Here is a 72089-nt window from a genome sequence, read left to right as displayed (position 1 = left end):
ATATAATACTAAGTATTAACTGGAAAAATAAAAACATATAGGATATTAAAAATATGAAAAAAGCAAAAAGTTTGGGCTCATCTTACTCAATTTGAAGACTTACTATAACATTTCAGTAATCAAGTCTGCTCAGTATTGGCAAAATAATAAACCACATATCGGTAGACCAGAATAAAGAGTCAGGAATACATTCATACATACACAATCAACTGACTATTGACAAAGGAATTATTCTTTTCAATCATCAGTGCTAGAGTAATTGGTTAGTTATGTGTAAGAATATGAAACTAGATATAACTGATCATAGATCTAAGTTAAAACAATAAAAATTCTAAGTAAAAATATTTTTTAAAATCTATGCCATCCTGTCTTATGTTATTAATTCTTAGATACATCATCAAAGTCACAATGTATGAAAGAAAACTGGTAGCTACAACCCAAATTAGAAAATTAAACTTTCCCAAAAATACAGATTAAAGAAATATTGTAAAATACATATTTCATAAAGATCTTATACGGAAATAATATAATACAAAAGCCTTCTAACTCAACAGTGTGAAAGTACATTCCAACTTTAAAATGAACAAAATATCTGAGCAAGCAACTCACCAAAGCAGACATAGACATAACAAAACATGAAAAGATAGTGTCATTTTTATTAATAAATTGCAAATCAAAATGACAAGGAACAACACCACATACCTACCCAATTGATGAAATGAGAAGTTTTAGAAAAAGATGTTGGAAATGGTTACATGACACACAATAACACTGATGAGTTTTTTAATGGTTACAATTGTAAATATTATATTAATTGTATACAATAAAAATTAAATACTGAATACAATCTAAATCTGTTTATATAACATTTACAATATAATTATAAAGATAAAGAACAGATTGGTGGTTTCTGCAGAATGTACATATATCAGTAGCTGTGTGTGCATATGCACATTTATTGCTACAGAAATGAACACAAACTAGTTGCAGTTGTTCAACTGATAAGAACAAATTTATAAGTTGATTCTCTTCCATGTACAAGAAAACAATTTTATAAGGTAAGTTCAGAATTAGATTTGTTTTTCATTGAAAATAGAATCTTCTCTCGTACAATACATAACAACCACAGTTTCCCCTCCCTCCTCTTCTCCCAGCTACCACCACTCCCCTCTCCCCCAGATCCAGTCCCCCTCCATTCTTCTTCAGAAAAGAGCAGGCCTCCAAGAGACAGCAACAAAACATGACAAAACAAGATGTAGCAAAACAAGGCAAAAGCCCTCATACCGAGGCTGGACAAGGCAAACCAATTGGACTAAGAGAGTCCGAAAAGCAGGTAAAAGAATCAGACACATCTGCACCCACTGTGAGGAGTTCCACAAAAACACCAAGCTAAGAGCCATAGCACATGCAAAAGACCTGATGTGGACCCATGTAGGCCCCTTTTCGATTCAGTCTCTGTGAGCCCATGTGAGTCCTGCTTAGTTGATTCAATGGGCCATGTTCTCCCCTCTGACTCCTACAATCTTTCCTCTCCTTCCACAGGATTCCCTGAGCTCTGAGGGGAGGGACCCAATGGAGACAGGCAATTTAGACTCTCTCGGTATAATGTCTGGCTGTGAGTCTCTGTACCCACTATAATATGCGGCCAGAGGAAGCCTTTCAGATTATGACTTGACAAGGCACCAATCAATGAGTATAGCAGAATATCATTAGGAATTATTTCAATATTTTTTCTTTTTTTTTCCCAGTCACATTTGGTTCTATCCTAGGTCTCTGATCTATCCAGTCTTCAGTTCCTTCATCCAGCAGAATTAGATTTCTTATACCTCATGTAAAATTATCACAATCAAAATTTATTATTTATTAATAAAAACAATTATTTTTGTTCCAGTGTACTATATTTACCTCCTCCTTTTATAGATTCAAGTTTCTGAGATTTGAGGGATGGGAACATAGGGTCTGTGTTGTCATTGATAGCAAGAGACTCATTATGCTACCTTTATTGGGATGCAGGGCTAAGGAGCAGCGTACTAAATTCAGTCCTTGGGCCAGTGAGTAGTCTCTTGCTGCCAAGCTTTATGACCCAAGTGACATCTGCAAGATCCACCAAGGGAAAGCACATATCCAACTCCCACAATTGCCTCTGATTTCTCCACAGAAGTAAATGCATCTTGACTGGAACCTGTCCCATCCTAGCTCCAGTGGGGCCAGAAACCTACCTGGGAGTCATTTCTTCAGGTCTTAAGTATATAATTGGAGTTCATGTACTTGATACTTGGGCTAACATTCACATTAGGTCTTTGGTCTATGGGATGAGGACTATCACAGAGGGAAGTCTAAGATATACCTTTGAACTTGCTGTCCTGCCAATCCCCCACTCATAGGTGTTAAATCAAAGTAATATTGTTTCTTAGGGGGTAATAGTAGGATTCAGTTCTGCCATCAAAGACATACAGTATACATAAATTTTCTCTATCGTCTCCACTTAAATTCTCCAATCTGACTCCTTCAGAACTTGGACACATCCTGTAGAATGACTATAGATTACTGCGATGTTGGCCAATTAGCAAATCCAAACACAACTTCTGGGCTAAATTAACAAGACCTTAGAAATATGCTATGCTTATTTACTAAATAATACATGCATATATATTTTTCATTACATATATTAATAACATGTATTATATATAATATATAATTAGTTAAGAATTTGTCACAGTGAGTTGTTTTTTGCTATATTCACCTCTTCCCCAACTCCTCTCAGATCCAGATCCAGCCAACTTTGTATCCTTTTATATTTATGCATCAAGTCCAAATTGTGAATATATATTGATGAACGTTTAACTTCCAGTGGGAGGAACATGGTCAACTTACCAGTGGCAGCACTTATTTTTTTCATGGATTTTACTTTACTTTTTTAATTTTCAAAAATTTTTCATGCAATGTATTTTTTATCATATTTTTCCCTCCCAGATCCTCCTCATCTTCCTACCCACCCAACTTCATGCTTGGGTGAACTTTTCCATCTCTCTTTCTAAAAAAAAAAAAAAAAAGCATCAAAAAATGAAAATTAAAACAAAAAACAAGCATAAAAAGAAAATCAATGAGACAAAAAAGTCAAAACAAAAAAAAAATTAACAAATGGAATCCATTTTGTATTTAGTCAACTACTTCAGGGAATGGGGTCTGCCCTGAAATGTGGATGATATAGCCAGTGGCACTCTACTGAAAAAAAAAATAGATTTTTCTTTTTCCCAGCGGGTATCAGTTACCTGCTTCTCGGTTAGGGCTGGGACTTTGTGTCCACTTCCCCTTCTCAATGCTGGAACTTTGTGAGTTTGAGCATGTGCAAGTTTTCTACATGCTGGCACAGAGTTTGTTAATTTTATATTGGTACTGTTGTTTCTGGAAGACAGTGTTTGTTGTGTCATCCACTACTTCTCGATCTTAAAATCTTTCTTCCTTCTCTTCTGCAAAAATTATTCAGCTTTGAAGGGAGGAATTTGATAAAGGCATCCCATTTAGGGCTGAGTGCTCCAAAGTCTCTCACATTCTACACATTATCCAGGTATGGGTCTCTGTGTTAATTTCTATCTACTGCAAAAAGAAGCCTCTCTAATGAGGATTGAGCAATATATTGACCTATGGGTTTAGCAATAAATCATTAGGACTCATTTTATTGCTATGTTCTTTTAGCAGAATAATAGAAGTATGTTCCCCTATCCCAGTGGCCTATCTGGTATCAGGTTCTTAGCCACTTTAGCAGTGTCATGTACGGATCCATCTCATGGAGTGGATCTTACATCCAAAAAGAAAAAAAGGTTGGTTACTCCCATAACATTTGTACCACTAATGCGCCACCATATTTTACAGGTAGGTTTCTGTTGTAGTTCATATAATTTGTAGCTGGATGGTACTGATGATTACTTTTCTCCTTTAGTAGCAATATACATTCTAACACAGTGAATGCTAGTCAGTAGGAGTGAAGCTTCTAGTCGGACACCAGCTTGATTTCTCCATGTTTGATGACATAAGTAAATTGTATCTTCAGCAATGAGGCCTTAACCATGAGGTTATCAATAGTAACCGATAGCCTTGGTAATAATCTGTAATGTTTAGAGGACATCTATCAGATGCTCTTTAGCCAATGACTCCACAAGATGTAACCCATTTCTACCACTGAATGTTTTACTTGTTGTCATAAGGTGTCTAGTTGGAGCATTGTGTTCCATATTAAATAGTGACACTTAATTTTTTCATATATATATTTTCTATTAAGCTTCTGCAATAATAGGTATTGGCCTTTGATGTATCTGTCCCTCTCCATAGTCCCTCCCTAGCCATTTACTTCTCTCCTCCATTTAATCCTTCTATTCTACTTTCTCCTTTATCTCTTTATAATCCTATACTCTATTTCCCCTTCTTTGGAAGATCCCTTCCTCCTCCAAGGTCCTTTACCAGCTACATAACCTCTGTGGTTATTCAGATTGAAACACACATATCTAAACCTTAAAAGCTAATATCCACATGTGTATATATCATATAAGAGAAAACATACCTTGTTATTTGAATCTTGGTTACCTCACTCAGGATGATTACTTCTAGCTTCATCCATTTACCTGCAATTTTTTTTTCTCAACAGCTGAATAATATTCATTGTTTAAATTCACCACAATTTCATTATCTTTTTATCAGTTGATGGGGGTTGTTCCCAATCTCTGGCTGTTTAACACAGTAAAGACATGGATAAGCAAATATCTCTGTATAAGATGTAGAGTCCTTTGTTTATTTGCCCAAGAGTGGTATGTCTGGATCTTGTGGTAGATCTATTTTTGGTCTTTAATAAACATTCACACTAATTTCCACATGGGCTAAACCAGTTTTGCACTTCCAGCAGCAATAACAAGTGTTTCCCTCTCTCCACATCCTCACCAGCAGGAGCTGGCATTTGGTTTATTTGTTTTGGACGTTCTGACTGGGATAAAATGAAATCTTAAAATAGTTTTAATCTGAAACTTCCTGATGGCTAAGGTTGTTGAACATATGTAAAATGTTTCTCAGCTATTTGTGTTTTATCTTTTGAGAACATCCCATTTTTAAATTGGGATATTTGTTTTCTTGGTGGTCAGGGTTTTTTTATGTATTGTAGATACTGTCTATAAGATGTATCATTGTCAAAGGTTTTTTTTTTTTCAGTTCTATAAGCTGCCAATCTACTGTCAAGCGCCTTCTTAGCTTCACGAGGACCATTTGCTAACTTTCTGTTTGACTCTGCCTTTACCCAGTCTTCGTTCAGTAGTGAGTTGGTCAGCTTCCATGATTTGTACACTTTCTGCTATTTCTGTTGTTGATATACAGCTTTAATCCATGGTGGCCAGGTAAGATGCAGGGTGTTATTTCAATTTTTAATTGCTGCTGAAACTTGTTTGTGTCCTAATATATGGTCAATTTTGGAGAAAGTTTCATGGACTGCTGAGAAGAAAGTATATTCTATTGTGTTGGGGTAGAATGTTCTGTAGATATCTGTTAGGTCCATTTGGTTTATGACGTTCTCTAACTCCAGAATTTCTCTGTTTAGTTTTGTCTGGCTGACCTGTTTATTGATGGAGATTGGGGTATTTAAGTCTCCCGCTCTCAGTGTGTGACGGGCAGTATGTGATTAAGCTGTAGTAGCCTTTCTTTCATGAACTTGGGTGCTCCTGTGTTTGGTGCACAAATGTTTAGAACTGTGATAGCCTCTCGGCAGATTTTCCTTTAATGAGTGTGTAGTATCCCTTTAACCTCTTCTGATAAATTTTGGGTTGAAGTCTACTTTGTCAGATATTAAAATGGCTACACTTTCTTGCTTCCTGGTTCCATTTTCCTTGAAACAACTGTTTTTCATCCTTTTACCCTGAGATGATGTCTGTCTGTTGTAGGTCTTTCTCATCGAATTATCTTTTGGAACACCAGCCCCCAAATAATGACACAGAGACTTATTATTAATTATGAAAGCTTGGCCTTTAGCTTAGGCTTGTTCCCAACTAGCTCTTTTTTTTTTTCTGGAGCTGAGGACCGAACCCAGGGCCTTGTGCTTGCTAGGCAAGCGCTCTACCACTGAGCTAAATCCTCAACCCCCAACTAGCTTTTATAATTTAAATTAACCTGCTTCTATTAATCTACTTTCTGCCTCCTGACTTTTTAACCTCTCCTCCATTCTGTAAGTCCAATTCCCTCCATGTCTCACTGGCATCTTCTGCACTCCTGGATTCTAACCCTGAGTTCCTCTCTCTCCCCAGAAGTCCCACCTAACCTCTCCTGCCTACCTATTCAGCTCTTTATTAAACCAATCAGAATAAAACAGTAACACATTTTCACACAGTGTGAACAAATATCTTGCAACATCTGTCTTTGGTGGTAGGGTTTGTTTCTTGCATGCAGCAGAAACATGGATAATGCCACAGGAATGTCCATGAAGTAGCACTGATGAGCCATGGACTTAGATGCACTGTTTATGGAAGAAATTAATATTCGGAAAAATATAAACAGAAACTTCATAAGAAGCGACATGAGAGCCGAGTGGTGGTGGTGGCGGTGGCGGTGGCGGTGGCGGCGGCGCACGCCTTTAATCCCAGCAACCAAGAGGCAGAGACAGAAGGATCTCTATGAGTTCGAGCTCAGCCTGGCCTACCTAATGAGTTCCAAAACACCTAGAGCTACACAGAAAAACCTTGTCTCAAAAAATAAAAAATAATAATAAATAATAAAAAAGAAGTAACATAATACAGCTTAGGGATGATAAAAAAGAAATATGGATAATGTTCTCTAATTCAACCTGTTAATTTATGTCTTTTATTGGGGGATTGAAACCATTAATAATGAGAATTGCTTATTATTTTCCATTATTTTGTTGTGGTGGTATAGGTTTTTCTCCTCTTTTGATTAATTGTTCTAGGATTATCTCTTCCTTGTATCTTCTTGGGTGTAGTTACCCTTCTCTTCAGACTGAATTATTCCTTCTAGTTCATTCTGTAGGGCTGCATTAGTGAACAAAAATTGCTTAAATTTAGTTTTATTATGAAATGTTTTTCTTTCTCCATTGGTTGTGATTGGTAATTTTGCTGACCATAGTAGTCTGGCTGCCATCTGTGATCTCATAGAGCTTACACAATATCCATCCTGGATGTTCTGGCCTTCAGAGTCTCCATTGAAAAGTCAGGTGTTATTCAAATGGACCTGACTTTGTATGTGACTTGGCCATTTTCCTTTGTAGCTTTCAATATACTTTCTTTGTTCTGCACATTTAGTATTTTGAACATGTATTATGGGGAGTTTCTTTTCTGCTCCTATCATGACCAAAAGCAAATTGGGTAGAGAAGGGCTTATTTTGGCTTGCCATTGTAGTCTAGAACAAAGGGGATTCAGGACAGGTATTGAAGTCAGGAACCAGGAAACAGAAATTGAAGCAGAAGTTCTGGAGGAATTCTGCTTACTGGTTTGCTCCCCATGGCTTGCTCAGCCTGTTTTCTTGTATAAGGACCACAGGCTGATAGGTATCATAATCCTCAGTGGGGTGGTACCACTTATACCAATCATTAATCAGGAATATGCACCACATGCTTACCTATAGGCCAATCTGAGACAGGCATTTTTTTTTTCAGTTGGAGTTACTTCTTCCCAAATGACTCGAGACAGTGTCAAGTTGACAAAAAAAATCTAGCCAAGTCAAGCATGGCACAATAGGTATATACTTAAAATCTCAGTTGAAGTAGTAAGGCTGTGAATTTGAAGCACATTTGGGACATCATGTCCTGTCTCAAAAGACAAAAACAAATGTAAATAAAAAAAATCAGGTGTCTGTAAACATGGGAGTAGACATCAAATACTACAGTTTTATGTATTAGCTCTCACCAGCACCTTCCACTTTGCAGGAGACTCCAGTCAACGAAGCGAATAAGTTGACATCAGCTGGTCTTCATTATTGGCTCCCTGGAATTGGTACAATGAATGCACAAATGAAGAGGCTTCAGTGACATACCACAGACCCACTGGCCAAGCCTGATCCCACCACTGGTTTGGAATACAACAGCCAGTTGATAAGACCCTGGTATGGTATTATTCCCCAAGAACACCTTGAAATGAGGTAATGTATCTGCTACCTCTGACTTTTCTCATTCTGAAAGTGCTAGTAATGTATTCTTAAAAGGTATAGAATCATCAGGTATGTGTCTTTCTTATTTAAAAAAAAAAACTTATGTAGGCAATGGGATAATGTGCAAACCAAAGTTGGGCAGCGTAGAATCCCATATGGCCTTGTAACTAACCAGGCAACCCACTTCAAAGGAAATCAGGTAAGAGAGTGGACTCAAATCCAGGGGTTCCATTGACCATGATAGATGCTGTGTCATACAGAAGCAACTGGTCACAGAATGTTTGCGTAGCCTTCTCTAGGCTCAGCAGCAACCATCTAGAGGCAACATTTCAAACTAAGAATCTGTACCTTAGGGTGTAGACTATTCACTGTAAACATAAAAGAGAACTCCTAACCATTTTGCACTATGGTTGACTATAGCCCCTAAAAATTTTATGCAGTGGAAGCTTGGTCCCCAATGGTGATGTAAAAGCAGTACAAACCTTGAAGTTGGCTGCTTGTACAAAGTAATTAGATCACAGAAGTGGAGTACTTCCCCAAGAAGTTCCCACAGTAGCAAGTTATTATAAAAAGAGCAACCCTGGACTCCTAATCCTTCTCATCTTCTAACTCACCATGTGATCATTCCGGTAACTCTTCTTGACATTGTGCCTCCTTCAACTTTATGACACAAAAGACTGAAATCTCATCACCGTCCAAACAGATGAGACTACAAAACTAAAACTTCGTGCTAAAGGAAATACTTTATAAAGTGCCCAGCCTCAATTATTGTATTCTAGCAACAAGAAGAGATTAATATATCACCCACACATGGATGGGCAGGATTGCTCCACAGAACTTGCAATGCCAAGGGAGTTGACTTGGCAGAGTTCAGAAGTCACTTTTCCTTGTGTCCCACTTGTCCAGAAGACAGCACTCATATTGTCAGCAGTTGAGGCAAGGGCAGTTCTTTGCCCAATAGGCCATTTTGGGCCAAGACAAACTTCCAACTGGAAATGTCTTAGAACCCCAACATTCTCTTGGGATCAATTTGGTGCTTCCAGGAGCAATTGTGTCTCATGTCAACAGAATTCTAAGTTATTTAAATGCCATATTCTCTAGGTCTATGAAGTGTTTGAAGATTACCTGTCCATCCGACCAATGTATCTGTAAATCTGGACAACCTAACTAACGTAACTATAGAGATGACAAGCATAGATGACTATAAATCTGTAAGTCTTATCTACCAAAATAACCTAAGGACTAAGGCTTCATGTAAACAAGGTAAAACAGTATATAAGCAAATGTATGGTAAAGGACGATGACTTCAAAATTGTGACAATACATGCTACCCGCTACAGTGAGATGTGGAGGTGGCTTATTCCTTTGTTTCTCTGATCTTTCAGAATTTACCCCAATTTCTGGCTCTGGGTTTTTTTTTTTATTAAAAGATCATTTAGCAATTCATGTTACAATATTCAGTCTCTCATAATTAAATTAGAAATCCCTCTACTGTGCTATGTCTCTAATGTGAATGATACATGAGTAGGTCTAGGAACCCAGAGATAGGAAAAGAAGTTGCCCCATTTATTCTCAAAAGGGGATATTTGCAACTTCGGGTCTTGAAGGTTTTGATGTTCTAAAATGGCACTCAATTTCTATGAGAAACAAAAAGGTGTCTTAGTGAAAGTATAAGCTATGACTGCTTCCAGGCTTTGGAGACTTCTTGTGGCCAAAACAAGCAAGGGAGAAGAGGAGACACTGTATGTGGCAGACATTCTTGGATATGGCCCACATGACCCATATTTCTTGGTTTTCATGCCCTGTGTAATCTTCCTTTGAACAGGATGTCAACTTACTGACTTGTGGCTAATGAATAGAACAGAGCAGAGGTGGTGTAAATCCCTGCAGAGATGTTGGCTTCTAAGGAGACTGACTTTCCTCTTGAATGCGCTCTCCTGAGTCAACCACTATGGAGGAAGCCAGTCGCTCTGCCCTGGAGGAGCTGGCCAATATGCTCTCATGAATGTGCTTGTAGCAAGTCTTCTGGGGCCTGCCAAGAGACAGTTCATGTGCTTGGTACCTCAGTTAATGTTAGGGCAAAAATACCCGACTGCAGCCTCGGGAGAGACTCTGGGCCAAAGGAGCATGGCTGCTCAGTGCCCAAATGCCTCATCTAAGAGAAACTATGAAATAGTGCATCCCGTTTGTTTTAAGCTGCCAAAATTTGGGGTGATTTGTAACACAGCAGCAGGTAAGTGCTGCTTTGTGCTATCCGCAAGAATTGACTCTGGTTAACAGGAGAAAAAAATGGTATCTAATAGGTGACCTCTTGATGCCAAAATGGCAGAACTGTCCTGGGAGCCTACTAGCACCATCATCTTCTCAACACACAACTGATAAAGATTCATGAAGTTTGATTGGGGCCACTGAAATACTTTACCATTCCATACCCATCACCAGGCCTTAGGCCAAGCACTTCTTTAACTCATGAGCATCCCTAAACCCTTCCAGGGGGGCTGATTTGAGATCTTCTGTCTTGTCTCCTCACTTGGCGATAGCATGAACAAATCCCTTCCTCCCTTGTCAATTCCTTACTTAGTGACAGTCTTGACTCAATTTACGTGCCATGAGGTATTCCTTTATATGGATCGATGGTAGTAGTCTAACCAAGTCTGGGGTTTACACTCCTCTAAGTATGGTCAAATTTTTTGCTATTATGAAATTGTTGTCTACATTTTTTCTTTCTTCTTTCTTTCTTGTCCTTTCTTGGCTCGGGCTATCTTAGTTATTTTTCCTTTTGTTGTGATAAATACCTGACTAAAGAAACTCAGGGAAGAAAGGGTTACTTCCCCCATGGTGGTAGAGAGGCCACGGTAGCAGAGCTGGTCAGATCGTGTCCATAATTAAGAAGCAGATAGCAATGAATGTCTGTACTTGACTTCTCTCTTTCTTTTCAGTCCAGGACCGCAGCACACAGGTATGGCACCATCTACATTTGGATGGTCTTCTCACCTGACTTAACTTACTCTAAATAATTCCTCAGACGCATGGCCAAGTGCTTGTCTCAAGTAATTCTAGATCCTTCCAAGTTCAAAACCAAAGCTAAACATCACTTGGAGTCTTATGTAGTTCATACTGGCCTATCAAGTTCAATGTGCAGCCAAGGGCTATTTTTGAAATCCTAACCTTCTTACCTCTGCTTTCTAAGAGCTAGGATTATAGATACATGCCACCACATTAAACCTTGTGTACATTCCTTGGTTATATGTTTTTCTGTGGGCCTGGAGCATTAGTAATGTGAGTTTTCTGTTTTACTATGTAACATCTATCTTCACTTTATGTACTTATTAATTTATAAAGCTACAGTTATATAATAGCCAGGAAGATGAGAAATGTCTGTTTATGGGAAATGGAGCCAGATGAAGGAGAAATAAAATATAGATCATTACCATGTTGTGGCAATTCCAAGTTGGCTCTGTAAAATGTGCCTTAGAAGCCACTTCATCAAGAGGGCTAGCTCAGGGGACAGCATTTCACTGCAGTATCTGCTGTATTGAAAAATTATTCAAGCTTTTTTTCAAATAAAATTGAGCAAATCATATACTATCACTTTTAAATCTCTTTTTATAATAATAGAATCAACAATTTTTTGAGGAATTAACATTTTGGTGAAGATTAGAAGTTTGTCAATAAACATTGTATTTAATAGAGTATGAAAATATCAAAGTAGAAAAACAATAAGCAGTTAACAAATACCATAGCATAAGTAACTTGATGTTTATCTTTTTGTCTACTGGGAACAGGCTATTCATTTTGACACAATCTTGTAATAGCCTCGTTCTTACCTTCTTTTGGATTGTGGTGCCTTTAAGGGTAGATAAACAATATGTATGGACCAAATATTTTTCACTGAAATTGTGGTTGATGAATAATGATTACATTCACAGGGTAATATTACATTACACATTTTAAAAGGGAATAATTTCTGAAGGGAAATATAGACAAAGTAAGGTCACTATGAGAATAATTATCCTAGGTACTTACAGTAAGTCCCTGACCAATGAAATCCCTTCTGCAAGGGAGGTAATGCTTATTCCAGTTACACTGATAAAGTTTGAAGTTTAGTGGTGTAACTAATCATAAGTAAGTCTCCAGGGCTGCTGAGCAGCGGAGAAGCAACTGTAAAGGGAAGAACATGACAGGAGCCAACTCATTTGAGCTCTCCGAATAATTGCCTGCTTCTCCTAAGATAACCCTGGAGACAACTTCACTTTGTGAATTATTATGAAACTCTTCAGAAACTTTTAATAGTTGCACGCATTATGAAAGACTTTACTAACAAGTTTTATTCTTCGAAGAGCTGGATCCCTGTGGACTTGGGGAAACAAAATTATCATTATCGGCTCTAACAACCATCATAACAAGATCCCCAAGGTCTCATTCTTTGCAACTTCTATAAAGAAGTTGAAAATCACTCTCTCCCACCATGCCTGCTCTCATTTTAGATATTACCCACTGACTTTAGCAGCCAGGATCCCTGGAGGTTTCCCAGATATTTAGAGGAAAACACATGAGTAAATGGAACTGGGTTTCTGTTCTGCCAAAAGAAGAGACGGTCTGAGAAAAGCCTAACCCATTGCACACATTTCCCATTCTTCACTTTCCCAACCTCCCTCCCACCCCCTTCAGAGCATATGTTCCAATAAATAAGTCGACAATTCAGTGAATTAACAGGGTGACTGTATTTTCTTTTCACTTTGAAGACAGAGAAAAAAGGAAACACAAATGACTTAAATCCCTGGATTTTTCTTCTTTGTGACTTAATTTCTTAATTTTAGGCTCATTAAAAAATAAACACCTCTGGGTTATTTAAAGTAGAAAATAGTGCACTGTAATATCTAGTCTTATTCCAGAGTTACTCACCACATTACTTTGACAAATGGCAAAAAGATTCCTAAGCCACTTCATTAACAAGCAAGTGGCCTGTGTGAAAATAATTGGTAGTGCTGTTACAGACTACACTTGAACCTACAAGTTGAAGTTTTATGTAGAACTAAAGGAAGCTGTGTTTTTGGTTTGGGGGCTTGGTTTTGTTTATTTGGAAGGAAACCTGACAAGTCTCAGCTCTCCAGTTCTTCTGCGTTGACTTCAGCTTTTCCTCTACCCAACAGACAATCTGTGAAAACAGCAGCACTATTTCATTCCTTCCGGATTCCTAGGTGTTCTGAGAGGATGACTGGGCTATCCCTGTCATTATGGGATGTGTTCCTGTGAGTCGGAACTCAAAATCTGTGTGAGCCTGTCTCCTGGTCAAACATAGAATCAGAGTCTCCCGAGCATGAGTGAGCCAATGGAAATGGCTCTTTGGCTTTAGGAACAAGATGCAAAGATATGAGTCTTTGTTCAGAGTCAAATCTAAATATTACACTTAATTACTTGTATTTACTTTCAAACTCTTATTTATCTTTTAAATACTGAAATAACATCAAATAATGGTTATATGTTACATGTCTATATGGTGATATATTAGCATTTTAAATGGACAGATATTAGGTCGACATTGGAGGTCCATTTCTTGGGGATGGCAAGATGGCTCAGAGGATAAAGGTTCTTGCCACCAAGTCTGATGATTTAAGTTCAAGCCCTGGGATCTATATGGTAGAAGATGAGAAGTGACTCCTGTATGTTGTTCCTCTCTCTCTCTCTCTCTCTCTCTCTCTCTCTCTCTCTCTCTCTCTCTCTCTCTCTCTCACACACACACACACACACACACACACACACACACACACACACACACGCAAATGTAATTTTAACAATCTACTTTTTTCAAACTCTAGTTAACTTCACATATTTATATAAACCAAGCTGGTTTTTCTTTGGTCTTAGTTTTGTTTTATTTTGAGATAGGGTTTAATGTAGCCTAGGCCGACCCTTTGTAGCCATGAATGAATTTGAACTTTGGATTCTCCTGCTCAAACCTCCAAAATACTGGGATTACTAGTGTGCTGGCCACACCCAGTTTATATAGTGCTGGGATCAAACTCTACCACACCCTCTACCAAATGAGCTACAGCTCAGTTTCCATGTTGGAAACAAGACTGCAACATATGTATATATGAAATTATAAAGCATTTTTCAAATTTAACAGATTTTATGTGTGCAATATGTAATATTTTAAGTGTTTATTAATGTTAATGTAGGATAATATACCATAATCTAATATATATGTATGAGGGAATATTTAATTCAATATGCATATACCACATTACTTATTTGCAGCAATACAAACATTTACTTATCATTTAATTAATAGGCATCTCATCCATTTCCTCTTGTATAGCTAAGTCAAGTGTGTGTGTGTGTATGTGTGTCCTTTTTAACTTATGCACTATGTTGATTTGTATCTAATTATGCATAAAGTTGAAAATTTTACAAGTTATGTTTCAGAAAATTATATCTCATTATTCTTCACACTTTGTCTTTTCCAGATAAATGTGATCTTTTTGTTTTGTTTGATTTTGTTGAAACAGGGTCTCATGTACCACAAGCTGGTATGTAACTGAGGATGACTTTGAACTTTTGTTTCTCCTGCCTCAGTATTCTAAAAGCTGGGATTACAGGTATGGGTCACCATGCTGGTTAGTGTTATTATGCTTATCAGTCTACTATATGAAACCGTCTCAAAAAAAAGAAAGAAAGAAAGAAAGAAAGAAAGAAAGAAAGAAAGAAAGAAAGAAAGAAAGAAAAAATTAGAAGTTCTTTGATTATTAAAAATATTTGCTGTCTGTTCCACATACTTGTTGTAATAATTTTCACTGTTTTCAGAAACTATTAGGATTTATCGAAAAACCTAAGCCATTGCAATCTGCTTGCTGGCCAATGTACTTGATTCTTATATATTTATAACAACTATCTATAATCATAGTATCTTAAACTTGATAATTTATACACATACTGCGCCTGTGAAATGAAGTTTCTGGGCCTGCCTTGAGTTTCAAATAACATCAGCTTAAAGAAAGCTGGTAAACATCGATACTGTGCATCAGTGAGTGTGCCTACTGTTCATTCTTAAACTATGTTCCAACTTTAAGGATTCACTCTAGTCCTTAATTCAACTGATTGAGACAGTTATTATCATTTTGACTTTCTGAGAGGGGGAAGTTTTTACCTCCTCCGATGAGTAATTAATGTTTTACCTTCGAAAGGGAAATCACTTTTTTGTTTAAATATAGATTAAAGATCCGGAGAGATGGCTGAGCAGTTGAAGAATGCTTGTTGTTCTTCCGGAGTTCCAGAGTTCAGTTCCCAGCACCCACATCCAGCAACTTACAAACACCAGTCCCAGGGGATCCAACAAGACCCTCTTCTGGTCTCCAGGGCCACCTGTGCATGCAAGCACACACACACACACACACACACACACACACACACACACACACACACAATCTTTAAATGTAAATTAAAGAATTTCAATTAAATTATTTGTACTCATTTTCCTTTTTTAATTTTATTTTATAATTTAATTTAATTTTACATATCAGCCACAGATTCCCTTGTTCTCCCCCCTCCCCCCCCTCCTTCCCCCCAGCCCACCCCTCATTCCCACCTCCTCCAGGGCAAAGACTCCCCTGAGGATTGAGTTCAACTTAGTAGATTCAGTCCAGGCAGGTCCAGTCCCCTCCTCCCAGGCTTAGCAAAGTGTCCCTGCATAGGCCCCAGGCTCCAAACAGCCAGCTCATGCACTAAGAACAGGTCCCGGTCCCACTGCCTGGATGCCTCCCAAACAGATCAAGCTAATCAACTGTCTCACTTATCCAGAGGGCCTGATCCAGTTGGGGGCTCCTCAGCTATTGGTTCATAGTTCATGTGTTTCCATTAGTTTGGCTATTTGTCCCTGTGCCTTTTCCAATCTTGGTCTCAACAATTCTCGCTCATATAAACCCTCCTCTTTCTTGCCAATTGGACTCCTGGAGCTCCACCTGGGGCCTGGCCATGGATCTCTGCATCCGGTTCCCTCAGTCATTGGATGGGGTTTCTAGCACGACAATTAGGGTGTTTGGCCATCCTATCACTGGAGTAGGTCATTTCAGGCTTTCTCTCGACCATTGCCAGTAGTCTATTGGGGATGTATCTTTGTGGATTTCTGTGGACCTCTCTAGCACTTTGCTTCTTCCTATTCTCATGTGGTCTTCATTTATCATGGTCTCTTATTCCTTGTTCTCCCTCTCTGTTCTTGATCCAGCTGGGATCTCCCGCTCCCCTAAGCTCATTTTCTATTTGTTGTATTTGGGTAACTTTATCTATCCAGACTGAAATAAAGCCTAGAAGTCAAGTGACAATTGTTCATCTACTCTAGGATTATCTTTTGAAAATCTATTTCCATTTAAAAATGGAAAATTTTTAGACTATTTTATTAATTCTTGCATTAAGAAACTTTTTTATTCATTTTACATACCAATCAAAGATCCCCCTCTTCCCTCCTCCCACCCCTCCAACCTCCCCCTCCCGACCCACTCCCCATTCCCTCCTACAAGAAGGTGAGACCTCCCCTGGGGAGGTACAGTTAGTAGAGGTCAGTCCAAGCCCCTCCCCCTGCCTCAAGGCTGTGTGAGGTGTCCCATCATAGGTAGTGGGCTCCATGAAACCTGCTCGTGCACCAGGGATGGATTCTGATCCTACTGCCAGATCAAGCTACACAACTGTCTCGCTATGCAGAGAGCTTAGACCAAATCAAACTAGTGGGAACTCATGAAATTTAGATCAACAGCTGTGGAGCCTGCATGGTCCTGGTTTAGACTATTTTAGACTATTAAAATTAGTATTTTACCGCCTTTAATCCCAGCACTCGGGAGGCAGAGGCAGGCGGATCTTTGTGAGTTCGAGGCCAGCCTGGGCTACCAAGTGAGTTCCAGGAAAGGCGCAAAGCTACACAGAGAAACCCTGTCTTGAAAAACCAAAAAAAAAAAAAAATTAGTATTTTACTATTACTGATAATACTTTTAAAATATTTTAGAACATCAAAAATAGTCTACTCCTAGATTATCACTTGAAAATCATATTAAAGTAGAAATAAATGTGAATTTAAAATTCTCTCCTCACTATATAATCTCAATAGTTCAATGCAAGGCCTTAGAGGCATGCCAGAGCCCTGGTTACTAAAGATGGTTTTGCCCCACAAGTCAACAAGAATGCTTTACCACTGAAATAGTCAAATTTTGAGGAGGTGAGCACCTCTGGCCCCAAATGGAAACTAAAAAATAGCCTGGCTTTTGACTCTCATCAGATGTTATTTCATCATTTCCCCACAGGAACTCACGCTTCTATTTTCATCTGCAGTACCAGCTAATTACCCAAAGGAGGGCGTGGTCCCCATGGTGTTGTCAAGAAAACAGGTTACACCAACTTGTAGGCACCATCTTTGATGCTAAAATATCAGTCCTGTTTTCTCTGCTCTGGGCTATAAGAGCATCCCCATCCACCTTGCTTACTTTCTGAGGTCTTCAGGAAGTCCTCACTGTAGGACTTTGGTTGACAACTCCAAAAAGCCCATGGAAGGCTGGATCTGTGGCCTAAATGGCAGCTAGACAGAAGATGGATACTATTGCTGTGTTCTATTGTGTGGCCTATTACTCTGTAATTTAACTAGCCTGGGTGATTGCATCACTGTATCTTTTCTTTTTATCACTTTACTCAAACTATAAGAAGAAGAAAGAAAAGGTCTTTACACGTCTTCAGAAAGAAACTAGAATTCAGTGCACAGAGAGTTGGGGACTTGATTTTCAGCCTGTCATTTAATAATCTTATTTTTTTGTTTTATAATCCTGTTTTTTCCATCTATATCAAATGCAGGACCACAACAAAAATCCCAGATAACAAGATAAAAATAAGAAAAAAAAACATTAATGTGTGTTATTCCTGAATTGTTGGGGAAAGTTGAAAACAGGTGAGCCTAAAGGACTAAAGAATGGGGACACTGTTTTTGTTTTTTACTTTGGTATAGTTATTTGAGGAAAAATAAACTTACTAGAGGACCGTCGACTTTAGAAGAATCAACAGAGCTGATAGAAAGCCCTCCCGCTCTGCTGCTGTTTTGTCCGTGGTTCACTGATTGAACACACTGTGACGAGGAGCACTGGAGCTCGCACACCATCTGGATGTGCTGCAGTATCCGCTTAGGAGTCCTCATTGTGTCGTTCCTTCTGGTTGTCAAAAAGCTGGCAGACTGAGGGTGTGAGCCACGTTTCCTTTGGGGCAGCAGGTGTCTGCACTTTGCCTGACTCTGTCACCTGTCATCTTGGTGTCTTTAATCCAGTTCTGACTGTGTTAATGATGAATCACGCTCTCTTCATTTTGGGGACATATTAGGATCAGTGTGTTTGAAAATTACTCTTTTCTAATTGCCTTTTTTTTTTTTTTTTTTTTTTGAGACAGGGTTTCACTGTGTAACTGTGCCTGTCCTGGAGCTTGCTCTGTAGACCAGGATGGCCTTGAACTTAGAGATCTGCCTGCTTCTGCCTCCCAGTGCTGGGATTAAAGGCATGTTCCAGAAATGCCTGGCTCTAGTCGCTCTTTATTTCTCACATTCTCTTTCACCTCCTCCCCATTCATCTTTCTTGCTGTTCTTCTCACTTCTACAATTGTTTTGGTGTTTCTAAAAGGTGAATAGAAGACAAAACACAGCCAAGTGGCTGTTTCATTTCTGGACAGATTATGTTCCCTAACCTTAGCAATTTAGGTTTCAAGATGTTGTTACTCACCAAAAAGTGAATGGTTGAGATATCAGTTGGCAGACCTGAGATACTTAGCAGATGTAATTATACCTTACATATAAAAGGTAGTGTAGATACTGTAAAGAAAATGCCCGTTTATACCTCATTAATAAGACTGTCATAGCTCCTAATTGCTGATAGTTGCCTGACTCTTGTAGTTTGTAAGACAAGTTCAGGTCTGAATTCAGTCCCAGTTGTCATCTTTTTAAAGGTCTACCTTTAAGACATGTAGAAGACACCAGCTGGGGTCATAACACATCTGCTTGCTTTGTTATATGGAGACTAGAAGAAAGGGGACTGTCTGCCTGTGTGTAAAACAATTAGTTGAATTGTGGGAGCTACTTACAAATGTGTTAGCAAGGGAGGATCTGACGTTAGAGTTAAAATAATTTTGTCCTACCAATCATTGGGAGAAATTTTCTCTTTAACAGAAGACTGGATGCTGTGGTACTTGCCTATGACCTCAGTACTTGGAAGTGAGGACAGGAAGGTCAGGAGTTCAGTGTCAACTGGCTACGAGGAAGTATGAGGCTAATCTGGGCTACATGAGACTCTGTCTCCAAACATCAAAAATCAATTAATTCAAATTAATAGGTGATCATGTCAAAATTTCCCAACATGAAATAATTTGTGTCAATGATGAAGAGTCCTTACTTCTGGGTGGAGAGCTGTCTCCTGTGGATGGCAATGTCAGACTAGGTGACTAATTGCCCCTCCTCGGATCCCACTGTTGCAAGGTTTTTAGAAAATAGAGATTAACGTTCCTCATTTGGTTCCTACAGCTGCACAGATCTGACGATGTGAGGAAAAGGCAATGGAGAAGTCCAATGACAGCTCCGAGGATGGTTTCATCCTCGTGGGCTTCTCTGATCGCCCTCGCCTGGAGATGGTGCTCTTCATAATTAATTTTACTCTGTATTCGGTGGCTGTGCTGGGGAACACAACCATTATCCTTGTGTGTATACTGGACCCCCGGCTTCACACCCCAATGTACTTCTTTCTGGCAAATCTTTCATTTCTGGATCTCTGCTTCAGTACCAGCTGCATCCCACAGATGCTGGTAAACCTCTGGGGCCCAGACAAGACCATCAGCTATGCTGGCTGTGTGGTCCAGCTTTTCTCCTTCCTATCGGTCGGGGGCATAGAGTGCATCCTGCTAGCTGTGATGGCCTTCGACCGCTATGCTGCCGTTTGCAAACCTTTGCATTACATGGTCATCATGCACCCACAGCTGTGTGTGAGACTGGTGGCTCTGGCCTGGGGAAGTGGCCTCATCAATGCTATCGTCATGTCCCCACTAACCATGACCCTGTCCCGATGCGGCCGCCGCAGAGTCAATCATTTCCTCTGTGAAATGCCAGCCCTGATCAAGATGGCCTGTGTGGACGCTCGCGCGGTAGAAATGCTGGCTTTCACCTTCGCCATCCTTATCGTCCTGCTGCCCCTCACACTGATCCTTGTCTCCTACGGCTACATCGCCGCGGCTGTGCTGAGGATCAAGTCGGCCGCTGGGAGATGGAAAGCCTTCAACACCTGCAGCTCCCACATCACTGTAGTCTCCCTGTTCTATGGAAGCATCATCTATATGTATATGCAGCCCGGGAATAGTTCTTCCCAGGACCAAGGGAAATTTCTCACTCTCTTCTACAACCTGGTGACTCCCATGCTGAATCCGCTCATCTATACTTTAAGGAACAAAGAAGTTAAAGGGGCATTGAAGAAGGTCTGTGGGAGGCACTGACGAGCAGAAGTGAGTAATGAGGGACAAAGTCCCAAGCGTGTCTTAAGATTCATCTGTTGTTTGCTTATAATAAACTCAGCTAATATATTGGACACTCTGAAGTACTTTTTTGGTTGATTGAAACATACATATCTAAAGCCTAAGAGATAATATCCACATATAAGAGAAAACATGAAATATTTGTCTTTGGGGATCTGGTTTACCTCACCCAGAATGATTGGTGCTAGCTCCATCCATTTATCTGCAAATTTCATAATTTCATTTTTTCTTAATAGCTGAATAATATTCCATTGTGTAAATGTACCACATTTCATTATCCATTATCAGTCTATTAATGAACATCTAGACTGTTTCCATCTCTGGCTATTATGAATATAGCAGCAAGCACCTATAAAGGCGGGCCAATTAGAATAACACTTGACTTTTTTCTGGGAGTGGGTGAGATCTGAGACAAGGTTTCTCTATATAACAGTCCTGGTGGTCCTGAAACTTACTCTATAGACCAGGCTAGCCTCAAACTCACAGAGATCCACCTGCTTCTGTCTCCCGAGTGCTGGGATTAAAGGCATGCATCACCACTACCTGGATACACCTGACTTTTTAATGAATTCTCTGAAAGAAAAAGTCTGGACAGATGTTCTACAACCTCTAAGAAACCATAGATACAATCTCGGACTACCATATCTAGCAAAACTATCAATCACAATCATAGGAGAAAGAAAAACATTTCATGCTAAAAACAAATTTAAGCAATTTATGTTCATCAGTTCATCCAGCTCTAGAAGAAAAGCATTCATCTTAAGATGAGGTTAACTAAACCCAAGAGGATACGAAGAATAAACAATCCCAGAATAGTTAGTCAAAAGAGTTGGGGGAGGATACCATAAGAACACAATAACAGGAATCAATAAACACTGCTTGTTAATAACTCTCAAAATTAACTATCTCAATTCTCCAATAAAAAAAACCACAAGCCTACAGGTTGGATCAGAAAACAGGATTCATTTTTCTGCTGTATCCAAGAAATATACCTCACCATCAAGGACAGACATCACCTCAGAGTAAAAGGAGAGAAAAGGGTATTCCAAGCAAATGTAACGAGGAAGCAAACAGGTATATTTATGTCTAATAAAACAGACTTCAAACCAAAATTAATCAGAAGAGGCAGTGAGGGATACTGCATACTTATTAAAGGGAAAATTGAACAAAAGGATATTGTAATTCTAAACATTTATGCACCAAACACAAGGACTCCCGAGTTCATAAAAGAAACACAGCTACAGCTAAAATTCCACACTGATTTTTAGCACAGGGATAGTGGGTGACTTCAGTACTCAATGTTACCAATGTATCATTTGAACAATCCCTAAAAAGACTAAATTCTGGAGTTAAATAATGACATGAATCAAATGGATCTAACAGACATTTATAGAACATCCCACCCAAACACAGAAGAACTTACTTTCTTCTCAGCAGCCCTCAGAACTTTCTCCAAAATTAACCACATTATTAGGATATGAAGCAAATCTCGGCAGCTATTAAATATTGAGATAACACACTGAACCTTCTCTGACCACCATGAACTAAGCTGGACATCAGCAACAGAAGTGGCAGAAAACCTACAAGCTCATAGAACTAAACAGTCACTCTCGAATGGAAATTGGGTCAAGACAAAAACCAAGACGAAAACTAAAACCCTTTAGAATTGAACGAAAATGAGAACACAGCATACTCAAAGCTGTGGGGCACAGTGAAGGTAATTCTAAGAGTAAAGTTCATAGCCCTAAATGCCTACCTCAAAAAACTCAAGAAATTCCATACAACCATTTTGTTTTGTTTTGTTTTGTTTTGTTTTGTTTTGTTTTGTTTTGTTTTGTTTTGTTTTGTTTTGTTTTGTTTTGTTTTGTTTTGTTTTTAAAGACTCATACCACAGAACTGTAAAGACTCTGGCACTAATAAAAATAACAGAAATTATCAAAGGGATAAAGACTTGAAAAATAACCTCTCTCTCTCTCTCTCTCTCTCTCTCTCTCTCTCTCTCTCTCTCACACACACACACACACACACACACACACACACACACACACACATACACACAAATGTATGCACCTCAGTACTCATGAGAAAATGTAAATTTTCTTTTATTTAATTTAGTTGTTATCTTTTTATTTTCTTTATCATGAGAACTTTTTCCCCATTTATTAAACATAGATTCTTTTCTCATGCACTATAATCTGAATACAGTCTCCTCTCCTCTACTCCTCCCAGTTCCTCTCCACCTCCTCTCTCATCCAGATCCACTCCCTTTCTGTGGAGTGAACAGGTTTCTAAGAGATAACAACAAAACATAGCAAAATAAAATAGAATAAGATAAAACAAAAACTACCATATCAAAGCTAGGTAAGTCAAGCCAACAGAAAAATAAAAGAGCCCCAAGAGAAGACATAAGAATCAGAGCCCCACTTGTTGACATATTCAGGAGTCTCATAAAAGTACTAAACTGAAAGCTATAGCATATAGGCAAAGGGTGTACCCGCTGTACACCCCTGTAGGTCCTATGATTGCTGCTTCAGGTTATGTGAGTACATCTGAGTTTTGTTCAGTTGTGTTTAGAGGGCCTTGTTTCCATTGTGTCCTCTCTCCTCTTTGTCTTCCCCCACTCCTTCTGCCTCCTCTTCCACAGAGTTCTCTGAGGGGAGGAATTTGATGGAAGAGTATCATTTAGAGCTATATGTTCCAAGGCTAGTCATATATATATATATATACATATATATATGTATATATGTATATATGTATATATGTATGTATGTATGTATGTATAATGTCTGGCTGTAGGTCTCTGTATTTGTTACCATCCATTGCAGGAGGAAGACTCTCTGGTGATGGTCAAATAAGGAACTGATCTACTAGTATAGTAGAACATCATTAGGAGTCTTTTATTGTCACTTTTTCCCCCAGACCAGTAGCATTTGGTTTTACCCTAAGTCTCTTGGATAGCTAGTCTCTGGTTCTTTGTTACCCAAGAATGGGTTCCATCAAATGGAGTGGGCCTTAAGTCAATTCAGACACTGGTTGGTTACTCCCATAAAGTTTGTACCATCATTGCCTTAGCATATTTTGCAGACAAGACCGACTGTAAATCAATGGTTTTATGGTTGGGTTGGTGTTTACAATTCTCTTTTGGTAACATGCAGGCTAACTTTCCAGGTCCTAGACACTAGAACATAAGGATGAAGGTTCTATGTAGACACCAGTTCTATCACTCCATGTTCAACAAGTTGTGTGGGTGTTATCTTCAGCAATGGGGCCTTCTTGTCAGTTTGAGGAGAGCAACTTATTGTCTTGGAAACTGCCTGGTTATTGGGGATTTCCATGAGACCTTTTCAACCAACAAATGAATTGGATGAAACCCAGTCCCGGCACTGAAAGCTTCATTTGGTAACAAAAGATGGCTAGTTGGGATTCCATCTCCCTCACTATTTGGAGACTTCATTCGGATTGCCTTCAAATGAATGAATGAATGAATGAATGAATGCCTTCATATATTATAAGAAGTTTCCACTGCTCTAGGTTTCCAAACCACCCAAATGCTCTTCAATTCTAGTTTCTCACCCCTCATTCCCTCCCTCAATCCTATCCCCCTTGCCCCTTCCAACCTGATCCTCCCGTTGTTGTCCCTGCCCTCCCCAACTCTAGCCCACCCATAATATCTCTTCTATTTCCCCTTCCCATGGAAGTCCATGTGCCCCACCTAGTCCCTTCCTCTATACCTAACCTCTCTGGGTCTATGGATTATAGCTTATTTAACATTTATTTGATGGCTAATGTCCAGATGTAAGCAGGTATATACATTTATCTTTCTGGGTCTAGGTTATCTCACTCAGAATGATTTTTTTCTAGTTCCATCCATTTGCCTGCAAAATTCATGATGTCATTTCTTAATTTTTTTACTTTATCTGTTGAGGGGCATCTAGGTTGTTTCCAATTTCTGGCTATTATGAATATACCAGCAATGAATATGGTTGAGCAAGTGTCTCTGTGGTAAAATGAATCATCCTTGGATATATGCCCAAGAGTTGTATAGCTGGATCTTGCATTAGATCAATTCCCATCTTTCTGAAGAACTGCCATACTGACTTCCATAGTGGCTATATGAGTTTGCATTTCCACCAGCACTGGAGGAGTGTTCCTCTTGCTCCACAATCTTGTCAGCATGGGCTTATATTATTGATCTTGGCCATCCTGAAAGGTATTGGATGGAATCTCAAAGTAGTTTTGATTTACATTTCCCTGATGACTAAGGATGTTGAACATTTCTCTCAGTGCTTCTCAGCGATTTGAGTTTCCTCTAATGAGAATTCTCTGTTTAGAACCATATCATTAATTAGGGGTTTTTTTATAGCAAGTTTTTTTTAGTTCTTTATGTATTTTTTATATTATTCCTCTATCAAATGTGAAATAGGTAAAAACCTTTTCCTATCTTGTGTACTACCACTTTGAATGATGTGTCTTTTGTTGTGTAGAAGTTTTCAGTTTCATGAGGTCCCATTTATTAATTGTTGATCTTAGCGCCTGTGTTATCAGTGTTCTGTTCAGAGAGTCTTCCCCTGTGCCAGTGACTTCAAAGCTATTCCCCACTTTCTCTTCTATCAGGTTCAGTGCACCTGGTTTTATGTTGAGGTCTTTGATCCATTTAGAGTTGATATTTTTGCAGGGTAATATGTATGGATCTATTTATATTCTACATGCAGCCATCTAGTTTCACTATAACCATTTGTTGAAGGTGCTGTTTTTTTTCCAGTGTGTGTTTATAGCTTCTTTACCAAAAAATCAGGTATCTGTGTGTCAGTTTGTTTGGATCATCAATTCAATTCCATTGATCAATGTGTCTATTTTTATGCCAATACCATGCTGTTTTTATTATTATAGCTATATAGTATAACTTGAGAACAGGAATGGTGAGAACTCCCCACTTCTTTTATTGTTTTGAATTATTTTAGCTAGCCTATATTTTTGTATTTCCATATGAAGTTGAGAATTGTCTTTTCAAGATCTGTGAAGAACTGTGCTGGAATTTTGGTGGGGATTGCATTGAATCAGTAGATTGATTCTGACAGGATGGCCATTTGTACTATGTTAATCCTACTGATCCATGAGCACAGAAAATCTTTCCGTCTTCTGAGATCTTCTTCAACTTCTGTCTTCAAAGTCTTGAAGTTTTATCATACAAGTCTTTAATTTGCTTGGTTAAAGTTACCCTAAGATATTTTATATTATTTGGGGCAATTGTGAAAGATATTGTTTCCCTGATTTCTTTCTCAGTCTGTCATTTGTATATAGGAGAGGTACTGATTTTTGTGGATTAATTTTGTATCCAGCTACTTTGCTGAAAGTGTTGATCAGCTATAGGAGTTCCCTGTTAGAATTCTTAGGGTCACTTATGTATACCATCATACCATCTGCCAATATGCTTTGACTTCTTCCTGTCTATTTGTATCCTCTTGGTCTCTTTTAGTTGCCTTATTGCTCTAGATAAGACTTCAAGAATTTGTTGATCTTCTTAATTTTCTTAAAGAACCAACTCTTTGTTTCATTGATTCTTTGTATTGTTCCTTCCCTATCTCTTCTGATTAGTTTTGGTTTGAAGTCCATTTTGTTAGATATTAAAATGGCTACACTAGCTTGTTTCTTACGTTCATTTGCTTAGATTATTTTTTTCTAACCCTTGACCCTGAAGTAATGTCTATCTTTGATATGAGGTGTGTTTCTTGGATGAAGAAAAAGGATAGGTCCTATTTTCACATCTATTCTGTTAGTCTGTGTCTTTTATTTGGAAATTGAGACCATTGATATTAAGAGATATCAGTGACCAATGACTGTTGATTCCTATTATTTCATTGTTGTTATTGGTGGTGATGGTGGTGGTGGTGATGTTTTGTGTGTGTGTGTGTGTCTGTGTGTGTGTGTGTGTGTGTGTGTGTGTGTGTGTGTGTGTTTCCCTTCCTTTGATTTTGGTGGTCTGGGGTTATTTATTCTCTTTGTTATCATGGTTGTAGTTAACCTCCTTAAGTTGGAATTTTTCCTTCTAGCACCCTCTGTATGGCTGGATTTGTAGATAAATATTGCTTAAATTTGGTTTTAACATGGACTATTTTATTTTCTCTGTCTAGGATGATTAAAAGTTTTGCTGGGCATAATAGCTGGGGTTGGCATCTGTGGTCTCTTAGAGTCTGCAGCACATCTGTCCTGGACCTCCTGGCTCTTAGATTCTCCATTGAGAAGTCAGTATAATTCTAATAGGTCTGCCTTTACATGTTACTTAGTCTTTTACAGCTTTTAATATTCTTTCTTTGTTCTATATGTTTAGTGGTTTTATTATATGCCAGGGGAATTTTCTTTTCTTATCTAGTCTATTTGGCATTCTGTATGCTTCTTGTACCTTTATAGGTACATCCTTCTTTAGGTTAGGATATTTTTCTTCTATTTGTTAAAAATATTTTCTGGGCCTTTGAGCTGGGTTTCTTTTCCTTCTTTTATTCCTTTGTTTGTTTGTTTGTTTGTTTGTTTGTTTGTTTGTTTATTTGAGACAGGGTTTCTCTGTGTAATGCTGACTGTTCTGGAACTCACTCTGTAGACCAGGCTGGCCTCAGAATCAGAGATCTGCCTGCCTCTGCCTCCCAAGTACTGGGTTTAAAGGTGTGCACCATCACTAACTGGCTAATTCCTATTATTCTTAGATATGGTCTTTTCATAGTGTCCCAGGTTTCCTGGATTTTTTCTGTCAGGAAAGTTTTTATTTATCATTTTTTTTGACTGATGTATCCATTGTTTTCCTATCATATAGTACATGCCTGAGATTCTGTCTTCCATCTCTTGCATTCTGTTGGTCAAGTTCCTGTTCAAAATCCCAAACTTTTCATTTCCAGAATTCCCTTGGTTCGGTTCTTCTTCCTTGATCTTGCTTCCATCTTCCGGTCTTGGACAGTTTCACTCATTTCCTCACACTGTCTCTTTGTGATCTCCTGGATTTCTCTAGATTTATTCACTTCCTCACACTGTCTCTTTGTGATCTCCTGGATTTCTTTAAGTGATTTATTCATTTCCTCTTTAAGGTGCTCTATGATCTTCAGACAGGTTATTTTAGGGTCTTTTTCTTGGGCTATTCAGTCTCTACTGTGGTAGGGTTGCTGGGCTCCAGGAGAGACATATTTTCCTGTTGTTGATTGATTGTTTTTACGTTGACATCTAGGCATCTGGGATTGGGATGATTACAGGTCTGGTGATGATAACCTGTTTTGTCTCTGTTGGTGAGTGTTTTCTTCCTGGGTTTCTGCTTCCTCCCTGGACTTCAGGAGAGTGGGGTGGCTATGTAGTGCCTGGTAGAAAATTTTCTGTGGACCTGTTTCCCTGGCCTGCTCAGCTGATGTGTCACCAGGGTATGCCTGCAGGTATTGGAGGCTAGAATAATGGGATGAATTTGGGTAATGAAGGTTGGGGGAGATCTGTGTGATTCACTGGGGATGGGGTCAGGGAGGAAAGGGAGACAGCAGCAGGTTTTCTGCTGTAGAGATGGGATGAGCCTGGGCAGTGGGGAAGGAGGTCTGGAAGAGCAGAAGGAGAGGTGTGGTTGCAGGAGTGGCCCTTGGTTTAGCAGGGGTTGCCTGCTTGGGTCAAGGGCTCAGACAAAGCAGTAAGTGGGGGAAGGAAGGTTAGAAGGGGAAGATCTGTGAGACCCACAGGAGATAGAAATGGGGGGGCAGGAAAGGCTACCACAGGTATTCTGCTGCAGAGCTGGGGATGAGACTGGGGGATTGAATCTGTAGGAATGGAGGGAGAAGCAAAGATCAGCAGGCAGCCTACCTGGTGTTCTCAGGAAATGTAAATTTCCTGCTCATAATAAAACTATGCACAATGACTAAAACTACAAGCACTGACAATACCGAATTATGAAAATGTGTAAGGCCTTAAGCTCACTTGAGTTGCTGGTGAGCATTAAATTAGTATTTGGGGAAGCTATTTAGTAGTTTCATAGTTAATTATACAAAACTAAAGGTTGAGCATAGCAAAATCTATTGGCTTGTGGTAGTCTGAATAATAATGGCTTCATAGGCTTTAGTGTTTAGTGGGAAAGATTAGAAGGTATGATCTTGTTGGAGGAGGCATGGCCTTTTTGGAGGAGGTGCATCACTGGATGGGTATGGGAGGGGTGAGGTTCTAAATACCTATACTATTCTTGGTCTCCTCTCTCTCTCTCTCTCTCTCTCTCTCTCTCTCTCTCTCTCTCTCTCTCTCTCTTCTCTTCCTTGTGGTTGTTGTCTCAACATGTCAGCTTTCAGCTGCTGTACCAGTGTGATGGCTACCTGATGCCATGCTCCCAGCATTGATGGTCATAGACTCTACTACCCTCTGGAACTGGGAAATCCAAATTAAATTCATTCTTTTATAAGTTGCCTTGGTTGTGGTATCTCTTCATAGCAACAGAAAGTAACTAAAACATGGACTTATTACAGAAATGGCAAATACTTCTAGACAGTGTTACAGAGTCTCAAATTAGAGAACTCGGGGAAGGTTTTTTTTTTAAGTTATGAACAAAATGAGCGACAATAAAGTGGATTTTGCAGGAGAGGGAACAGGTTGAGTTAGGCAGAGCCTATCATTTACTCACTCTGAATTGGTGGAACAGCAAAAAAACTCTATTTTTAATTTTTTTATTTTTTAATTTATTTATTTATTCATTTATTATTTATTTATTTATTTATTTATTTATTTATTTATTTATGGTTTTTCAAGACAGGGTTTCTTTTTTGCACCTTTCCTGGAACTCACTTGGTAGCCCAGGCTGGCCTCGAACTCACAGAGATCCGCTTGCCTCTGCCTCCCAGTGCTGGGATTAAAGGCGTGTGCCACCACTGCCCGGCAAAAAACTCTTTTAAAGCCTTGACAAGGACACTGTTTAGTTACTGTTTCCTGGAGCAAGCAATGAAATTATTATGCTGATGTCCAAATTAATTAAAGTCGAATTGGAAAAACATATATGTCACCAGTGAAATGTAGGGTCAGGAAATTATGTTGGTTTCATAATGATTTTTTTAATATAGCCATCTTTAAATGTCACTTGTTTCTCATTGTGAGAAATTATCCATCTTAGTATTAAGAGTTGAATATGGTTTGTTCTCTTAAAGCTCCTATTTAATTTGTTTGCTTGCTCTATGTATCCCAGGCCTTCCCAAACACAGAGGCTGACTATGAACTCTTGATCTTCCCAAGTTCCCCTGCCAAATACTGATATTAGTCATATGCCACTACATCTGGCCACATATTGAAATTTAATCTACATTATGACATAGTAAGAGGTAGGGCCATGTAAAACCTCTAAGGCTTACAGGTTTGCCTCCAGGAATATACAAATCCATTCATATGATTAATAAATTAATGTGTTGATAGGTTATCTTGGGAATTTCAAAATTCAATTTGTCCAAGTCTCAGGCACTGGCATGTGATACCCGTCACTATCTTGGCTCTGCCACAAAGAAAGCCACCACCAGATGTAGCCCCTTGTTCTTAGACCCGATCCACAATCCAAAATAAACCTATTTTCTTGCCTAGTGTGTTGTAGTGTGCTATTAACAGCAGAAAACATAGTATACAGTAGATGAGAATTTTAAACATCTATACATTTCATATTCCACTACAACCTGTTCACACAGGTTCAGCAATGACAATCTAATCATGCCTACATGCACCTAATAGAATGATACCAAAATGTCCAGCATGCTAATGCTTTCTGTTTGACAGCTGAAAGATACTGACATTAAAAAGAGTTATAGTAACTTTTTACTCAGCTGGATGAACAATTTGTGGTAGCCAGCAGAAGCCGTGCAATTTCCACTTTTCTCATTTCCTCTGCTTTCATTCACATAATCTCATAAATGTTATCTTCCAAATTGCTATTCCATTGACTTCAAAAAGTCCAAAGTATTTCATTACTTTGATGTTAATTTTATAATCCAATAAATGTTAATTATTAGAAACTACTAGACGTCCAATGGAGAACAATTAACATATACTTGGTTTTCTTAGAATTCCTAGAGGTATGTGGGAAAAGACAATAAACAAGATTTGCACATGGATGCACAATCACAACTCACATAACTCCAACAAGCAAGCACTGGGAACACATTTAAGGGTACTACAGGTAGGAATGGCTCTATGCCCTTCATTTATGAAATCATTTAATATTCACAAAATAACTGGTGTATGGTTGCCTTTTCTATCGTTATTAATCTTGAAGATGAGGAAGACTGGATAGACAGAGGCTCGACAGTTAAGAGCATTGATTTGTTCTGTCATGAAGACCAGAGTTCAAATCCCAACACCCACATTAGGCATCTCACAAGCGCTCATGACTCCAGCTCCAAGCGATCTGTTGCCCTGCTCTGGATTCTAGGGGCACACATGCATACATGTGGACATACCCTCACAGACACACACATAAATAAAATAAATCTTCTAAAAAACAATTTGTTATCTCTTCTTACCACCATGAGAAAACACAACAAACAGACATCTGTGTAAGTCAGGAAAACTCTTTGTCTTGGGACTCTTATTCTGCCTGCCCCTGGTCTCCCTGATCCTTGGAATCACTGTTGAAGGATTTTGAGACACAGAGCATAGTGAGTAGATAGCAGGCTGTCAAGGGCTGAGAGTGGACACTATCTGGTCTACATCTTAGGCTAGCTTCATCTGATTTTTAAACCTCTAAAACAGGTGGCTTTTCCTGAGGGACTTCACCCATCAAGGAGATTGACATGCCTATTTGTTTAGACTCCTCCAGTAGGGGCAATGATGATGTCTTTGTTCTTTAAGACTTAAGACTCCCAGAGCCAAGCTTAGATAGTTACCCATTAATGACCTTTCAGGGGGCTCAAGATGCACATCTCCTCTCAGGGCCAAAGACAGGATTCAGGAATCATTCCTCTGAGTGTAATACAAGATAGTGAAAGTCAAAATTATCCTCATCTACATAAATAAAACATGTTAATAAGTTGATGTAATACATGCTAAAATCCACAAAGTTTTTACCTCATGTAGTATTAAGTGTGATTACAGTGCAGGATAGCTGAAGCCAAAATTATCCTAATTTACATTAAATATTAATAATCCCCACAGTTCTCATCCTGCTTTATCATGTGACCATAGCACAGGCTAGCTGAAGTCTAACTCATCCTAATCTACATCAAGCTGGATGCATTTTCCTTACTCAGAGTCCTGTGTGCTTTGAAAAGACAAGTTATTTGCTCTACAAATATCTAAAATGCAATAATGCAATAACAAAGATTCAATATTACACATTACCTTACTCGGGGCTACACTTAAAAATGAGTTCCTGGTTCAGGGCAACTCTCAATTCACTACAGGCTTCCTGCTTTCCACAGGACTTGGCTTCTGATTACATCTCATTTCTGTGCTCTGTACAATTCTTGTCCATTTTTATCCTGGTTCACAGCAATACCTCTTTACTAATGGCACTCTGTTGTAAAATATTAATTTAAGGTGTGTTACTTTTGTTTATGCTGCATTTGTTTAACTCTGTGAAGCTGTGTTTCTGTGCCTGTCTAAAACACCTGATGGTCTAATAAAGAACTAAATGGCCAATAGTGAGGCAGGAGAAAGGATAGGCAGGGCTGGCAGGCAGAGAGAACTGAAATAGAAAGAGAAATCTGAGAGGAAAAAGAAGGAGCTAGAGAAGGAGGAGGATCCAGGGCCAGCCACCCAGCCATGGAGAAAGAGTGAAAGTAAGATTGCAGAAGTAAGAAAAGGTAAAAGCCCAGAGACAAGAGATATATGAGGTAATTTGAGTTAAGAAAAGCTGATTAGAAACAAGTCAAGTTAAGGCCAGGCATTTATAATTAAGAATAAGCACCTGTATGTGATTTATTTGGGAGCTGGGTGGCAGGTCCCTCAAAAGATTAAAAAAAAAAAGTTAGCATACCAACATGGTGCTCAAATTTCTATAGGGCCTGAGAAAACTTGAAAAGTAAAAAAGAAAAAGGACACAGTTCCTTCAAGAGGGGTTGCTGGCAGGGCAGCGCTAAATAAAAATGGCAAGCTAAGCAAAAAAAACACTTGTGGCAGCTCAGGTACCGGCTTTCATAACTAGAAAGATTTAATGCAGTTCTCAGCATGGACCTCCAACCAGACCACAAGTTTCATGCTTGATTTTCATGCCCCAAGAAGTGGGCGGAGCCACCTGCCAAAGCCTGGGGCAGAGGTCCATGCTGCTTAGCAGTTTAAAGTTTGTTCATGCAGTCAAGAAGACTAAAAGACACGCAATAAAAGATGTCAGATGGAAAAACCTCTGAACAGGTCACGGTGTGTTTAACAATGTGAGTAGGCTAAAGAAAAAAAAAGGGTATAGTCATAGAAAGAAATAGTTTAAAAATAATAATAAAGTCTTTAAAGAGAGATTAAAAGTAATATAAGAGAAAAAAAGCTACCTCAGATGAAAAATACATAGGGAGTCTGGATCCTGTATGTTATTGTGTTGACTTTAAATTTTTTGATTGTTGAAAAGCAAAGGCAGCTGCAAAGAGACCTGGGATTGAAAGAGGGATTCTTGAAATAAACCAGCCTATATACTTTAGGAATGTCTTAACTTTTAAAAAGTCAAAAAATATATTTGTCAAATGGAAATCAAAAATGCTTTGGAGTTTTGTCCCCACATGAGATGAGAGGCTGTGGATTCCTTCAGGAATAACATGGATCAGATGTGATGAAGGGCGACCTCCTGATATCTAGATAGAAAGGTGATATCTATTAGCGAAGGTTATAGCTGGTCTTCCCAGGACTTGGCCATTATCTCAGATTTTCTCTCTGGGACCCTAAAGATACTTAGTCCACAGAAAGCAGGAAGCAGTATGGAGAAAACTGCCCACATTCCCAAGAGTTGGGGATGTGGGTGGTTTTTGGTTATTTGGTGGGTTATGGATGTTTTTTATCACTCAGGGGAATATAGAATATTGATACAAATTTAAAGTTATTTTTGTTACATTATATATATGTTTCTACTCTTGTTTAAAGGATTTTTGTATATTGATAAAAATTTAAGATTTTTTTGTAACAACATATTGTATGTATGTTTCTATTTTTGTTTGAGGTATTGTGCCTATGTAGTTCATTTGGAAATGTAGGGTGAAGTTCTAGTTTTTGAAAGCTATTATTATAAATTACATAGAACAATCAAGAAACATAGGTCAGTAGGTACACCGATCATTTGTAAAGATCAAATTTGTAGATATGTTAGGTATGTTTTCTAGGTTAAATAGATATATTTTAGATAGATATTCTTCAAGTACTTCAAAGACCTATAGAATATTGTTATTGGGGAGGTGTGCTCTTTTACTCTTTGGGGGCCTGCCACCCAGCTCCAAAATAAATCACACACGGAGGCTTATTATTAATTATGAATGCCTGGCCTTAGCTTGGCATAGTTTCTAGGCAGCTTTTCTTTACTTTACATTATCCTGTATACCTTTTGCCTCTGGGCTTTTTCTTTTCTATTCCTGTTTGTTTCTTTGTTTCTTATTCAGCAGCTTGCTGTGTAGCTGGGGGGCTGGTCCTTGGAGTCCTCCTCCTCCTCCTCTGGCTCCTTCTCTCTTTTTCCCAGATTTCTCCCTCTATATGTTCTCTCTGCCTGCCAGCCCTGCCTGTCCTTTCTCCTCCCTTGCTATTGGCCATTTCTTTATAAGACCTTCAGGTATTTTACATAAGCACAGTAATACAGCTTCACAGAATTAAACAAATGCAACATAAACAAAAGTAACACATCTTACAATAATATTCCCCAACAGAATATGGAATTTAAAATGTTTTGTTAACTTAAAGTTTTTTGTGACAATGAGGCACATCTGCTGTGGAGGCCCAAATTACTCAAGGTCAGAGAATCTGAGCTTGCTTTACCGAGCAGGGCTGCGTAATAGGATGATTTGTCCACAGGCATGTGTACCGGGTTTTTGGAAGGGTCTACACTTGGCTGTACAGTGAGTTTTGATATAGCAAGGGGGAGGTCTTTTGCCCTGCCCCTTGGCCTTGTTATAAAAAGCCTTTTGAATAAATGGAAAAGGTCGTTGGGTATTGACCCAGGTCCTCCTGAAGCTATCCTGCATTTCTGTCTTTCTCCTCTTTGCTTTCTTTCTATCTAATATTTTCTTATCCCTTTCTCTTCCTCATAGGAACCCTGGAAAAGGTAGGAGCTGGCCTCCCACAATCTGCTCTTGGCAGCACCAATTTACTTCAGAGAAGATGATGGGCGCTGAAAAAAACTCCTTATGGAGTTTGCTTTCATTGTGGCAAGGTTAGCCACTGGGCAAAGAAACTGCTCTTTCTTTTGACTGCTGACAATGTGCTGTGAAGACTGGACATGCAGGACACACAGGAAAAAGCCAGCGGAACTTCACCAAAAAAAAGGCAGGACAGTTCAAAACTCCTGCTTCATAGAAAAGTCTGCCAGATACTCTAGGCCCGTATGCTGAAGATGGATGCCCCAACGTTGCAGAGGAACTTTGAGTGACAGTCCAGGCAGCCAAATGTCTTTGTTGTTAGATAATATTACATCCTTCTGGGCCTTTGATGGAGTTGAAGACTAGATAGTTATAGTTCCAGTTTTTCGTACTTATGATAGAAAGTAAATTATGTATAAAACTTTGGAGTCACTAAGATGGATGAATGGTGGAGTGCTTTCTCTGAATTTGCTAAATGTAAATTGATTCTTACTTGATAACTGTTTTGTTGTATGTAGTTACATTATATTAAAGTTAAAACCTTTTTTTTATTTAGACAAAAAGGGGGAAATGTAGAATATTATTTTAAGGTGTGTTACTTTTGTTTATGTTGCGTTTGTTTAACTCTGTGAAGCTGTGTTACCGTGCCTGTCTAAAACACCTGATGGTCTAATAAAGAACTGAATGGCCAATGTGAGGCAGAAGAAAGGATAGAAGAAAAAATTGGGAGAAAAAAAAAGGAGCTAGAGAAGGAGAAGGACTCCAGGAGCCAGCCACCCAGCCACCCAGCCATGGAGTAAGAATGAAAGTAAGATTACAGAAGTAAGAAGAGGTAAAAGCCCAGAGGCAAAAGATAGCTTGTTAGAAACAAGTCAAGCTAAGGCCAGGCTTTTATAACTAAGAATAAAGCCTCCGTGTGTGATTTATGTGGGAGCTGGCCCATCAAAAGAGTAAAAGAAAAAAAAAACAGCACCCTAAACTTCCTGTCTGCAGCAAGTTGAGTGCACAGAAGAATTACACCTGGAGTTTTCATGCTCAAAAAGCTCTGGTTCCTGCAGCCCCAACCAGCTAGGCTCAGTTCCACACCCCATCCCACCAGTTAAAGCCAAGTCATGGTGGAAAGCAGATTTAGCCAGTTCACACCAAGGAAGAAGAAATATGAATGAGTCCACTGGCTCCAAGTTTACCTTGAAATTCTGATATGAGTTTTAGGTTTAAACAGGGGAAGAACTGTTACATGGACAAGAGGTCTAAATAACTAAAGTCCTGGTCCTGCCCATGATTGCTTCCGCTCCATTCCTGCAAAACAGTTTCATAGTAAGTGGTCCCTGGAGCTGGAGAGGTGACGGCAGCTAAGAGAACGTGTTACTCTTACAGAGACCCCAAGTTTAGTCCCCAGCACCCATATGATAGCTCAAAATTGTCCATAACTCCAGTTCCAGGGGATCTAACATGTTCTAACCTTCAAGGACACCAGGCATGCATGCAATACATAGACATACCTGCCAGCAACACATTCACACACATAAAATAAGAATTTTTAAGATGAACAAGAAAATAAGGAAGAAGAGGACAAGGAGGATGAAGAGGAGAATCTTTGTGGTGATCTCTGAGTGGACCAACTTGGTTACTAAAAGGCCTGTTCCAGGGTACTGCCTCACAAAGAATTGTTCTCATCCTAGTGGTGGTTAGTCAGCCCTGTCTTGGAGACCTTACTGTTCTGAAATCCAGGGTAAGTGTAGGTTTACAACAATGCTTCTCTGTGCTCTCAGCCTTCAAGGCGGAAGGACTAGGCTAGGCATCACTGGCTTGTAGGTAGATAGTCTCTGAGCATGTTTACATGCAGAAGTAAGAGTGTGACCCAATGGAGACAGTGCAAAATGAAGACAGAGATGCAAGATTTTCATTCTGCTTCTAGTTATGACCCCAAGCAAGGAGTCGATACTTCGTAGAAAACGCTCCTGGTGGAGAATTTTTATACCAGACAATCATAGTCTATCTTACTCCATGCTGAGAATTTGCCGTGAGATCACTCATAAACTTGGTGAGGTTTTTATTATGTAAATGCAGTCGCTGCCAAATGCCATAGGCTGTTCTTAAAACTCTTATTTCATGCTTTAAATTTTCTGTAATAAAATATATAAGAGAAAATATAACTTAAAATAACTGCTTAATAGTATTTATTTAGTTGACCAATCTATCATTCACAGAAATATTATAAATGTCTTCCACTGTGAAGATGAAAGGGGTGGTTGTTGGGATGTTTTGTTGTTGTTTTAGATTTGTGTGTGTGTGTGTGTGTGTGTGTGTGTGTGTGTGTGTGTGTGTATGTGTGTGTATGTGTGTGTATGTGTGTGTGTGTATGTGTGTGTGTGTATGTGTGTGTGTGTATGTGTGTGTGTGTGTGTGTGTGTGTGTGTGTGTGCATCATATGCATGCCTGGTGCTCTAAGAGGTCAGAAGAGGTTATCAGCTCCTCTTGAACTGAAGTTAAGGATAGCTGTAAACCACCATGTGGGTGCTGGGAACATAGCCAGGGTCCTCTGCAAGAGCACCAAGTGCTCTTAACCACTCAGCCATCTCTCTAGCCCTGAAGATGAGTTTCTAATCTTTCTCTAAAACTCTTATTTTGTTCATTTATCGTAAAGCTATTGTTATTAGTTACATAGAAGACTAAAGGGTTTTTTAATTCTGTTCGTGGAAAATTACAATTTTTACTCACTACCAGTAATTTTTCCACTAATGTATTGCCATTTTACAGTTTAATTTTATGATGCTTTTATAACTGAGAGTTCAGCTCCAGGCTGAGGTCTAATGCTTGATCTGCCAGAGGCAACCATAGGCTGTTGCAACGCTTTCCCTGTATTAAATAAAGTTTATGTCAAATGAACTCATGAGGGGCCATTATCGTGGACTGAGTTCCATCATTGGGCCCCAGCAGAGCAGACCAAATACAAAAAAGGGAGTCATTTCTGTTGTGCCGAATAATGAAACCCAATTTTTGTTTAAATCCCAAAACAGTCCAGTTTTTTCTGAAACCACAAATGTTCCATCAATCTGAGTGAATTAGGAATCCATTCTGCATTAACCCTTACAAAAAATAACATATCAACCACTTCTTTGTGACTAGAAAGCCCGAGACAATCAACACAGAAGGAGAATGGGTTTATTTGGACTAATGGCTTCAGTTCATGACTGTTTTGTTCCATCACTTTAAGTAATTTAACATCACAAGAGAAACATAAGATGCAGAGAAACAGCTCACCTAGTGGGAAGCAAGGGACTCTTCCAAGTCCACTGTCCCTCCAAGAGTGCACACACTGCCATTTAAAGACCTCCGACTAGGGCCCACCTTTGGGAGGTCACCATGTCCCAAGAATAGCATGTATCTCCTGTAAGTCTCGAGCATTTGAATACAGGGTCCCCAGCTGTCGGTGCTGTTCTAGGAGGCTTAGAAGACGCGGCCTTGCTGGAGGAAGTGCGTCACTGTGGGTGAGCTCTCTGCTTGCTCTCCCAGATACCATCCTTGCCCACCACGGTAGTAAGGGACTCTTACCCCTCTGGAACTGTAGTCCAGATAAACCCTGTCTTCTGTAAGTTGCCTTGGTCAGGGTGTTTTATTACATCAATACCAAAGTACTTAAGACACCATCCCAGGGCCCATGCCTGCACCATATGGACCCTGGGGGAACCACAAAGGAGCCAAGCTTTCTCAGTAACATAAAATGATCTAGTGTTAGCAGCCTTCGTTTATTTTTTTTAATGCTGTTTCCTTGTTCTGACTTTTCAAAATGCCCTGATCTGCTCTTGCCCAACTGTCAGCCCCCGTTCTAGGTTTATAAAACAGATACTGCCGTATACAGGTCTGGTGGTGATGCACTCCTCCAATCCCAGAACCCAAGAGGTGAAGGCAGGAGGATCAGACATTCAGAACTATCTTTGGCTACATCGTGAGTTTGATTCTGACCCAGGCTACCTGAAACTATATACCCAAAATACAAATTCATTAACTAATAAAAACTGAAAATGAATGGAAGTTGCTATGAATTCACAGGACATGTTGGAATGTTTTTTGTTGTTGTCTTAGATGTGTGTGTGTGTGTGTGTGTGTGTGTGTGTGTGTGTGTGTGTGTGTGTGCATCGTATGTGTGCCTGGTGCTCTAATAGGTCAGAAGAGGTTATCAGCTCCTCTTTGGTGAGTGGCATGACAAAATAACTTATTCAGGCTGTGAGCTGTAATTAATTCAGAAATGAAGGACTATCTGGAATTCTGGAATGAAGCTCTTATTAAGATTAATAAAATTGACTCTTTCTTTTGTGTGGTTATGTAATGAGACTGTCTGTGTTTGTCAAAGGGATTGCTGAATTTGTTCCCTGGCACTAACAAAGAATTGAGCAATCAGGAAAGACAGAAGAGCAAGCCACAGGAAAAGGGGGAAATAACAGCTTCATACGTTTGGGATGGGAGAAGTTAAAAGCAGGAAGTTGGCTGAACAGACCCTGGCATGAATATTTATGTTGGCTATTTCTTTCCCTCTATTGGTCTGTTTAGATAGCTGGCCTCCACCCCCATGCTTTCAGCCATTCTTCCCACGACGTATTTGGGATAAGAAGCAGCCTTCTCAGGAAACCCACCTTCGAGTTCCTACTGTAGATACACCTCTCTAACTCACCCTCAATTGTACCACACTGAGATCAGAAACAAAGATGAATGTATGACTTCTAAGTGTGCCTTACATGGCTTACATGAGAGTGTTCTTCAAAAACTAGAGTTTCAGGCCAGTAAGATCGCTCAGAGGGTAAAAGCGCTCCTGGATCCCACATGATAGAGAGCATCAATTTCTGCAAGTTGTCCTCTGACTACCACAGGCACACCCCTCAACACACACAATAAAAACAATAAAATGTAATAAAAGTTAGAATTTCATTATTGTTATTACTATAATGTTCTTGTTTGGACAGATCAAATCTCACCTTTTTGCTAAAGTACATTTTGGACCTAGGAAACTAGGTCTATCAGATGTTTTAAGGGAGAAAAGTCGCTTTGAAGAAAAGAAAATGAAAACGTGTAAGTACTGTAAGAAACTACAAAAGAAACCCCGTGTGAGTAAAGCCCTGAGTAAATGTGTATTGTTGGCATGGACATGGCCAGGCCAAGGACTCCAGGGCCTCAGACCCATGGGAAATTAGAAAAGCCATTCCCAATATGAGTCAGGCTCAGAGGGATGGCAAAGCTTTCTTCTGGGGTCTGAGTGCAATTGAGTGACCAGTGTGTATCAACACTAGCAACTGCAGCTTCCTCCTTCCAAAGCTTATCACCTGAGACTGCTCACCTAAGACAACTCCTGTGGAGGCTAGCCATTCCCTGCCCCTGGCTAGACATAATGAACACACTGAGATTCCAGGTTTCAGTGGTAGTAGATGCCACTTCATCAGAGTACACACATCCTACCCTCCCCAGCTTTTCCGTACATGTGTCTGTATCTGGCCTTTCTTCATTTCCTGCTCACCCCTAATCAGGGTTCAGGACCCAAGCCATGTAGGATGTGGTAAAGTACGTCAGAGATTGGTCATTTATTGTGAGGGTTTTCTCTAGGTACTATCCTTTTGAGGCATTCATTATGTTTTGTGGTGATTGTTGTTTATTTTAATTGGTTTGGGTTCTTTGAGACAGGCTCTCACTTTATAGCTATGGCTGTCCTAAAACTCAATATGTAGCCATGGCTGTCCTAAAACTCAATATGTAGCCCAGGATGACCTGGAAACAGTTTTTCAATGGTGAGAGGGAGCAGAAAGAATGTAAGATCTGATGACACGCAGGACTGTGAAGCACTGTCTTCTGGGTATGACGATGGTCTTTGCAGTCATGGACTCATGTGGTTGAGGAGTACCTGTCAACAATCAGTGGGGGAGGGGTTTATGATGTCCCGCCCCTCCCAGAGCAACTATTGGTTACTGATGTATGCTGCAGGGAAGACAGTCACTGTATTGAATTGTGTACTCATGGACACTTCCAAACTCATGGTCATACAAATGGCCCTGGTTAAACTCAGTCAATCCCAAAACAAAGCAAAAAGGTGGGAATGTGAGGGAGGGGCTTGAGACAGAGGTGACGGTGGAACTTTGACAAGAAGGGAGCCAGCTCAGAGACAAGGTAGACGTGAAAGTAATCAGACTGCATTGGTCATGAATGAAACTGTCAAAGGATAAATTTATTAATAAATATCTTATAGTGAAGTTTCATTGAAATGGAAATTAATATATAAATGCATGTGATAGAAATTAAACAGACTTCTCTTCGAAGATTAAAATATATTCTGTAGCTCTCAAGTATTTGTCAAAGCTAATGGTTATCATTTTTACTTTTCTTAATAACATTTCATCTTTCCATTTTATTATTATTATTAATTATCATTGTTGTTGTGAGTGTGAACGTGTGTGGGAACACCTCAGCCTACACTGAGGTCAGAGGACAACTTGAGGAAGTTGGTTCTTATTTTCCTTGGTGTGGTCCTGAGGACGAAGGGTCAAACTGATGTACTTCCCACCCCTCCCTGTTCCCTTCCCACAGGTTTCCTACTGAGGACAGGGCTCTAGAGAATTCTTTAGTGTTTATAGTATATCTTTTATATGCTATCCTAGTGGGTAGCCTGATGCCTAAGAATCCAATCCATAGCCTGGGAGCATTCTCACAGAAAATCTGTTGACATTGTCAGAAGTGTGGCTCTTATCCAACTTGGGTCCAGTTTTTCCTGCCAAGGCAACCACCTCTAGGATTCTTGACTAAGAGGGAAGTTAGCTGCAAATGTTTTGGTCTGTGAGACACAGAAGAGGCAATCCAATAAAGCACATGAAATAATGAAAGCTGTTATCGCTTGTCAGAGGAAGGCAGCATGCATGACAGAACCTACTGGAATGGAGGATCCATCCTAGTAAGAAGATAAGCCACCAGACACCTTTACAGGCATTGAGGGTATACCCCAAACAAGCTCTATTGAAGAGGTCTAATTGGCAGATTTCAAGCAAATAGGTCTGAGCCTCATAGAGAGGATAATGAAAGGTGGAGGCTGCAGGCAATCCAGTTAGGATTGGGAGCAGAGGGATGAGTCACGTGGGTAATGTCTGTATCACAGTGTGTAGTCATGAAATCAAAAGAAAACCCAAATAAACCTTGTAGATTGAACAGCATTTGCATTTACTTCCTTTTAGTTGACTTTTTAAATTGCTGATTTGGGGGACTGGACAGCTGAGCAATCTATTATTAGTGTCGTGGTATTTGAGTCATGATGATAACAGTTGCTTAAATCACTTTCTAGTGACTTAAAGGTCACTTTTGTTGAAAGCATCTATGCTCATTGGGCCTACACATGTGTCTGGTAGATGACCTCCTTGGTGTCAGCAAGCCGGAAACTCCACCTTAGATCATGCTGATGCATGTCTGTATAAACCATTGTCTGTATAAACCTCCTGTTAAAACTGCGAAGGTCTTTTATTGATACAAGATTTTACTAGATAGTGCAGGCTGGCCTCAAACTTAAATTCTCCTGCCTCAGCCTCCCAACATTGGGATTGTGGTACCCACAGTCATACCTGGCTCTGTGAGGACTTATCATATAAGCACAGGCCATTCACTGTTTCGTTCTTCCTCATCTCAAATCACCCACCTTACCCCCATTCCCAAGCCCCCCTCATTATTTATCCCATAAATAGGTCTGTCTTAGTCACTGTTCTATTGTTGTGGAGAGACACCATGACCAAGGCAATTCTTACCAAAGAAAGCATTTAACTGGGGGCTTGCTCACAGTTTTAAAGGTTGGTCTGTGGTCATCATTGTGGGAAGCAGACAGGTGTGGTGCTGGGGCAGTAGCTGAAAGTTTTCCATCCTGATCTGAAGGCAGCAGGCCTGGCATGGGCCTTTGAATTCTCAAAGCCCTCCCCCAGTGACATAACTCCTCCAACAAGGCCACACCTCCTAATCCTTCCCAAACAGTTCTACTAACTGAGGATCAAACATTTAAGTACATGAGTCCACGGGGGCCATCCTCATTCAAGCCACCACAATCCCAAACCCTATCCTGAGGTAGGGAAGTTTGAGACTTGGTCTCCTGTGTCCACAAACTTGTCTACTTAGTGAATAAATGCTCTTCTCTGCAAAAATGATCATTTAGATATTTGTCATTCTATGCAGTGGGCAAAGGGAACCAGTTAAGTCAGTCACCAGGATGAGATGGTGTGAGGCAGACACCTAAGTGGGCTACTTTGAGAAACTAGGGAAAGGGGGTTCTGTTTGTCCAAGGTGACTATGCCTGTATTTACAATAGACGTTGAGCCATAAGAACTTATAAGGATTTATGTACAGCAGCAGCAACAGATTTGTTATTTGTTTGAATGATCATTAATTCTAATAGTTTGAGCAATAAAATTGTTTGGCTTTTTCAAGTATGTCATCATAGTTATTTTTAAAGATTGGGATTTTTATTTTCTCAATTATTTTTATTCTTCTCTTACACTTTCTCACACTTGCAAAGTGTACATAAAGTTGACTGTAGTATGTACTTTCTTAAATTTTAAAATGTAATTCAAGGGCAAAGTTATGATCTCTGGATATTGGAGGACACATCAAAATGCAAACTTTGAGTTCTGTGTTGACAGTATTGATCCCTCATCTGTTGATTGCACCATTCAAAGGAGTTTTCTTGTAACTTGCCTGTGTTTTTCTGACTCTGAGACACTATACTCATGGTATAGATCATAAGTTAGTGTCAGACTTAACTTTCCAGGGTGCAGGAAAGTTTGAGTCCCCAGAACCTATGTTAAAAAAAAAAAAAACTTCATAACAGGCAATGCCCAAGGGAGGCAGAGACAGAAAGATCTATGGGGCTTGCTAGCCAGCCAGTTGAATTAGGAAGTTCCAGGTTCAGTGAGAGACCTTGTCTCATAAAGTAACTTGAAGAGCAACTAAAGAAGACACTCAACCTTGACCTCCGGTCTTTACACACAAATGAGCATGAGCATACACATACACAAAAGCAAGAAAGAATTTTTATGTCTTTAAATTATATACCAAATATATATATAATAAATACATACTATATATAAAGTGTGTGTTATACATACAAAATTATATGCATATGTGCATTTATATATATACATATATATGTATATATATATACACAAAGAAAGTAAAGATAGAAGGTAAATATTTATACGGAGACTAGTTTTTATTAAGAAATATATGTTCTACAATTTTTCTTACTTTTAATCTGTGAAAACATTAAATTTTATTTTTAGATCTTACTTTTTATTTTTTGCAAAGTCTCATGTGGTCCAGGCTGCCCTCAAACTCACTACACATAGTAAAGGATGACCTTGAACTTCTGATCTTCCTGCCTCTACCTCCTGAGTATTGGGGTTACAGGAGCACATCACCACATGCAGTATTACATCGCACTGGGAATCAAACCCGGGGCTTTGTCAATATTAGGCAAGTGCTCCACCAATTGAGCCCCATCCCCAATCCTGTACCTGTAGCTCTCTTTGCTTTGGGGATAAACTCATTCATAAAACTTGTGCTTTTTTTACCCTATATGATCTTAGCCTGACAACACTGTCAGGATGATTCATAGGAAACAGGATGTCTAGTTTCTTGCATGCTTTTCTAGTGCTCTTTCATAAAGCCAGATATCATGTCAACATGTCTGTCCAGTAAATAATACTCAACTACATATGCATGCATAATTTAGATGCATATATTTTCTTTCTTTATTTATTGTTTCTCATATTTTGATGATTTGGAATTATCATGGAAATTAGTTGTTCTTTGAATATTTAATAAAATTATTCATAAAACTGTCTATGTGCTCCCTAAAGGACAGACTTGAATATCCAATTGCTTTTGTATAATTAACTACTGAATTAAATATTTTCATATAGGAATTCAACTTTGCTGTTTTTCATAAAACAAAAAAGTTAACAGATTTAAATCAAACTATGAATATGTACTGCTATTTCCATCAAGTAAATGTTTCCACTTGTCATGGTTATTGGCTCCTGATAAGAATTCATTTTTGTCAATAAGATCAATAAAATATATACCATAATTTGAAATCATCACAAAAATTTGAAATGTAAAAGTACTTCTGGAATCTAAAGGAGCACAGAGCTTTTAGTCAGGCCTGGGTAGGTCTCTTCAGCCTTGATAAAGCTAAAACTGTGACATATCTTATTCAAAGTAAGTTTCCCCACCAAGTATGCTCACAGTCTAAAGGAAATATAATGTTGAAAGTTTTCTTAGCTATGTCCCACTGGTCTTTCTGGACAGAACAGCAAACTTTTCTAATTGCTACAATGGAGCGCATATTCCCAAAGGCCTCGGTGAGGAGAATGAGACATTTTTAGTTCTCCAATCTGTGTTTTATAAAAAATTTAGCTATAAATTGTCTCCCCTACTTCAGTGTCTTTCTTTAGGAGTCTTTGGACCTCCTCTCATACTCCTGGTATGGAGTGTGCTGAAGCCCACAAAGGCTTCAGGGCTACGTCACCAATGACAAAGGGGCACTGATTTAGTGAGAATCCTGCCTCTCTGCCTGAGTTCAGCATCACTGAGAATCTAAGTGTCCTGAGGTCAGGATGTAGATGGAAACCATGCATTTCTTTGGTGAGTGGTTGCTCACTCAGAATGACCATCTTGTGAGATCTGTCCGTGCAAGTTGTAAAGTGAAGGTACAGAAGGGAGAATATCCCCCAGGAACAGAGACCACTGGCAAGCTTCCTAGGACTAGAACTAATTATCAGGAGAAAATGACCCAGAGCAGAGTAAAAAAAAAAAAAAAAAAAAAAAAAAAAAAAAAAAAAAAAAAGAAGAAGAAGAAGAAAGAATTGCTGACATATGGATTAGAGGAGGCAAGTAGCATGCGAATCCCTTATTGCTTTATTTTTTAAAAGTAACTAACAGTTTTTCTTCATTTGGTTTATTTATCTATCAACCATAAAAATCAGACTGACAGCTGTACTTTAGTATACTATTATGGTCTGTTCTCTGAAGTGGTTAGGGAAGAAAGTGAGTAGGTAGGGATCCACCAAGGACACCAATGCTAGAGTAGAGCATAATCTTAAACATAGCTGGTAATAGAGACAGGATAGATCAGTGGTTCGCAACCTGCCTAATGCTGCGACCCTCTAATGCATTTCCTCATGTTGTGGTGACCCAAACCATAAAATTGTTTTATTGCTACTCCATAGCTGTAATTTTACTACTGTTATGAATCATGATGTAAATATCTGATATGCAGGATATCAAATAAATTACCCCAAAGGGTCGCGACCCACAGGTTGAGAATCACTTGGTAAGTTCATCATGAAAGCAGAATCTAGATAGACACTTGAAGCAATTGACAAAATCATGTTTAGAAATCTCCAGTCATTAGAGTTCAGATCCCAGGATACCTTACAGAAGGTCTAGACAGCACACTTCATGAGTCTAATCCTAGGGTGCATCATTGTGAGTTCAAAGTCAGCCTGTCTACATCTTTAATTTAAAAAAGCATAATTCTGCATATCCATCAGATATGGATGATGATACCAGGAACACAAAGTTATACTAAAATTCTCTAACTTTCATGTTTAAATATCATGAAAAATATACTAAATAATATCAATGATTTGAAAAGTTGGAAATGAGCTGGGCATGGTGGCTTACTCCTGTAATCCTAACAATTGGGAAGCTAAGGAAAGAGGATTGTCATGAGTTCAAAGCCAGCCTGGGCTAAGTAGTTGAGTTCTAGGCTAGCCTGAGTTACAGTGTGAAACCCTGTCTCAAAGAAACAAGGGCCTGTCGAGATGGCTCAGTGGTTAAGCACGTTTGCTACCCTTCCACAGGACCTGAGTTGTGTTCCCAGCACCCATGTGGAGTAGTTCATAACTGTTTGTAACTCCAGATCCAGGAGAGCTAGACTCCACAAGCACCTGCACACACACCACACACACACACACACACACACACACACACACACACACACTTAAAAACAGAAATAAATTTTAAAAAGAAAAGTTAGAAATGTTAGAGGAATCCAGAATCTTGGTTTTTTTTTGTTGTTGTTGTTTTTTTTTTTTTTTTGGTTTTTCGAGACAGGGTTTCTCTGTGTAGCTTTGCGCCTTTCCTGGAGCTCACTTGGTAGCCCAGGCTGGCCTCGAACTCACAAAGATTCACCTGGCTCTGCCTCCCAAGTGCTGGGATTAAAGGCGTGCGCCACCACCGCCCGGCGGAATCCAGAATCTTTAAGAAATTTTGTACTCTCTTGGCTCCCAAATGAACCTCATTGTTACCCAAAAGTTGAATTTTCTCTTTTCCTTCTGTGTACACATCTCATTTGACAACTGTGCGATGACCAGACAAACCTCCGGCCCCACCAGCCCTTTCCTTCCTGCCTGAGAAGTGCTCCTGGCTGTGGATTCTTTGTCTAGTGTGGCTTAGTCACCTGCTCCCCAGCCTTTCTAGGGGCTCTTTTTCCGCAGCAGACCACCGCAGTTTTGTGTCGGTGACAGCAGACATCTTGTACTTCAAGGTCAATGAGGCACAGCACAGGAAGTCCTAAATTCCAACTCTAACCATATGCTGACTTTGAGTCACTCTGTGACTGTCTTTTTTTTCTTTAAAGACAAAACTTACCATGGGCTGCCAATGCACACGCTCTCTTCTAGCGCCTTGTCAGCTTGGCTGGACCATCGCTGGTCCTCACACTCCATATTACAAAGCCTTCTCAAAATCTCCTCTCGCTTCTCTTGCCTTTGCCCCTCTCTCGGTATCAAGACAGGGTTTCTCTGTATAGTTTTGGTGCTTGTCCTGGAACTCACTCTGTAGTCCAGGCTGGCCTCGAACTCACAGAGATCCGCCTGGCTCTGCCTCCCGAGTGCTGGGATTAAAGGCGTGCGCCACCACTGCCTGGCCGGTCAAGTTCTTATCTGAGCTAGCTCGTCCTCCAAGAACGGATCCCCCATCCCCGGCCTTTAGATAATTTGTCTCTGTCTGTATATCTTGCACTTACTCGACGGGAACACTTTCCACCACAGTTGTCATACCCTTCTTTCAGTCTCACTCTGAGGAGGCTCAGAACCGCATGCGTCCTGTTTGTCCTGTTGCCCCCAGCCGTGGCATCACGCCAGTCATGCATGGCGGACATGCATGCGCTGCTTTCTTCGGACACTCCTGTCTTCCACACCGTACAAGTAGGATACCTACAGCTGGCTAAACTGTTAGAAGCTGTTGAAAATGACTGCAATAGAAAAAGCAGACAAATCATTCTGTTTACATCAGAAATTACTGGCAAAAAGAAAAATGTAAAACTTGAGAAGGAAAGCATCCCCACTCGTTGCTATGGGGCAGGGAAAGAGAAGAGATGGGATTGTAGGAGAGGATTAATGCTCAGGTGAAAGGAAGCTTGAAATACATTTTTCTCCATCTCTCTACTGTTAGTAATTATAGGCCAAAAATGTGCTCACTCGAGTTAGAAGCCCCGGGGACCTCACAGTCTGGTTTCAGTGAACTGCTTTGGTAACGCAGATGATTGGAGAGGACCACCACAAACACTACATGCAAAATGCTAGGGTAAGTCTCATTAAATCCCAGCAGATGATCAAGAATAATACCAGAAATAGATCCACAGTAATTAAAATAACTCTGAGTAGTTGGTCTTATTAGGCAGATAATAAAAGCCAAAAGTTTTTTTGAATATATACTTTGCCTAGGATTGTCTTTCAACACAGCTGGACTGAGTTTAAGTCGGTGGTTCTCATGTGGGTCACGACCCCTATGAGGTTCCAAAGACCCTTTCACAGGGGCTGCATGTCAGATATTCACATTACAACTCATAACAGCAGCAAATGAAGAAGCAATGAAAATCATCTTATGGGTGGGGGTGGGGGTCACCACAACATGAGGAACTGTGTTAAAGGGCATAGGAAGGCTGAGAGCCACTGGCTTAAGCAGACTGGTTAGTACTCTTTATTGTCTTCCCAGACTGATAGGAGACATTCACCAAGTCAGTGCATCCATAACGCATCCCATCCCATGTTCTTAGATACCAGAACACATGTCATGCCCAAATTCTCATAATAATTCTTTAAAAATTGTTCAGTCTCCTGAACCTAGCAATTTGCTTTCACTTTAGTGATGAGCCCTGGGTTGGTATAAAGGTGGGCATGTCTAGATTCAAATTTGCCTAGGGGGCTGACAAAGTCCTAATAAATAAGTCAACAAATTGAGAGAATACATTTATTTTACATCTATCTATTATTAGGTCTCCAAAAAGTTCTCAAAATAAGAACTGTCAGTATGCCCCTTTTACAGATAATACATTTGAGGCACAGAATATTTCAGTAACTTTTTCAAGGTCTCTCGGCTATTCAGTATCATTTCTCGGGTCCAAAATGATACCCCTCAAGTTGGGGCAATTACGGTGGACCCTTTCTTGACCATCCGTTTGTCTCTCAATAGAGGGGTGAATATCCATGTCTGCACTTCAGCATAAAACTTTAATTGTTGATTTGGTAATCATCAGCCCTGAAAGGTATTTGAGTCTAGTGGAAAGGATGATCTCACTCAAAACAATGTATGTTTTGTGTCCAAGTATGAAACCATGAAGGTATGTGCCCATCAAAGTGACAGTCATTAATGCTGGTTTTTATTTGACCTATTGGAAGCAATTAATACTTTCCTATAGCTCAATCTTGAAATATTTTATTTTATTATATAATGGAATAGAACAGATTGGTAAAAATAATAAAAATGGCAGAGAACAATTTAATGTGAGTAAAAGAAAAAATAATCCTTATTGCATGGTTGCTCTATAACTTAATGTTCTGAGCAACATGCTTTCCTATAAAATATCATCCTTACAATAATCCTGCAAGATATGCACTTCCCCTCTCCTATTTCACAGGTAAGAAAATTGAGAATGTGGCAGTTACATAACTTCAGGGTCATTCAATTAGTGAGGAAAAATCATGGTTAAAGCCTGTCTGGATTTGAATAACATTCACTTGCATTTTGTAAGGCTTATCATATTATACTGCTCTGGATTATAAATTTTATAGACATATATACTTATCTAAGTTACTACATTAATTTTAAAATACATGTTTTGTCAAAGCAGTACAGGTAAGAGTTAATGTAATAAAAAGTATAGAAAATCTATCATTGAAAGGAAAGTGTTTATGCAGCACCTTCTAACACCAAAATGTAAACCCTGAGAACAAAATTTTTGTCTTCATGTCTTGTTGGTGTTAATAGCTCTAAGTATGTATCTTGATTCCTTTGGTCTACCAACCTTGGCATCTGCTGCTGGATCATAATTAGTAATAGGGGAAGTCCTACCACTACCACTCGTTCTTGGCTTGCATGACGTACACGATATGCTTAAACGTCTATACTTTGCTCAACACATCTGCAGCTGTTTCCTGCCTCTCACTTCTCTTTCGCCTCGCCTCCTATCATACACTCGCTGGTAATTAATTCCTGCCTTGTCAAAAGTGATCTCAGTTCTTCAACATTTCCAAACCTATCACTGATAAAGACTCTGATTAGTAAATATTTCTAGAGAAAATTCTGAGCACATACTACTCACTGATTATCTAAAGATAACTAGTACTCGGTAAATAAAGGGAAAGAAGACCAATAGTGTGCACAACACCCACCATGCATCGTCCTCTACTGCCCTTGATATGTATTTGACTTGGGAATATTGTTTGGAGTATTTGCAGATTTCATCTACAAGGCTGGGGTGTTGGCCTATTGCACCTGAAGCTCTGAACTCAATAACCAGAACCACAAAAAAAAATTATACCTGAATTTTTTTATTTTTTCTACATTCATTTATTGCATTGGTGTAGATGAATAGGTACACATATGCCATAGTGTGCATGCAGAGGTCAGATGTATAGGTACACATATGCCATGGTGCGTATGCGGAAGTCAGATGTACAGGTACACACATGCCATAGAGCGCATGCAGAGGTCAGATGTACAGGTACACACATGCCAAAGTGTGCATGCAGAGGTCAGATGTACAGGTACACACATGCCATAGAGCACATGTGGATGTCAGAGAACAATTCATGGCAGTCGTTTCTCTCATTTCAGCATGGGAGTTTTTCCCTTAAATACAGCAATTTCAGAATTGATGATTATGTATCCTTTATTTGCCTTAGAAAACAAGTTTTAGAGACAATTCAAATAAACCATCAAGTGAAGTACTCAGAGTGCTCTGCTCACCTTAATGGAGCCCATTATGGGTTGTAGGACTAATTAATAATTAATGAATTGTAAAACATTAATTAAATAATTATTTAAATAATCATTGATTAATGTTTCAGTTGTACAACTAATTAATACATTTTTTTCTGGTTTATCAAAATGTGGCTTTCAAGTCAAACAGGCCTGTGTTCAAATGTCACATCTATAACTTCTAGCTGTGCACACATTGGAAAATCACTTAATACTTGTGTCCTAAAAATTCAGGTATGAGGCTAAATACTGCAGTTCCAGAAAGATCACCACTCAGCGCTCATAAAGGCTCAATGAAGATGACAGTCACCATACATTCATTTTTGTGAGTTTTGATTAATTTCTTTCTCCTACTAGTCATAAATCAATGAGGTCAGTTACTATCTATTTTAAAAATTATTGAATCTCTAACATGGATATGTAACAGGAAACTGACAAATATTTGCTGAATATTTATATTTGTCAATATAAATCTGCTCCAAAGTTTGAACTGTATGTTTGAAGGATAATCTGTACTTCTCTGGCCTAAAGCTGCATCAACACTTAATCAGCAGGGAACTTTTGAGATCATTTAGAATGTAACTTCCACACAAAATTTTCTTTTCTGACCACTTACAGTTGTTAATAACTGTTATTATCATTATCATTATCATTATCATTATCATTATCATTATTATTATTATTATTATTATTATTATTATTGAGACAGGGTTTCTCTGTGTAGCAGCTCCTGGAACTCACTCTGTAGACCAGGCTGGCCTCTAACTCTCTGAGATCTGCTTGCCTCTGTCTCCCACATGCTGGGGTCAAAGGCGTGCGCCCCCGCACCCAGCCAATTGTAACTAATTTAAGCTGACCAAGACCAGCCAGTCTTTGCTGCTACCACTGCTCAGATTACGTCCTATACCGTGGGACAGGGCCTCCTATTGATTGATAAAAAAACAACACAGACCTGATCTGTCCTATCTATCATAGTCACCACTGCTATCTGTAGCGTGGTTTATCTTGTGCAAGACACTTTATAAATGTAAATGACTGTGTGGGAAGAGCAGGATGTCTGAGATGATATATGAAAGTGGCTCCTTGACTCTGTGATTTTTTTTTTGTACTTACATGACTAGAAATAATGATTTATGTAGAAGGAACTAGTCATGGCTACTAGTTAGAGTAGTTATTGGTGGAACCATAAAGTTCTCTAATTGGAAGAGACCACACTGAACACTCTAACATCATGTCAGCCTCACAAAGCAATGAACTTGTCATTTAATTTAATGGACTATTGAACCAAATTTCTCTGGTTTCTGCACCACATTCTCTGGTTAGGAATTGACCAGTGCAAGGTGTCAAGTAATAACTCACTATATGGCAAGCTGTTGAATTGTCTTCATGTGTCTTAATTTGGGTCCTTTCTTTGATATTTCAGAGGAACCTAAATGTATTTAAAGATTTATGAAATCTAGATCTATGGCTTTGAATTTAACCAGTAGTTTGAAATACAAAAGAATGGTTTCCCTGGATCTTTTATTTAACAAATAGCTCTCTCTTATTGGAAAAGGTCTGTTGTTTTTCAAGGTAACGTGATAGCAGTCTCTGGGAATGTATTAAAATCTCTAAGTCAAGCTTATTTGGAAACATCTGTCATTTTAAAATTCTAAGTATTGGCAGATTGTGGTGGCACATGCCTCCAAGCCTGGCTCTCCGGTGGCAGAGACAGGTTGATCTCTGTGAGTTAGAAGCCAGCCTGATCTATAAACTGAGTTCCAATCTAGCTAGGGCTACACAGTGAATTCCTGTCTCAAAAAAGTGTCCATTGAAATTCAATATATAAGAACTGTATGTTCATTCATAAAGAGAAGAAAGATTAACATATAATAGTGACTGAAAACTTTGCATCATTATGTTTCTATAAATTTGTAGTTTTATAATAATATAGGTGAATGTGTATTTACAAGAAGAGAGAATAAGAATTGCATTTAAAAAAGGTAAAGTAGAATCCATCATTTTCGGAAGAATTTGTATATTGCCATGTATTTGACGAGTAAATTGAAAGGCTGTGTCTTCAATTCTAGCAAATAAAATTAAATCAGACATTATACCTGGTTTCATTATGCCAAAAATAGCTTTTGAGCTCTGTTGATAAATTTGTATAGAACCTCTGACATGCGATTTCAGTGACAAAATAATGTTTTCTCAAATACAGAAAGCTTGTAAGTATGAAGAATTTACCCCCCTCTTCACAAACGATGTCACACTTGAACAATATAACTTTTGGATCAAACATTTGTCATATATTTAGAAGGAAGAGCACAATAAAATAGGCATGTCCACAAACTATTTAGACCTTAAATACACATGAAACATTCTTGGTGAACAACTACACAGAAAAAGTAACACACTGATAGAATTACCAAATACTGGGGTTTTTTTGTGTGTGGAATTTTAAAACTAAGGCAAATTCTCTGATACAGTATTAAATGAAGGAAAATTCAGACATGAAGCTGAAGAGATGATTCAGAAGTTTGGAGTCAGGTTTGGTCCACTATCCACATGGCAGATCACCTTCTTCTGAACTTGAAGGAAACTGCACACAGGTAATGCACTTACATACATGTAGGCAAACATAAACACACACACACACACACACACACACACACACACACAAAATAAATCTTTTCAAAAAGAAAATCGGACAATGAAATTTTTAACACACTATGAGTTGATGTATGTTATATATGCACCTAAGACAAGACTAAAAGGAAGTGAATCAATAATGCAGCAGTGGTCTATTCAGGAGTCATCATCTTTTCCTGTTCTTTCTATACATCTGTATTGTTCAAATATTCTATAATGCTCCATATATCTTTGGTATCCAAAAAGAAAGAAAAAAGCCAGTAAGAATATTATCTCTAGGAGATATTGTTTAGGTCTTCCTGGGATATTAAAATGATGCATGATTCTTTGGGGTCCCGTCCCTCTACAGATGGCTCTGCTTGTCTCTCATGAACTTGATGTGTTTCCCATAGCTTTCCTGAAGACGTGTACTAACCACTGATACCATGATCAACCAGAGCTGCCAGGAACAGTTCATCTTGCTGGGCTTCTCAGACAGACCCAGGCTAGAGTCCATCCTCTTCGTGTTTGTCCTCATCTTCTACCTCGTGACTTTAGTGGGCAACATTGTCATTATCTTAGTTTCCCATCTGGACCCCTGCCTCCACACTCCCATGTACTTCTTCCTCACCAACTTATCCTTCCTTGATCTCTGCTTCACTACCAGTTCCATCCCTCAGCTGCTCTTCAACTTGGGAGGCCAGGACAAGACCATCAGTTACACTGGCTGTGCCGTCCAGCTGTTCATGTTTCTAGGCCTAGGAGGTACTGAGTGTGTTTTGCTGGCTGTCATGGCTTACGACCGATTCACTGCAATCTGCAAGCCTCTTCACTACTCAGTCATCATGCATTCTCAGCTCTGCTGGAGGTTGGTATCTGTGGCCTGGAGTGTTGGACTCCTCAACTCCCTGGTCATGTCTCCTGTCACCATGAAGCTGCCACGATGTGGCAGATGTCAGGTGAGGCACTTCCTGTGTGAGATGCCAGCTCTGATAAAAATTGCCTGTGTGGATACTGTGGCTGTGGAAAGCACTGTTTTCTTCTTGTCGGTGATAATAGTACTGGTGCCCCTGACTCTCATCCTGGTTTCCTACAGCTACATTGCTCTAGCAGTGATGAGGATCAAGTCGGCCTCGGGAAGGAGGAAGGCTTTCAATACCTGTGGGTCCCACCTCACCGTAGTCTCCTTGTTCTATGGGAATATCATCTATATGTATATGCAACCGGGACACAAAGCTTCTCAGGACCAAGGGAAATTTCTGACCCTCTTTTACAACTTGGTAACTCCCATGTTGAACCCCGTCATCTACACACTGAGAAACAAGGATGTAAAGGGAGCACTGAAGAGACTCGTGACCAGGAAATAAGGTGAAAGGGCTTCCCCTAAAGTTGTCTCTTCCACTTAACGCAAAGATGTAATAAATATAATGAAAGCTTAAAATTCACCTAAATACCTTTGCTTGTCCAATAAACCCGCCACTGGTGAGACTTAGGAGTATGTGTTGTACAACCTCACTTAGATGCCAATCATTCACTACATGATGGGTGAGACTTGGTCCATAAAACACCTTGCAACTGACATGCCAAAGCATGTGTTCTTTTCCCTTCTAAGTTGATCTGGTCTGCTTAAAAGTCAGCCCAGATCATAAATCAGTGCTTCTATATCTATGGATTAAGACGGAAGTTAGACTGAGGGCAAAAAATCATATGATGATTTTTCTCATGGGCCATTTGTGCAACATTGTGTGATGGTGAAACTGAGCCAATGGAATCTCAAAACACCTTTGTCTTCTATTAACTATAAATTTCACTGTGTGGGTAAGTAGAGCATTTGTCTAGACGTGGTCTATAGTATCATTTTAAGAGACAGCCATGTCCGTGTCCCTGTCATCCTGGCATTCAGGAGAATTATGTGTTTGAGGTCAACCTGAGCTACATTTAAACACCCTGAGATAGATATATGTTTTTAGCTACATTTCTTTATTTGTACACATGCACATGCATGCACATGCCGCAGTATGCGTGTGGAGCCAGAGGATCACCTGTAGCAGATGGTCATTTCTTCCACCATATTGGTCCCAAGGACCAAACTCAGGTCCTCAGCAGCAAACACGTTTACCCACTGTGCCATCTCCCTTTATATATCAAGTTGAAATTTTTAACTAAGCAGTGTGTGGTGGCATGGGCCTATCATCCTAGCAATTGTGAGGTGGATGGGAGTATCAGGAGTTCAGGGTTATCCTCAGCTGCATGGGGAGTTCAGGGTAAGCCTTAGCTACCTAAGACCCTGCTTCATAAAAACAAACAAAAAGTTAAATATTTTTTTATCTGCTGCATTAAGTTATCTATATATTTTTCCAACTTTAAAACACAGAAATTCTGAAGTTTAATGAGTATAGAAATTATTGTGTTATAAAAGCTCCATGTTTGATTTTGATATGGACTTAAAAAAAAAAACAATCATCCATTTTGCATCCTTTGGTTTTACAGATTAGGAAATGGTACCCCAAAAACCACAAGTCACAAAACTAAGAATTTATCACAAGTGACTTGATATATCCAGAGTTCTCATTCTTTAAAAACCAATTTTCATAAAGGACTCTTTTGTTGTGGGCTATTTCCTTATACTGTGTGAAGATGTGTTACTTTGATTGGTTTAATAAAGAGCTGAATGACCAATAGCTAGGCAGGAGAGAAGAGGTGAGACTTCCTGGCAGAGAGAGAAACTTGGGATGAATCTAGGTGCATGAGACAGGCCAGTGGTCACACACGATTGAGCCGGTATGATAATGAGTATTCAGAGATGGATAATGCCTGGGGGGCACTCACCAACCTAAGACAGAGCGCCTGTGTGGCCTGGCAGGCGTCTCCATGACGGGTAAGGTGACCTGCTGACATCCCACACAACCCAAGTCAGAAGCTCATTTTTTAATAAAAGGGGGACCTGCAGGGCCCTGGCCCCCGTTTTGGGTAACTGTTGCCTCGCTTGTGGACCTTGACTTTGATATCCTTCCAATGCTAATTCCCTGCCAGGTTCCATCCTCCTGAATGCTTAAGGGAAGTTCCTTGTCTGTGTATCCTGAATAATGGGTGTTAACAGCTTAGATGCAAGATTGTAAAACATCAGTAGTGAACTTCTGCCCTCCGGGGTCCTCCCATTGTGCTGTAAGCCTGTATTTAAGACCTGCTATCCCCTTCAAGAAATGACATTCGACATTTAAAATTAAATATATATATATATAATTGAATGAATACTTCGAATGTAATCTATGAATACCACAAATGTGATTAATATCATGAGTGTAATTTTATAAATAAATAAATAAATAAATAAATAAATAAATAAATAAATAAATAAATAAATAAATAAGAGAGAGGCCAGTGGGGTGACATCAGCAAGACACTGAAGAAGTTGGACATACAGACAAGAAAAGTAACCAAGTCACACGACAGAATGTAGATTAGTAGAAACAGGTTAATTTAAGTTATAAGAGCTAGTTGGGGGAAAGCCTAAGTAAGGCCAAGCTTTCATAATAAATAAGTCTCTGTGTCATTATCTGTGAGATGGAGGCCCAAAGAAAAGTCAGCCTACTGCACCAGGCTTTTTCTTTTTGGACCACCAACCAGCTCCCAAATCATGACACAGAGACTTCTCATTAATTATGAATGCTTGGCCTAGCCTAGGCTCATTTATGGCTGGCTCTTTTCACTTAAATTAACCTCTTTCTCTTTATCTGCCTTTTGCCTCGAGGCTTTTCACCTTTTCTTTCTTTCTGTTTGTCTTACTTTCACTGCTTCTCATGTCTGTCCGTCTGTCTGGTGGCTGCCTGGTGGCTGCCTGGTGGCTGCCTGGTGGCTGCCTGGCTTCTGGCCCCAGGAGTGTGCCTCTCCTTCTCCTTTGTTCTCTTCTTCTCCTCTTGTTCTTCCTCTCTTCTCAAGCATGGATTTCTCCTCCTATCGATTCTCTCTGGCCCCCAGTCCTGTCTATCTTTTCTCTGCCTGACTATTGGTCATTCAGCTTTTTATTAGACCACTCAGGTGCCTTAGACAGGCAAGGTGAACAAATGCAACATAAACAAAAGTAACACACCTTTACACAGTTAAAGTAATATTCTGCAGCATAAACAAGTATAACACATTTTTGCCTAGTTAAAATAATACTCCACAACAGACTGCACTTTTTTTAATATGAAAGCCATGAAGTGAGTGTGAAAAGTGTGTGTGTGGAGTGTGTACACTCATTTATTCACACAGACATTAAACTGCTTTGCAAAAAAACAAGTGATTGATTTCTGTATTATATGGAAAAATCTTAAGCTCCTGCACTTCCCCAGTAATAGAAAATATGTCTTGTCTGCATCTATCACCTCACTATTATCATCTTTAAGACAAGGGTTCTGGGGATGAAGAGATGGCTCTGCAGTAAAGATCACTTACTGCTCTTGCAGAGGACATCATTTGGTTCCCGGCACACACTGGACAGCTCACAGCTGCCTATGACCAACTTTCACAGGATGTGATGCTGCTTTCCGGCTTCCATGGGTACCTACATGCAAATTGTGCACATACAGTCATACAAGCACACACAAAGACACATGAAGAGTAAATATTTTAAAGACGTCTGCCCTACTGAGTCTTTAAAACAGCTACTTTTCCTTTAAATTTTTTCAATAGGTCAGTGAGTCCAAGGCCAGCCTGGTCTACAAAAGCAAGTTCCAGGATAGCCAGGGCTACACAGATTAACCCTGTCTTGAAAAACCAAAATAAACAAACAAATAAATAAATAAGTGAGTTTTCAGTAGATATTACTGAATATAGCTTCAACACAACTTAAAAATCAAATTGCTTTCTTTTTATTAGAGTCATTGTTCTTCTTTAAAGTTTATTAAACTAAGTATTATGGGCTAGGTACCACATCAAGTAATATAAATTTGCATCCCAAGTAGAAAATAGCAAATGCCCCTTAAACTAGCAAGAAAAAAATTTCCTTGAGTAAAACTCAATAAACAAAGTTAATTTTTCAGTTCAAAGGGTATTTCTGATTTTAGAGTGATTTAATTTCTTCTCTACAATCATTCACCCCTAAATACCAGTTCTTGTGACTTCAAATTTTCCTCTTATGCAGAGAACCTCCAAATACAAGATGAATTCTAAAAACTCATTCCAAATACCATGCATTGCATCCCAGACATTTTCTGGTCTATATTATGTTCATTATGGGAAATTTTGACTTTTATAAATCAAACTGAAGTAATTTCTGTGTTCTGCATCTCATATTCGTCTTTCTTCACTCTTACCTAAAGCTCTACTTTGTTTGGTGGTCTTTGTAATTTCCCAGCTCAGTGGGCACAACAGGAATTTAATGAGAAGAGATAAGTGCCCTACTATTTGTATCATCATCATTTTCATAAGAACTAGTAACAGGGATTCTTTTGGTGTCCACCAGTGGTCAGACTGATTCATTTTCCATTGCAGGAAGAGGCAGGAGCCAAAGTTTCTCTCTAAAAAATATAATTAAACATTTTATCTGAAGAAACATGGAACAGTTCATGAATTTATCGGTCATTTTTGTACTGGAATATGTCAATCTCTATATTGTTTTATTTTTTGTGTATTTGCTGCTGAAGAGATACAAAATTTTTCTAAATTTTTCTGAATTTTTCTAAATATCCCTTCTATTGGGGGACAAAGATAAATCAAAAAAATATGTTGCTCTTTGTAAGGAGGAGGGGGAGAGAGAGAGTTTTACTAGTTACTTAATCCTGAACCTTAGTTGAGATGGACATATACTACTACTGGATTGCATCCTTAGTTCATTTTTAGCTTTTTATTTTGAAATATGTCTTTATAAGTTTTCTAAGCTATCCTTGAACTTGCAATTTCCTTGAGGAATGGAAATTATGGGCCTGCTCCATCAGGCCTGCCTGAGTTTGATTCATAACAGTCAAATTTTTGCATAATGTACATAATTTAGACAAAAAATGTCTGGGATGCAATCCATGGTGTTTGGAGTGAGTTTTTAGAATTCAACTTGGATTTGGGTGTTTCCTCACAAAGGGAAAACGTGCCTCCTGTGTACTATGTCCTGTGGGCCTGTACCACCATGCCAAGCTTGTCCAGAATTCTAACTTCAATGCTAACAATGTTGGTGTTTGTGATAAGATTCACACTATAAGGTCTGAAGAGTCTAAACAAGGTAAGTTCTAGACTAGTATGGGCTGAAGTGTGAGACCCTATCTCAAAGACAGACAGACAGAGAGACAGACAGATGATAGATGGAAGGAATTTACATGCATCACTAAAAATGAGGAAAGAATGGTGAGATTTATAGTCTATTTTAAAAAACATGTATTAGAGATCAAGAAGCCACAAAAAGCTAACGTAATTTTCTGTGTTTGTCAGTATTTTATTGCTGTTTTAACTAAAAACTTTTAATCACAATAGGCTTCCTAATAGATTATGTTTTATATGCATCAAAATTACTGAGTTTTGATTTCAGTCAACAATGACCCTGATGAACATTATATTTTGGGAAATAATCGTATTTTGAAAACATTATATATTTTATTCCCTCGTTTTCACTACTTAGTCTTTTTTATTCTTGTCTAATTATGTTGCCTAACACAAACAGAACAAGGTTAATTAATAGCGGTGTTTTCAGGTCTCTAAAATTTATGAGTTCATATCTGGTAAGACCAATGTGCTTATGTTTAAGTTGGTTTTATAATCAAGGAAAAGTCTCTATGTTTGGGAACACTAAGTAGTTGCTTTAAAAATGTATGCATTCAGGCTGCAGATATGACTCAGTGGTAAAGACCTTACCTAGGATATTCAAAGTTCTGACTTTGGTTCCCAATGTTAAAAGAAAATTACAGATGCACTTTTCCCCCACATAAGTTTAACTAGATAAACTAGCCAATAGTAATTAGCTGTGATTCCAAAAACTGCAAGTGATAACTGATCACCTCCAATGGAGAAACAAAGACAGGAGGTCCCACCACCGGTTGAACCCTGCAGTAATATGAAGTGACCTCTAGAAATGAGCTCTCATGAGTCCATGGTGATAAAACAACAAAAAAAGCATTGTTTTCTTAGCTTTGATTTCTCACCTCGAGGGAAGAACTCTGTTAGTGTCACCCATAGGAACACATTAATCAGGTGTAAGCTATGGTAATGGGTTGGTGGTTACATGGCACTGACCATAAGAGTGGGATTACGTAACAATTCAGTGAGAAGTTTTAGGTTTCAACATCTATAAACTGAAGGGAAAGAAGTAGATTTTGAAGTTTTATTTATAAGGTTGATGGCTCAGTGGGTTAAGGAACTTGCTGGAAAGCCCAACAATCTGAGTTTGGTCCCTGGAACACACATGAAGCTGGAAAGAGAGAATTCAATCTTACAAATTGTCCTCTGACTGCTACACTTGCTCCATAGTGCGCGCGCGCGCGCGCGCGCGCGCACACACACACACACACACACACACACACACACACACACACACACTATCATATGTAAATAGCTCTTTATTTATAGGAAAACTTTATCTTTAGAAAGCATTTATCAGTAGCTTAGTTTAAAAGCCAGACCAGAAGACTGGCAAGATGCGTCAGTGGGTAAGGATATTTGCCTCCAAATCTGGCAACCTGAATTTGATCCCCATGACCAACATGATGGAGAAAGAGAGCTGACTTCTATAATTTGTCTTCTGGCCTACACACACATAAATAAATAAATAAATAAATAAATAAATAAATAAATAAATAAATAAATAAATAAATAAATAAATCTTTTGTTTTGTTTTGTTTTGTTTTTCAAGACAAGGTTTCTCTGCGTAGCTTTGCGCCTTTCCTGGAACTCACTTGGTAGCCCAGGCTGGCCTGGAACTCACAGAGATCCACCTGGCTCTGCCTCCCGAGTGCTGGGATTAAAGGCGTGCGCCACCACCGCCCGGCTATTTTTTTTTTAATGTTTAAAGCCAAAACAGAATAATAGCCTGAACAAGAATTAATCCCAAAGTCCTTTTCACCAATTTATCCTGCCATTTCTCTTTATTAATTCTTTTTCTCTCTTTGGGTGTTTTGTTTTGTCGGCTTCAGTGCTGGGGGTTGAACCCAGAACCTGTGTGCACCAGGCGGGCACAGTAGCGTGAGCCTCATCTGCTCAGTTTGTAGGGTTGTTTGTTGTTCGGCTTGTGTTGTTTTTAGGCAGCATCTCACTGCGTACCCCAGGTTGCCCTGGAATGCCAGGCAGGAGTTGGGTGTTTATATGACCTATTTTAGTTCTTGCTTAGCAATTGCTGGGTCCACTCCTTTGAGGGACATGTTGGAGCACTGTTGACCCGACCGAGATGAAAAGATGCCTCGTGGAGTAGGCAGGGCTTTAACTGAACTCTAAAAGTTGAGAGCACCGTAGGTGAGGAAGGTTTAAAAGTGTGTGTGCTTCTTCACAAGGCCATTCAGAGAGAGACAATGGTCATTAGAGACAGAGAGAGCCCTCTGTGTTCATTGTGATTGAAGGGATCCAGCTAAGCAGGCAGTGTCTGCCTGCCTCAGGCTTCAATATAGATAGCAGCTTGGCAGACCCTGTCCATTGCCTGTCTCCTTCCAGTCTTCCTGTCCAGAGGTTCTCAAGTCAGAACACCACCATGGCTAAGAGTCTCCATTCTGAAATCAGTGATCATCTTTTTTTAAAAATAATTTATTTTTATTTTATTTGCATTGGTGTTTTGCCTACATATATGTCTGTGAGGGTTACAGGTCTTGGAGTTACAGACATTTGTTAGATGCCATGTGGGTGCTGGGAATTGAACACAGGTCCTCTGGAAGAGCAGTCAGTGCTCTTAACCACTGAGACATCACTCCAGCCCTCAATTACGATCTTGAGATTCAGTTTAAGCAGGAATGGGAATTACCATTTTTATACAGTAAGAAGATTCTTCAACCTAAGGTGTCCTCAATAGATAAATAGATTAAGTGTTCAGTATACACAACTGAATTCTTTCCTGTTGTTTTGGGGTTTGCTTGCTTGCTTGCTTGCTTGCTTGTTTGTGAATCCCAGTCTTATCCAGCTTACCCTGTACTGGGACTCTTGATCCCCCTTCCTCCACCTGCAAAATGGAAGGATCAGAGACCTGTGCCACCGTGGTTAGTATATGGTTATTTTCCATGCATTAAAAAATGAAATTTTGTCATTTGAAATAACATGGATGGAACTGGAAATCATGAAGTGAAATGAGTCAGAAAGAGAAAGTTGAGCACTGTAAGAGCTCAAGTGCAGAGTCTGTAAATGCTGTCTTTATAGAAACAGAGGCAGGGTGCTGGGAAGGCCCTCAGGAATCCACAAGGATGACCCCACCTTGATCTGCTGGCAGTGGTCCAGAGGGTGCCTGGTCTGGCCTACTCTGGTGACTGGCCTAGCAAATAACCTAGCTGTCATCATAGAGCCTTTGTCCAGTGACTGATGGAGGCAGATGCAGAGATACATGGTCAGGCACCAGGCTGAGCTCCAGGAATCCAATCGATGAGAGAGAGGAGAGATTTTGCAGGCGAGGGATGTCAAGATCATGATGGGAAGATGTGCAGAGATGACTGGCCACACTAGTGGAAGCCCATGAATTGTGGACTGGTGGCTGTGGAGCCCCCGTGTGACTGGACTAGGCCCTCTGGTTATGGAAGACAGTTGTTTGGCTTGAACTGTTTTGGGGGCACACAGGCAGGGGGAATCAGGATCTGTCCCTGGTATATGGGCAGGCTTCTGGGAATCCGGTGCCTGTGGTGTGACACCTTGCACAGCCTTGGTGCAGTGGGAAGGAACTTGGACCTGCCTAGGCTCAGTGTGCTGGGCTCTGCTGACTTCCCATGGGAGATCTCGATTTGGGGGATGTGGGGATGCCGGGTGGCTCGGGAAAGAGGGCTGAGGGTCGGGGAGGGAGGAGGAGGATCTGTGGATGGTATGTGGAATGAGTGGAAAATTTCTTAATAAAGAAAAATTCAAAATGAAAAAAATTAAATAAAATTAAAAGACAAAGAAACAGAGAATAGAATGGAGTCCTTGCCAAAAGCAGGTAGAGCAGAAATGGAGTGAGAGAATATTAGTCAGTGAATTCAAAGTTACAATTAGAGGGAATAGGTCCTGATTGATGTTCTGTTACAGAGAGGGGGTGATGATAGTTAATATTAATGTAGTATGTATTTCAAGAAAGCTAGAGGAAGAGAATTCAGTTGATCTCATCACTGTGACTAATCAAGATTTAAGGGTATACATAAGCTAATTATTATTGTTTGATCACTGTATAATATGAATACATTGTAGCAATATATATATATATATATATATATATATATAATTATCTTGTCAATTAAATTTAGGGGCTGAGAAGATGGCTCAGTCAATAAAGTGCTTGCTATGCAGGCATAAGGACCTGAGTTTAGATCTCCATCATCTACACAAAAGTGCCAACAATTCCAGAATCAAAGAGAGAGAGAGAGAGAGAGAGAGAGAGAGAGAGAGAGAGAGAGAGAGAGAGAGAGAGAGAGACTGGAGGAAACCTGGGGCCTGTCAGCCAGCCAGCTTAGGTAAATTAGTGAGCTCCAGGTTCAATGTCTCAAAACACTAAGGCGGGGAACAAGTGAAGAAGCCACTGGATGCAAACTTCTGCCCCACCCTGCAGACACAGAATTCAGCCAGGCACTGTGGTATCAGTCTCTAATCTCAGCTAGTCAGGAGACTGAGGCAGGTGAATCAAGAGTTCAAGGTCATCCTGGGCAACTAGTGAGACCATTGCCAAGCAGAAAAAAAAAAAATTAAAGTGCTGTGGCATTGCTTCATAGGAGAGCATTTCGCCAACATGCACAAAGCCTGGGCTCAATCCCCAGCACCAAAAAGAGAGAGACAGAAACAGAGACAGGGAAGGAAGGGAGGGAGGGAGGGAGGGAGGGAGGAAGGAAGGAAGGAAGGAAAAAGCAAGCAGGCAAGCAGGTAATTCTGAGCCCAAAGAATAACAATAAAAAAGCAAATTTTTATTAAATGATGTGATTTCTTGAAGGGTGGGAAAGCACTGACATCAGATTACACCAGGAGTCTGGTCCACATGACAGGAAGGGTGTTAGAAACCTCACTGAACATGCCATCACCAGAATAATAAGCAAAGAAATCATGACACATAGAATTTTTATTGGGAGAAGAGTATGAATATATTGTTCCAAGTTAATAGATGAAAAGAACTAAGACAGATTGAAATGAGCTGGACACAGTGGCTCAGACCTTTAATCGAAGTGCTCTGAGAGGGTGATGCAGGAGAATTTCCATGAGTTCAAAGTTAGCCAATCACTATACAGTGAGAAACTGTCATTAAAAAAAAAAAAGATGGCAGTGGCTTTGATTCTATTTTTCTTCTTGTCTGTTTTTTAATCCTGGGGCTTGAACTCAAGGCCTCAAACACATGTTCTATCACAGAACTACACATCCAAGCCCCTCTTTATATTTTTCTGATGGGAACATATTTTAGGCTATGGATTTAAGGTTGATAATGACAGAGTAGACTAGGTCTGACTGACTGACAAGGTCTCAAAAACCCTGGAAGATAATATAGTTGATAGTGCCATCAAAGAACTTACTGGATCAATAGTACAAGCACAAAGTAATATGAGGGAAAGGCCCAGAATTTTATACTGGAGGACCTCTTTCCTTGTAGGTAGAAAAAAAAGTATTTCTGAAAGATGAAGAATTTAAAGGTTGACCCCTGAAATGCCAACAATTCTACTAGGTATGGGTGCCTGGAAATGAAGTAGAGACAATAGGATCACCTTGGCAGGAAAAGATGGAGTCTTTGTTGATATCACCTCTCCAGAGCCTTCCACTTCAGCTGCTCCCTGGAGGCAGTCAAACTCTGGATACCTGAACAAGGCCTAATGAGTTACATGGGGCAAGGCACTCTTGGGGCCACTGAAAATAAGCATATCCTCAAGTATCTTGGTCCCCAAAGCAGATCCTGGATCTTGGTAGCTCATAAAAAGATTCCTCTGGTTTAACATTAGCCCTTTCATTCATGGGCAGATTCAACAGAATTCAGTTTCAATGTCTGTTTAGGTGTAGGACTCTAAAAATGCATGGACAGGCTTCCTGGGAAAACCCTAGGAGTGGCATGGGTCATGTCAACAGTAACCTTTGAAGAAATTGCTATCAAATTCACAGGCCTGCATAGCATTCAATTGTTATCCATTTTTAAAGACCATCCAAAGGACAACATATTTAAAGCATACTTTCATGCGAAGTTTCTATTTATTCTAAGAATTCTATTTTACCTACCCCATCACGTATCCCTGCCCTGCAGTTCCTCAGCGAAACTCACAGACTGGTAATCACCGAATGTGCCATATTTGAAGATGTGATTTTAATTTGCCTAATGTTAATGTTCCCACCAACACCAGTTTCCGCGGTTCAAAGACGACCTTGCTTCATCCAGAAGGCAGCTGACTGTCTGTGACCTTTGTTACTCATCTACAGAGGATTCGTATGTTTGATCCAACACCAGCTCAGTTGCTCCCCAAGCCAGCTAAGGTTGTTCATTTCACTTCCAATTCAGACCTATAGAATCCTGGGTGTTACCTGGAGAAATGATATATACACATAAGTTTACTAAAAAAATAAATTCTAGACCAGAGTAGGATCCTGAATTCCAGATTAGATGAGCATTCTTGCATGCCAGAAGTAAAAGGATGTAAATATTATCTATCCCGTTCAAATTGAACACCATGAGGAAATTCCACAAGTCTTAAAATGTGCAATCTGTATTGATTTCAATCTTTTCATTGTAGCAAAGATGTGTTATGGAAAGCTTTAGCTGGGTATTCCTGATAAGTGACTTCCACCTTATGTGCAGCAGAAAAAAAATAAATACTATCTAAAATCATAGTGTCAACAATGGTCATGGTCAATTTATCTCATTTATGAATTTGAAATAGGCTAGAACTAATACCCTCATCTTTGGTCTTCCACTACTCAATGGGAACAAATTTATAATAAGAAAGCATTACAACATTAACATGACAAGCATTGACAAACATAATTAAGATATTGTCATGAGTTGACACTCCCCCCAAAAAAAAGCCCAACAGAAATCTTAAACTCTGGTACCTGCCTTTGCATACATAATCAAGTTAACATGACATGATAGTTAATTTAGTGAGCCTCAATCCATGACCACTAGACTTAGAAGAAAAACAGAAAATGCCATTTGACATGAAGACGGAGATTGAAGCTCCACAGTTACAAACCACAGGATCCCAAGGAGTGCCAGCAACCCACCTTTTGAAGGACAAAAGGACACAAGAAAGGATTCAGGTTTGCAGAGGTTTGAGAGGGATCCCAGCCCTGCTCATGCCTTGATTTTGGACTTGTAGCCTTCAGAACTGTGAAAACAATAAATTTCTGCTGTGTTGAGCCCTCATATTCATCATGGGCAGCCCTGGAGAACTAATACAACCATATGGAAACATATCTTGAAATAACCTGTGCTAATTTGATTGCCTTGTGATTACAATGAATTACATCTGTCTTATCAGAATGCATGCTTTTCTTGTTTCAGATTGTCTTCTGTGGAACACTGAGAACCTTTGAAAGAAGAACCAAAGGTAAGTGCCAACAGCATTCGATAAAAACCAATTCTTAGGTTGACACTATGCTTAGAATTCTGGGTGTCTCAAAACAATCCCTGCTAATCTGAAAGAGAAAGAAGTTATAAAGCCTATTGTCACTGGAGAACGTGCTTTTGATGGTGAGTTCTCGGTTAAAACAAGGTGTCGGAGCTGTTGAGCCTGCCCGGGGTTTCAGCAACATTATATCTTTTATTTGGAAAGAGAAACAGCCGGGAAATGGGAGTGGAGAAGCAGTCTTTAAAACCTCAAGACTTAGTACTTGCAGATTTATTCTCAGAATGCAAGTATTTTGCTCCCATTTTATTGGATTTTAGAACTTATTCTGAATGATCTTCCTTTTGTCATGACAGTAACTGCCACTAAAGCAATCACTGAAGACTATAAAGAATCTGGGACCCAAGAATCCAACAAGAAAGGCACAGCAAACAGAGGTAAAGTGTCTCCTCGGCAAGTCAGAAACCTTGTGAATAGAGAAATTACGTTTATAAAGGATTAACAGAGTCCTGCAAGATTCTGCACAAGACGGCAATAAAAGAACAATTCAATGTCTGACTATGCGTGACTGCTTATCAACATCTGCCTCCAGTGGACGGGAAGAAACTGAAATGAAATCGCTTCTTTGCAAACAGACTGGGTTTGAAAAGCTAACATTTCCTTATACAGGAGATAATATTGCTCAGGCAGCTGTTGCATGGCTATTGTTGAAGGTTTTTCTCCAGGACAGCTAAAACTTTCAGTAATCCAAAACTAATTACTAATGTTTTGTGTCCATTTTTAAAGACATGGTCTCATCTAGCCCCACCCAGTCTTGAACTTTCCATGTAAAAGGAGACAGCTTTGAAAAACTAATCCTTCTACGCTGAGATTACATGTCCAGCTAGCCTATAACCATTTTTAAGCTTATATTATTTTTTATGTCTTATTTTGAGATTTTATTTTTATTTGCTCAAGAAGTTTGCCTAGATCCATTTATTTTTATTTATCCAGTGTAATATTGAGAACATTTTTTAACTTTTTAAGTTAGTATACAAAGTAATTGGTTTCATTATGGCATCTTCATACATATGTCACTATATTTTGTTCTAATTCATCCCTCTCCTCTGTTGCCCAGACCCCTTGTAGGTTATACTTACGCTGCTGTTAGGGATGGAGATGTAGCTCAGTTGTAGAATGTGTGTTCAGCATGCTAGAGACCCTGGTATGATAATATAATACTAAATTTGAATCATGGGAATGTTTCAAATGAAAAGGAAAGGCATTAGAGACTTTAGGACCAGTTATTTAAATAGGAAAGTGGATTCTTTTATGAAACTGATGTTTTTTAAAATTCAGAGTAAAATGTTAGAAAACTTTTCTCTGTTACACTGAGAATTTTTTTTTTATTATAAATTGAGAGAAAAGAAAAAGCAACCATTGGACAGACAGTCCCCAGCTCTTTGTTGGATGCCACTGATGATGAGGAATCAAGGTTGGTACCCTGAAACCTAAAAACTTTTACTGTAGTGGCTTTCCAAGCATTAAAATGCTTCTAAATGGGATCTGTCCATGTTCTATTTGCATATATATCAAAATGCATTCCTCCACTATAAGTTATCAAATGCTGCATTTTATTTTCTATGCATTTTCAGAAAATAAATGTTTTCTCTGAGCAGAAAAGAACAAGGAAACCCATTATAATATGTTTCAATTATTTGATGAGACCCAAGATAGGAGATCAAGACAAAAGCAAATTTGTATCTTCTTGGGGAAATTTTGATTTAATTTTAAGACACTCAAGTCTTTTTAAAGTTCATCCAATCACAAAAGGGCAGTTGTGAGATCATACGGTAGATTCAGATTAAACCCTCTGCCATTTGTTAGGTGACCCCAGGCAGAGAAAGCTGGGCCTTTTCTCTTAAAGGCTATTTAAAGCTTAACACACTCACGTTCTCAAGGAAGGTAACAATAACTCTGCCCTGGCAAGAAAACACATAGGAAATGCTGATGTCGTGGAAAACTGCAAGACAGTAGCTGCTTGGCAGCAAAAACGTGACCCGTTTCCCAGTTAGGCTGCATTTAGAACACGGAACACACCTCCAAGTAAGTGTTAGCTCTCTTGCTTCCCACAGGTAGACTGCAATGGACAGAGCTAATGGCAGCCTCCTTTCTGGATTCATTCTCCTGGGCTTCTCCAATAGGCCTCACCTGGAAACAGCTCTCTTCGCGGTCATCCTGGTCATCTATTTCTTGAGCTTCCTAGGCAACAGCACCATCATAGTGCTGTCAATTGTAGACCTTCACCTCCATACCCCCATGTATTTCTTCCTTTCTAACCTCTCCTTCATGGATCTTTGTTTGACTACCTGCACCGTCCCTCAGACACTGTTCAACTTCAAGGGGAAGGACAAGACCATCACTTACGGGGGCTGTGTGACCCAACTCTTTATTGCCCTGGGACTTGGGGGAGTAGAGTGTGTACTCTTATCTGTGATGGCTTACGACCGCTATGCTGCTGTCTGCCGCCCCCTCCACTACATGGTGATCATGCACCCACAGCTTTGCTTACAGCTGGTTATAACTGCCTGGCTCACAGGGTTTGGCAATTCTGTGGTACAAACGGCCTTGACCATGACCCTTCCCCTCTGTGGCAGAAACCAACTGGACCACTTCTTCTGTGAAGTTCCAGTGATGCTGAAACTGGCCTGCACTAACACCTTCATTAACGAGGCTGAACTCTTTGCTGTCAGTGTCTTCTTCTTGGTGGTACCCCTCTCGCTCATATTAGTGTCCTATGGCCATATCACTCATGCAGTTCTCAAGATAAAGTCGGCCCAGGGGAGGCGGAAGGCCTTTGGAACCTGTGGCTCTCACCTCCTGGTAGTGATTATCTTCTTCGGCACGCTCATTTCCATGTACCTCCAGCCCCCCTCCAGTTACTCCCAGGATGTGAACAAAAGCATTGCACTTTTCTACACTCTAGTAACTCCTTTGCTGAACCCTCTTATTTACACTCTGAGGAACAAGGAAGTCAAAAGTGCACTAAGGAGAATAATGGGGAGAACCACGGATTCAAGAAAGAGTTAATGCAAGGCTTGCAGTCCTGAACACGTAAGCTTTGTGAGACTTCTGTGTATCTACAACCTAGCTTTAACTTAAGCTCATAAAACATCTGTGTGCCAAGCACTGTTTTGTGAGCTCGGTTGGGATGATGGATGAATAAATAATTAGAGATAGATGTTAGGTAGATAATCAGAGACCAAATCAGAGAGAAGCCTTGTTACCATGGAGTTAGACCTTAGAGAGAGGATATAAGTAAGATAATATAAATTAGATACAACATATATTAAACTGCCACATGGAGTAAACAAATTATATTTACATATAATTTCTGTATAATCATGTGGATTTTTTCACAAATACAATCTACCATGTGTGATGGTACATGCTTGTAATCCCAGAACTAGGGAGTATGAGTCAGGAGGATCATTAAGTTCAAAGCCAGGCTTTGGCTATAGAGTATCAAACCAGTCAGGGATACATAGTAGGAGTTAGATCCTGTCTTTTAAAAAATGCAATCCAGTGGGTAAATCTTGAAGCAAAATTTAAAGTGAAATGCTATCATTTTTAAATTAAGTTTTTACTATTTTAATTGGTATGAATTAACTATATAATGTCTTTAAACAATATTTAGTGTATGTGTTTGTATGTTTGTGTGTGAATGAATGTTTTCATAAAATCAAAATTTAATAAAAACCTAAAAATATTTTAATTAATTGAAGATTTTAAGGTATTTAAACATTTTATGTATATAAATATAGTAGCATATACTGAAACAGATTTATAAAAATAACACAAAAAACACAATCAAATTATCTGGAAAACTCAGTGTGTTTATAAACATTTTCTTGACTGTTTCTTACTTTGACAACAGCAAGTTTGAAGGTTTGTTATTATTACATTAATTAAATAATGGAACAAAGATTTCTTCATATCAACTAAAATCAATTAGCGAGTTCTTGAGTTCTGTAGTGATTTTGTATCTGTACTGATAACTTCTAATGATTTCTGATTGTTTTTGGAGTACAATACGAAAGACATTTATTTTAATGACAATTTAAATTTTAATGACAATTGGACTTTACATCCATAACAACTAGTCTCCTTAAAAATATATTGGTTTTGTGATACAAAAATTTCATACAACAGTTTCTTTTTATTTATGGAGACGTATTGTAAGACCCTTGGTAAATGTCATATCATAGATATTTCCGAGGCTGAAGCAATGGCACTGTGTTTATATATATAAAACATGGACACTTTCAATGAGTCATCTGATATTTACAGGACTTTAAATCTAAACCTCTCCCCTCCACTGATTTTTTTTTTCATTCCTGGGATGAAGCTTTTCCATAATAAGATTGCTGCCATCTACATTGTCTGATTATGTTGGCACAACACAGAGTTTTTATTTTCTTCCTTGTTTTTTGTTGCTATGGGGGGTTGTTTGTCTGCTTCTTTGCTTTTTGCGGGAAGGGAGGGGGCAGACGGGTCTCACTGTGTGGCTCTGGCTGGCCTGGAACTTGATGTATAGACCAGCCATAGAGATTCCACCTGCTCTGACCCCTGAGTGCAAGGATTAAAGGTTACCACCACACCTGACTGAGA

At 39.3% G+C, this 72089-nt stretch overlaps 2 protein-coding genes and 1 pseudogene across 2 annotated transcripts; all 3 read left to right on the top strand.

The window, feature by feature from the left end:
• Nucleotides 1-19696: 19696 nt before the first annotated feature.
• On the top strand, nucleotides 19697-20697 carry LOC102908494 (putative olfactory receptor 2W6 pseudogene; annotated as a pseudogene).
• A 33539-nt stretch (nucleotides 20698-54236) lies between these two features.
• LOC102908806 (olfactory receptor 2W3-like) lies at nucleotides 54237-55208 on the top strand. The gene has a single exon (XM_006988876.3). It carries the CDS (start codon nucleotides 54237-54239, stop codon nucleotides 55155-55157), a length of 921 nt encoding a protein of 306 aa, XP_006988938.1. The 3' UTR covers nucleotides 55158-55208.
• Nucleotides 55209-69563: 14355 nt separating this feature from the next.
• On the top strand, nucleotides 69564-72079 carry LOC102922807 (olfactory receptor 2B8-like). The gene has a single exon (XM_006988915.2). The coding sequence runs from the start codon at nucleotides 69564-69566 to the stop codon at nucleotides 70506-70508; it is 945 nt and encodes a 314-aa protein (XP_006988977.1). The 3' UTR covers nucleotides 70509-72079.
• Nucleotides 72080-72089: the final 10 nt, after the last annotated feature.

The sequence above is a fragment of the Peromyscus maniculatus genome, chromosome 5, assembly GCF_049852395.1.
Source record: "Peromyscus maniculatus bairdii isolate BWxNUB_F1_BW_parent chromosome 5, HU_Pman_BW_mat_3.1, whole genome shotgun sequence".
In the NCBI taxonomy this organism is placed as follows: Eukaryota; Metazoa; Chordata; class Mammalia; order Rodentia; family Cricetidae; genus Peromyscus; species Peromyscus maniculatus.
This window is presented reverse-complemented; position numbering and strand designations above follow the sequence as displayed.

Excerpts from the sequence above, each read along its gene's own strand:
- LOC102922807 (XM_006988915.2), top strand. The coding sequence starts at position 69,564 with ATGGACAGAGCTAATGGCAGCCTCCTTTCTGGATTCATTCTCCTGGGC.
- LOC102908806 (XM_006988876.3), top strand. The coding sequence starts at position 54,237 with ATGATCAACCAGAGCTGCCAGGAACAGTTCATCTTGCTGGGCTTCTCA.